This window comes from Girardinichthys multiradiatus, chromosome 13, assembly GCF_021462225.1.
Source record: "Girardinichthys multiradiatus isolate DD_20200921_A chromosome 13, DD_fGirMul_XY1, whole genome shotgun sequence".
NCBI lineage: Eukaryota > Metazoa > Chordata > Actinopteri > Cyprinodontiformes > Goodeidae > Girardinichthys > Girardinichthys multiradiatus.
Genome location: NC_061806.1, coordinates 39,724,897 through 39,785,844, shown reverse-complemented (window position 1 = coordinate 39,785,844; position 60,948 = coordinate 39,724,897). Strand labels below are relative to the sequence as shown.

Genomic DNA, 60,948 nt, shown 5'->3' with positions numbered 1-60,948 from the left:
GCTGTGCAGGAGGAAGAATGAGTCTGATCCGATTGAGGTGGCAGCATTTCTCCTTGATCAACTGGAGGGGCTTGGAAAGCTCCATGGAAACAAGCTGCACCAGTTGAACTGCTTTCAGCACTGCGCTGCACCGTGAGACATTTACAGATATATCTGGACCCATTTAGGGTTGAGCAAAGACAAAATTGACCAAAAATGACCCCAAATCAATGTTGCATCTTGACTCCTGTGACAAACTGAAGACCTTTGAACATAAATTGAGGAATTGATGGTGTTTCTGCATGTGAAATGTTTTATGTTGTAGAAGAAAACATATTGTTCTAACAATATCCAACTTGAAAATTAACAATTAACAACTTGAAAAGTTTTTTGTCAAAACATGGGAAAGTGTATTATTAGAATCATAACGTTTTCACATCATAACATGATATAGCTGTATTTTTCTTTTGCCTGGGTGGCAGCTCTATACTTCCCTAGGTGCAGGATGTGTCTCCCAAATGATTTTTTTTCTACATGTCATAGCTTTATTATCATTAGTATTCTATGTCATAATAAATAAAATAATGTTTCATAGCGATGGTGTCAGTACAATAGTAGTAGCAGCAGTATTAGTAGAAGTAATGCATTTCCACTACTGGTGTATTGTGTCCACTAATATTAATCTATGTTTTTTAATTTCTACCAATTTCCTAATGTCAGTCAGTCATTTTCTACCGCTTCTTCCATAGTGGGTCATGGGGAAACTGGTGCCTATCTCCAGCAGTTTATGGGCGAGAGACGGAGTACACCCTAGACAGGTCGCCAATTTCCTAATGTATTTATGTCATATTGAATTATTATTATTATTTGTATTATTATTATTATGGATGGCAGTGAAGCATGCTATGATGTAGGGTTCAGAGTCAGTAGCAATTACAAAAATAGAGGATCCATATCCAAAAGCTTTTACTGTTAACCAAGACTGAGAGTGATTATGATAGTACAATAGAAGTAGCAGTTGTATTAGTAGTAGTAGTAGTACTAGTAGTGGTACATCTCCCCCACTATGTCATGTCCATATTAATATTGGTAATATATTATCATTCCTACCAATTCTCTTTTGCATTATTATTAGTATTATTATTATGATGATGATTATTAACAATAAAACAATAAGAAAGAGTAATTGCTTAATCATTACACAAATGTTTGAAAATAAAAAGCATATTTACTAAACTGAACGGTGACAAGATTCTGTTAGGTTCGATTTAAATTCTGATGTTTCAGCTTTTATTTTGGTGGGTCACGACAGTCACGTGGCCATAAACGTCGATCATATGACTTTCTGGATAAACAGTGCATCAAATGTACCCGGCGAGTAAGTGAGAGAGTTAGTGTGCTTGGTTCTGGTTGCTTGTTTGGACACTTTGTTGGATCATATCTGGTCGGAGTGAGGAAGAAGAGAGTGTAAGGAGCGGAAACATGGAAACCGGAAGTAGGACTGCAGCGGTGTCCTTACTGCTCTCTGCGGTGCTGCTCGCCTGTGTTTGTGCCGTCGACAGTGCTCAGGTACACTGAAAGTGTAATTAAGCGATCATTACTGTGGTATAACGTCGTTCTATGTCGGTCAAAGCAGGTAAACACCGCGCAGTTAAAGCTGTTGGGTGAAGTGGTTTAGTTCAACTGCAGAAACGTTGAGTTATCTCATTTGGAGATGTGTCAAATTGCACCTGTCTGCTTTAAACTCAGCCTGAAAGGAACCAGAATGCCTGGTTTGAACTTGGGATTTTCCGGGTTTTTGCTGAACACTTTGCTTCAAAACAACAGAGGCTGTAATTGTTGGTCTGTTTTTACCTAAAACGTTTCAGGAAAGCGTCTTTCTTGCAAGTTGCTCTACATTAAAAATTGTGGACATTAACAACTAAATTTACAACTCACATTTAAGATATCTACAATCTAATCATAAAGTCACGGTATAAAGAAAGTACACCCGGCCAGAAGGGTTTGTCAGATTCCTCTGACAAATCCCCCAGTTGCTTAGAACCCCAGTGTGGTCAGCAGCTGCATGGATACGGGCAGAGCACAGCTTCATGCCACCTCACCTCCTGGTGCTTCCAACACAGTTCCAACAAGCTTGGCCTTTAAAACCAAATCTCCTCTCAGTCTCTAATAAACCCTTTTTAACACTGCAACATTTATGGTAACGTCTAATCATCCTTCGCTGTTATAAGGGACTTTTTTTTTACCACTTCTGTGGCTGATTTGATATTTGCTCATGTAGTTGCATTTATGTGAATATATTATTTGTTTATAATATTTCTTGGTGTTTACAGTAATTGTTTTCATATTAATAACAGTTTTTTTTTTTTTTTTTAAATGGTGCATGTTATGTTTTTGTGGTTATGCACCCTTTTGTACAATATTCCCAGTAAATTCAATGTAGATTCTAGGGTTTTATGTGCTTTGTATGTATGAAGGGTTTAAAGGGTGTACGTACTTTATCATTTTTCATAGAACATTTTAAGTTTGGCTTCATCTTTGCTTTTAAGAAGTAATTGCATGGTGGAGTCTGATGCTGCAGATAAATAATTTATCATTTGTAAGTTAAAACCCTGGAATTGATTGATGGTGTACTTTCTTTCTAATATGAATGTTTGAGAAGTGATTTATTAGATCAATACATGCTGTCAGCCAGCATTAATCCTGACAAACAGTTGAATAAAATGTATAAAACATTTAAATATTTTAACACCCTTAAAGGAACTTGGAAAAGCATTTTCCAGAACAACTTGAAGTTATTAAGAAGAAAAATTCCCAGCAGAGTTTGGATGGTGCTGACATATATTTATTCATTCCTTATGTTAAACTCCAAGCTCATTAGAACGGTATGTACCATATATAGTCTATTTTGATTCATGTATCGTCATGTTTTCTTTACCCATTTTCTGTTTTTTCCTCATGAAATGCAAAGAAATGAAGGTTGCTCAAAGTTTTGTTTTGTACTGCTGCTTTTACATGCTCGTCAGACTGCACCCACATTGCAGATAATACAGATATTTTTCCTGCCTCGACTAGTTTTGCCCACAAACATTCAAGCTTTTTATCTTTCCCTTTGTCAGCCTTTCTTATCCTCGACCTCAACTCTTTGTCATCTACTCTCTGTTGCCTAGGTTGACCCTCTTGTGTTTGAGGAGCAGCTGCTGTGGGTTAGTGGAGCACAGGGTAACGTGAACACCTACAGGATCCCGCTCATCACTTTTACTCCCAAAGGAAGCCTGCTGGCCATCACAGAGGGCAGGAAGTCGTCGTCCAGTGACGTGGGAGCAAAGTTCCTCGCAGTGAGACGGTCCACTGACAAAGGCAGGACCACTACACAGAAAAACAATTTAACCTAAAAAGTTTTCATAAAATCTCCAAAAATAAGCAGAATTAGACATAAAAGCCTTTCATTGGAAGGATGCATTTCCATTTAAAAATCTTAAATAATCAATATGGTCTGGGCTCACATTAAAGCATTTGATTTACAGAAGGTTCTAGGTTCCACGCAGCTCATCTGCTTTACTTCTGTCGTGCCTTACAGGGAGCACCTGGTCTCCAACGGCCTTCATACAGGATGATGGTAGCTTTCCAGATGGTTTGAACTTGGGCTCCGTAGTCGTGGATGAAGAGGCAGGTTCAGTGATTCTGATCTACACAATCTGCTTCCACCTTTACCAATGCAAGCCGGCTAGCACCATGATGGTGGAGAGCTGGGACGACGGTCTGAGCTGGACCGCACCCAGAAACCTCTCGGTCCAGCTTGGAGTGAAGGCTTTTGCTCCTGGGCCGGGATTCGGCATCCAGGTGAGAAAGGATATATACTTCACCCCTGTATGGTTCAATGAGATTGCAGAGTCATGGCAGGGTTCAGTAAGATGCACCGGGCTCTCCAATACATCATTGTAGCACAAGGTAGTTCGGCAGCTTGCCGTACATGCACTTTGACCTCTGTAGAGAGGTCTGGTGGCAGCATTTAAGGATCCTGGTTATGCAGGTTAGGCAGCTATGAATAATCCACACTCTGGACATCATTAAATATGCTACACCAAGGCAGCTTGTTCATAGATATCAGCATGCATTGACCTCCCAACTGAAATAGGCTTCCAAGCAGGTCAGAAACACACACCCCCAAATTGCGGCAGGTTGCTGGGAGACTGAGGCAATTTTAAGCTTTTCAGTCTGCAGTTTGAATGCAACGTGTACTTTTCAGACTGTCAAAGCAAAATATTGGCATCGTATTTATCAATGAAAAGGAGAAGCATATTTTAGACGTGCCAGTGTTGGCCCATATGGTTTTGTTTATAATTTTGGGACATTTCAGAGCCTCAATCTGATTGACTCAAAATAATGTGTAATAAACACAGATTATGTGTTTTTGTATGCCTGATTCCTTTTGACTAAACAAGATAAAACAGTGTGTTAGGGTTATTTAAAACATTTGTGGAGTTTCAGGAAACCGCAGGTCAGTTTGAATCTATAGGAGTGAAGAACCACATGTGAAGTTTTTTTTTACTGTAAAATTTGTTAAAATTTAAGCCAAAGGACCTCTTTTAGAGGTGAATTTTATTGGCATCTTAAGAAACTGACATGCTCATCATTTGCATCACATGCACATAATCAGCATTTTAAAAACGATTTCATTTTAAAGTCATTTAGCTCCTGATTGAGCTGTTAATGTTTATTTTCTTTGTAATTACTCTCTGAACATTTGTCACAACTGTGTTTCCTTAGTTTGTGCTTTGGTCTACAATAAAAGAGGAAGCAAAGTTAGTTCTAGTTTCAAGTCAGTGGAAAAATATTTAGTGGTTTAACACCTTAAAAGACACCAGTTTTTCAAATTAAAGTATATACGTCAATGTACTGCTAATTTAGGCCACGTTGCTCCAAGTAGCAACTGTTCCTAAAGCTGAATCATACATTTCATTTTGTTGATCAAAAAGAACTTGTCTTACTGATTATATATTAATGTGATTTAATTGCATTGGTCTGATCTGGTCCCAGTCATTTTGCGATTTGTTGTGAGTTTATTTGTATGAAAACTCTTCCCATAACCCAACAGAGTTGTAATATTATTGGCATTATTTCCAAATTCTGTTTCACTGTTTGATGTGTAGTTTTCAGTCAGGACAGCCTCTGCATGTTCATAGTTTCTAGAATACACAAGTTATTATCCACCCGCAATTGTACTACATATGTCTTCAAGCCTTCCTAGTTTAAAAAGAAATGTCCAGACTTTTCCATCCATGCCCCCATTTTGTTTTGTGTAAATTACTGGAAGGCATGAAAACCTAGCAGTTGAAGTGACATTTTTTGTCATGCGTGGTTATTTGGACAATCAGCATATTTGAACGTGTGAAATGACTCAATCATGTGAGCTGACAGAGCCTGAAGCTAAACAAACCAACCTGTCATCTCCATGTTTTAGATTGTCAAGCCTAGCGTTGTGGGCTCTTCTTCATGGTACACTCCTCTGGTCATGTGATCACATACTTTTAATGCACAATTAACCCCAAGCTAAGCCTGCCACAGTCTGTTGAAAGTGTAAACAACTTGATAAAGTGCAATTTTCATTCTTTATGATCCAGTTCAACATTCTGATCTCGGAAGCGTAGCTTTCAGTCTCACATGAAAAATGTTTCCCTTCTGCAAAAGCTCAGTTGTCGCTGACCTTTAATGAAAGAACCTAAACTTTCAGCCTAAAACTTGCTAATAAAAGTTGTTTTATTTCTTCCACGTGACAGCACTTCGTTATTACAATACAGCTTTTTCACCCGTTAGTCTTGGCTTTCATAGCTGATAAGGGAGTTTGCAAGCAGTTTGTAAGATAAGGATGTTAAATTTAAAACCAACCAACACAATCTTAAACTTTTTAAAATAACATTGTTTACCCTGAAATCATTCACGCAACACATTTTAGTTTTTAGGTTATCTGTTAGTGCACAAATAGAAGTTAAATTATCTCACTTATTACAACTGTGCAGTCAATACTGGGGATTACATCTTCTTTGTAAGAATGTTTTTCTCAGTGATGCAAGTTTCAGGCAACGAATGCGGGCCGAGCCGGTTCCTTTTTGTCTGCTTTTCAGAGGGTCTCAGTGCAGATACTTGACAGGGCAATGTTTCATGCGTGATTCAGTCTGAGTCAGACCAGATAAAGTAGCTGTGTGTTTTGATCATGTCTTTTTCCAGGTCAGATCAGAAAAAAAAAAATAGTTGGACTACATTTTTAGTGGGGCTAAAAAAACCATGTAAAGAAATATTTATTTCTGTAGAAAATAAATATTTATTTATTTTTTACAGAATTACCAATGCCACAATTAATTGCACCCCTGCTCACTATACTTTTGCGAATACGACAGAACTTAATCTTCTAGAACATTTCACAAGGTTGGAGCACACAGAGAGAGGGTTTTACAACCATTCCTCTTTCATGCCGTCTTCTTTTCAACTCACCTAACCGGTTTTCTGACCTTTTTCAATTCTATTCAATTCAGTTTTATTTATATCGCGCTAATTCACAACACGTCGTCTCAAGGCTCTTCATAAAGGGTTTGGAATGGTGCGGTGTTGTTGGGGAGGTTAGAATAAGCTACTGAGTGTTAGAGTTTGGCCATTTTAGAATGAGCTATGTCTAGGGGTACTAAGTAAAATAATTAACTGATAAAGTTTGTCCATCTAGAGCCCACTGGTGGTCATTGTTATACTAAAAACCACAAGGATTTGGGGGTACCTCTCTCTGTCAGACTGATTATAACCATTGGAAAAGAGAAGGGGTCACACAGGTAGCAGGTTTCTTCTGACCTTTTTTTTTTATTTCAAAGATTTTATAACGCTCTTTAACAAGGCCTCTTTGGAAGAGACACAGGCCCACAGCATCACAGATCCTTCTCTATTCATAACATTGTGAAAACAGGTTCCTTTCCAAATATTCATCCTTTGTTTCACCACACAACCACCTGTAAGTGTTTGTTGCCAGTAGTATATGTCAGTATTTTAGACCGGTAATGTAATGTGAAGACCAAAGACAATTTTCCTGGGATACCTCTCATGCAAACAGTGCATATCTATATAGCATATATCAGCTTTTATGGAGCCCTGATTTTTGATTTTTCTACACTTTCAGTGTAAGATTAAGCTACAGCAATCAAAAATGAATTCATTTTATTAGGTTTTTAGATATCTTTCTCAGGGGTGGATATGATTGTGGAAGGTGCTGCAGCTGTGTGCTTGGATCACGTTATTCCAGGTCCAAACAGGAATGACTAAGGGCTGCAGTTTGCAGCCACTGCATCGCTACGACCAGGAAACAAAGGAGTTCATTAGCTTCAACTTTAGGAAGGTTGTTCTTGCTTTTGTCTGTTTGAGCAGTCTCCTTTTTTACCTTGCAAGCCAGACATCTCAACATTACAGTTTATAAAAAAATAGAAATTCTGCCCCCCTAAAAATGAACTAAAGATACATTTTTGGATCAAACGTGGGAGAAAATTCAAGAAAAAATGCACATGTTTTTTTTGTTTTTTTATTTCTCAATAGCAAATCAAGTAATAACAGAAGTGTCTTGATGGCAAACAGATCAACACTATAAATCTTGTCTTATCACAAAGTTTTGTTGGAGCATCTTTAGCTCTACCAATGGTACACATCAACTGTTCAATAGTTAGAAAAAGCGTGCAGGATGCAATGCTATAACTGTAGTGTTTCGGTTTTTTTGATGGACCCGAATGCAAAGAGCGGCTGAGGTGAATAAAACAGAGTTCCTTAATAGAGAAAAATAGAATAAACTTACAGGATTTGCTAAGAAGAGCAGGACATCAAACACCGGCAGATAATGGTAGATAGACCAGGAATTAGTCTGACAGAGAGAGGTATCCCAATCCTTGTGGTTTTCAGTATAACAATGACCATCAGTGGGACCCTTTGTGGGGTTCCTTGAGACGACATTGTTGTAAATAAGCGCAGTTTAACTAAATAATCTGAACTGAAACTATCTGTGTAGTTATGCTGCTATAGGCTTAGGCTGCTGGAGGACATAACGACCACTTTCACCCTCTTCGCTACATTCTCACACTACTCTCCAATTTTGCATTATTTGCTGTTATTTCATCTTTTAACTTTGTTCTCTCTTTTCTCTTCCTAGAAGCTACACCTGGCCTGACTCTGTGTCTACCTGTGACACCTTTCTGGAGAGGGGAATCGTCCAAGCTTCTGCTGGCAACAACTTAATGCTCACCCTCTACCGATGATCCACATAGCCCTGTCTTTTAGTGTTTAACCCTTTCTCTCTCCTAGACATGGCTACTGACTGAGCTTCTACTGTGACTAACTCTATGTGCTCTCTTTCAGACTCTAACCTTGAAAACTTGCTCAGAGTTTATCTGTTCTTTCTTTCTAGATGAAACGACTAAAGGAGCTACATCCATTAACATTTACTTTTCCTTCCCATAGAAAGTACTCCTGGATCAGTGCTTCTTTGTTCTCTTTGTGTCTCTGCTCTGTTCTCTCAAACCCCCAGTCGGTCGTGGCAGATGGCCGCTCACACTGAGCCTGGTTCTGCTGGAGGTTTCTTCCTGTTAAAAGGGAGTTTTTCCTCTCCACTGTCGCTACATGCATGCTCAGTCTGAGGGATTGCTGCAAAGTCAACGCCAGTGACTGTCCACTGTCTCTACATGCTCATCCAGGAGGAGTGAATGCTGCAAGTCACTGACTGGATGCAATCTGCTGGATTTCCTTAGATAGAAAAACTTTTTATCCAATTTGAATAAATAACTGAATCTGACTGCACTGTTCAATGGTTAGGATTAATAGGAATGTATGTACCTGACTGTTGTGAAGTGCCTTGAGACAACATGTGTTGTGAATTGGTGCTATATAAATAAAACTGAATTGAATTGAATTGAATAAAATTGAATAAGGCAGGTAAACAGAGGAATCCAGCCGTGTGCAAAAAAAAAAAAAAAAAACAGTAAAGAATTGACTAATGAACAAAAAGAGCTGATCACATGAAATGTGGAGCAGCTGTGGCACGGAGAATGCAGAAAAGTAACAAAAAAACAACTACAAATGTATAAACACTAAAACACAATACAACAAACTAATAAGGAAAACACCTAATAATAGCCATAAGGGAATAAACTAGAAAGCAAGACCTAAAGAACGAACAGTAGGGAAATGGTCAAACTACACAAAAATGAAAACTCAAAGATGTCATTATCATGACAATAACTTGGTTTCAGTTCTCACTTACATTATTTTAAGCCAAAACTTAATAAAAAATGATAGTAGAGATAAAACGATCCCCCCTTCTATTAGAGTCCCGTGAGTTGTGGCTTTTTAATTTAATTTCAGATGGTTCCTCATTCAGCCATCTCACACCTGACTGTGGAAGCTTTTTCCATTAGCAAGCAAAGCCACTAAAAGTCGTCTAACATCAAAATGATTTACATCTCAGTACCATTTATCTTGTTTTTAGAAAACCAAGAATAATCCATGTAGAAATCAGAAAAGATATAAAAATGTAAATGTTTAGTACAAAACAATTAGCAAAGATTTACAGTTTGGTATTTTCATGTATGGAAGTGATGTATGTTTTAATTTGGATAACCAAAAAATGTCCCACTGAGAGGTTGTGGAGGAACGACCAAGAAATAAAATCACAGGAGTAATCAGTCAGGGGGGCTGGTGACATAACAAGGAATAATAAAAACCAAAAACATACTGGGAGAGGGGACTCTGTGGAGCAACTAGGAATGTGGAGCAACAGAAACTGAGGAAGACAGCATTCATCCTGTTTAACCGAAACATGACAAACTTTAATGATGACAACAAAAAGGGCAGTTAAATTTTGCACCCATCTGTGTCCTTTTGCACTATAGAAGCGCCTTAATCCTGCAAAGGGGCGGTTGGTGGTTTGTGGCCATGGGACGATCGAGGGGGACGGAGTCTTTTGCATCCTGAGTGACGATCATGGAGAGAACTGGTACAATGGAGCAGCCCTGAAGAGCATCCCTTACAACCAACCGAAAAGAGCTCAGGACTTCAACCCTGACGAGTGCCAGGTACGTTTCTGTGCTGCTGTTTTAAAAATCTGTCAGCCAGCAACTCACTGGAACCTTCTTTTTAACAACATTTAAGTTCTTGCCTTTTAATTTGTGAAGATGTAACTTTCCGACGAACTTGACCGGTGGAAATATGCTTAAGTTGACAGGAAGGCTTGCACACTGCAGGACTCCATTGTTTGGTTTACTTATTGCACTTTTTGAAGCACCAAGGTGCTGTTTTAGGCAAACTTGAGTAACAAGGCATCAAGCTGTCTTCATTAGTGTGGTATGCAGTAGCGCTGTGCTGTGACAAAGTATTTACACACTTACAGATTTTTTTTTGTTTCTGCTTTTTTGTTACACGTTGTTGTGGAATTTCCTTATCAAAGTGGGTAGAAGTTGACTCATAACAAGAGAAAATCCGGACTTTGTCTTTATAAGTTTTATTCAAAGGCATTCAGCGTTTGAAGACCCTGACACTGAGGTTAGTCAGTGAAACAGAGCCCCGATCAACATTTACACACAGTATTTATACCAGAACATGACAGGGTTATCTCAACTGCAAAGAGTCTGTGTTTTACGACCCCTGACCCTTCTCGGGTTCAAAGGTGACAAGGTTACCTAGGAACAACCATCTACTCTCCCAAAGGCATCACCCTAAAAAATGGCCTTAACCATTAAACTTCTGATAATGACTTTTACAGCTTTCTCCAATAACACAGAGGTTCAGGGGAGTGAGGTAACCCAAAGGTCATATATTGTGGAATGCCTACTGAAAGAATTTCCATCACAACGTAAATGTTTCAAATGTTTAAATCTGACAAAGAAAACCTGAGTAAATACAAAAAGTGATGATTTCATTTATTAAAGAAGAAAAGCTAATCAAACCAACCAGGCCTTAACTCATCCTGTGTGAAGTGGTGAATTAACTGTGATTAACCACATTTCTTCATTTAATTTCACATACAACACCCTGCACTGATTCCTGTCTAGCTTTTAAGATCAGCAAATCACTGAAATAGAACCTGTCTGACAACATAAAGCAGGTTTAAAGATCTTAAAAAGCATCTTGCCTCAATCTAAACATAATCAAAAACAGAGGATTTTTTTACAGAATTACCAATGCCACAATTAATTGCTGCCCCTCCTTGAACCGTCACCTTAACGTGGTGGAGGGGTTTGAGTGCTCAAATGATCCTAGAGGCTATGTTGTCTGGGGCCTAAATGCCCCTGGTAGGGTCTCCCATGGCAAACAGGTTCTAGGTGATGGGTCAGACAAAGAATGGTTCAAGAACCCCTCATGAAAAACACAATATCGAGGCACGTGACGTCGCCCGGTACGGCGGAGCCGGGGTCCCACCCTGGAGCCAGGCCTGGGGTCGGGACTCGTCGGAGAGCGCCTGGTGGCCGGGTTGCTCCTCGCGGGACCCGGCCGGGCCAAGCCCGAACGAGAGACGCGAGGCCATCCCCCAGTGGGCCCACCACCTGCAGGGGGAACCGTGAGGGACCGGTGCAAAGAGGATTGGGTGGCGGACGAAGGTGGAGACCTCAACGGCCCGATCCCCGGATGCTTAGGCTGGCTCTAGGGACGTGGAATGTCACCTCGCTGGGGGGGAAGGAGCCTGAGCTTGTGCGGGAGGTCGAGAGATATCGACTAGAAATAGTCGGGCTCGCCTCCTCGCACAGCGTGGGCTCTGGAACCCATCTCCTTGAGAGGGGTTGGACTCTCTTCTACTCTGGAGTGGCCCACGGGGAGAGGCGGTGGGCTGGTGTGGGTTTGCTTGTTGCCCCCCAGCTCAGCCGTCTCGTGTTGGGGTTTACCCCAGTGGATGAGAGGGTTGTATCCCTGCGCCTTCGGGTTGGGGAGAGGTCTCTGACTATCATTTCAGCCTACGGGCCGAGTGGTAGTGCAGAGTACCCTGCCTTCTTGGCGTCCCTGTCGGGGGTGCTGGATAGTGCCCCTCCCGGGGACTCCATTATTCTGCTAGGGGACTTCAACGCCCACGTGGGGAACGACAGTGACACCTGGAGAGGCGTGATCGGGAGGAATGGCCTCCCCGATCTGAATCCGAGTGGTGTTTTGTTATTGGACTTCTGTGCTAGTCACGGATTGTCCATAACGAACACCATGTTCAAACATAAGGGTGTCCATCAGTGCACTTGGCACCAGGACACCCTAGGCAGGAGGTCGATGATCGACTTTGTTGTCGTATCATCAGACCTTCGGCCGCATGTTTTGGATACTCGGGTGAAGAGAGGGGCTGAGCTGTCCACTGATCATCACCTGGTGGTGAGTTGGATCCGCTGGAGGAGGAGAAAGCCGGACAGACTCGGCAGGCCCAAGCGCATAATGAGGGTCTGCTGGGAACGCCTGGCGGAGCCCTCGGCCAGGGATGTATTCAACTCCCACCTCCGGGAGAGCTTCGACCAGATCCCGGGGGATGTTGGAGACATAGAGTCCGAGTGGACCATGTTCTCTGCATCTATTGTCGATGCGGCTGCCCATAGCTGCGGCCGTATGGTCTGCGGTGCCTGTCGTGGCGGCAATCCCAGAACCCGGTGGTGGACACCGGCAGTAAGGGATGCAGTTAAGCTGAAGAAGGAGTCCTATCGGCTGTGGTTGGCTTGTGGGACTCCTGAGGCGGCTGACGGGTACCGTGAGGCCAAGCGTGCTGCGGCCCGGGCTGTGGCAGAGGCAAAAACTCGGGCCTGGGAAGAGTTCGGTGAGGCCATGGAGAAGGACTACCGGTTGGCCTCGAAGCGATTCTGGCAAACCGTCCGGCGCCTCAGGAGGGGGAAGCAGTGTTTTGCCAACACTGTTTATAGTGGGGGCGGGAGACTGCTGACCTTGACTGAGGACATTATCGGGCGGTGGAAGGAGTACTTCGAGGATCTCCTCAATCCTGCCATCATGCATTCCGTGGTGGAAACAGAGGCTGGGGACTCGGGGTTGGACTCTTTCATCACCCAGGCTGAAGTCACCGAGGTGGTTAAAAAGCTCCGCGGTGGCAAGGCTTCGGGGGTGGATGAGATCCGCCCTAAGTACCTCAAGTGTCTGGATGTTGTAGGGCTGTCATGGTTGACACGCCTCTTCAACATTGCGTGGCGGTCGGGGACAGTGCCTCTGGACTGGCAGACTGGGGTGGTGGTCCCCCTTTATAAGAAGGGGGACCGGAGGGTGTGTTCCAACTACAGGGGGATCACACTCCTCAGCCTCCCTGGTAAGGCCTACGCCAGGGTATTGGAGAGGAGAGTCCGACCGATAGTCGAACCTCGGCTTCAGGAGGAACAGTGTGGTTTTCGTCCCAGCCGTGGAACACTGGACCAGCTCTATACCCTCTACAGGGTGCTCTAGGGTTCATGGGAGTTTGCCCAACCGGTTCACATGTGTTTTGTGGACCTGGAGAAGGCATTCGACTGTGTCCCTCGTGATGCCCTGTGGGGGGTGCTCCAGGAGTATGGAATCGGGGGCCCTTTATTAGGGGCCATCCGGTCCCTGTACGAGCGGAGCAGGAGTTTGGTCCGCATTGCCGGCACTAAGTCGGACCTGTTCCCAGTACATGTTGGACTCCGGCAGGGCTGCCCTTTGTCGCCGGTCCTGTTCATAACTTTTATGGACAGGATTTCTAGACGCAGCCAAGGGCCGGAGGGGGTCTGGTTTGGGGACCAGTGGATTTCATCTCTTCTTTTTGCAGATGACGTGGTCCTGCTGGTCCCCTCTAGCCAAGACCTACAGCATGCGCTGTGGCGGTTCGCAGCCGAGTGTGAAGCGGCTGGGATGAGGATCAGCTCCTCCAAGTCCGAGGCCATGGTACTCGACCGGAAAATGGTGGCTTGTCCTCTTCAGGTTGGAGGGGAGTTCCTGCCTCAAGTGGAGGAGTTTAAGTATCTCGGGGTCTTGTTCACGAGTGAGGGAAGAATGGAGCGGGAGATCGACAGACGGATCGGTGCGGCTGCCGCAGTAATGGGGGCGCTGTGCCGGTCCATTGTGGTGAAGAGAGAGCTGAGCCGAAAAGCAAAGCTCTCAATTTACTGGTCGGTCTACGTTCCTACCCTCACCTACGGCCATGAACTTTGGGTCATGACCGAAAGAACGAGATCACGGATACAAGTGGCTGAAATGAGCTTCCTCCGTAGGGTGGCCGGGCACTCCCTTAGAGATAGGGTGAGGAGCTCGGCCATCCGGGAGGAGCTCGGAGTAGAGCCGCTGCTCCTCCACATTGAGAGGAGCCAGTTGAGGTGGCTCGGGCATCTATACCGGATGCCTCCTGGACGCCTTCCTCGGGAGGTGTTCCAGGCACGTCCCACCGGGAAGAGGCCCAGGGGACGGCCCAGGACACGCTGGAGGGACTATGTCTCTCGGCTGGCCTGGGAACGCCTTGGGCTCCCCCTGGAGGAGCTGGAGGAGGTGTCTGGAGAGAGGGACGTCTGGGCGTCTCTGCTGAGTCTGCTGCCCCCGCGACCCGGTCCTGGATAAGCGGAAGACGACGAACGAACGAACAATTAATTGCACCCCTGCTCACTATACTTTTGCGAATACGACAGAACTTAATCTTCTAGAACATTTCACAAGGTTGGAGCACACAGAGAGAGGGTTTTACAACCATTCCTCTTTAATGCCGTCTTCTTTTCAACTCACCTAACCGGTTTTCTGACCTTTTTCAATTCTATTCAATTCAGTTTTATTTATATCGCGCCAATTCACAACACGTCGTCTCAAGGCTCTTCATAAAGGGTTTGGAATGGTGCGGTGTTGTTGGGGAGGTTAGAATAAACTACTGAGTGTTAGAGTTTGGCCATTTTAGAATGAGCTATGTCTAGGGGTACTAAGTAAAATAATTAACTGATAAAGTTTGTCCATCTAGAGCCCACTGGTGGCCATTGTTATACTAAAAACCACAAGGATTTGGGGGTACCTCTCTCTGTCAGACTGATTATAACCATTGGAAAAGAGAAGGGGTCACACAGGTAGCAGGTTTCTTCTGACCTTTTTTTTTTATTTCAAAGATTTTATAACGCTCTTTAACAAGGCCTCTTTGGAAGAGACACAGGCCCACAGCATCACAGATCCTTCTCTATTCGTGACATTGTGAAAACAGGTTCCTTTCCAAATATTTATCCTTTGTTTCACCACACAACCACCTGTAAGTGTTTGTTGCAATTCAATACAATTCGAAAATACTTTATTAATCCCTAAGGGAAATTAAATGTTGTTGTAGCTCATATTATGAAGGTTTCCTCAAAGAGCCGTTGTAGATGCTGATGCTGTGGGCAGGAAGGATCTCCTGTAGCGCTCCGTCTTACAGCAGATCTGAAGAAGCCTCTGACTGAAGACACTCTGTTGTTGTAGGACAGTCTCATGAAGAGAATGCTCAGGGTTCTCCATAATGTTCTTCATTTTATGAAGAATCCTTCATTGCACAATGATCTCCAGGGGTTCCAGAGGAGTCCCCAGAACAGAACCAGCCTTTTTTATCAGCTTGTTGAGCTTTTTAAGTCCCTGGTTCTGATGCTGCTTCCCCAGCAGATGATGGCAGAAGAGATCACACTTTCCACAACAGACTTATAGAAGATCTGCAGCATCTTGCTGCAAACACCAAAGGACCTAAGCTTCCTCAAGAAGTACAGTCTGCTCTGTCCCTTCTTGTAGATGGCTTCACAGTTGCATCTCCACTCTAGTCTGTTGTCCAGGTGAACACCGAGGTATTTATACTCCTCCACCACCTCCACTTCTTCTCCCATGATAGAAATAGTTTTTGACTTATTCCTGTTTCTCTTAAAATCTACAATCATCTCCTTTGTTTTAGTCACGTTTAAAATGAGATGATTGTTTCCACACCATGCCACAAAGCGGTCCACCACCTTCCTGTACTCAGCTTCTTGTCCATCTCTGATCCACCCCACAACTGCAGAATCATCCGAGTATTTCTGCAGATGACAGGAGTCTGTCTTGTACTGGAAGTCTGAGGTGTACAGAGTGAAAAGGAATGGTGAAGAGTACAGTCCCCTGTGGTGCTCCTGTGCTGTTGACTACCTGGTTAGACTCACAACCCTTCAGTCTCACAAACTGTGGTCTGTTTGTCAGGTAGTCTTTGATCCAGGAGATTGTTGAGGTCTCCACCTGAGTCTTCTGGAGTTTCTGACAAAGCAAATCAGGTTGGATTGTATTAAATGCACTGGAGAAATCAAAGAACATGATCCTCACAGTGCTGCTGGCTTTGTCCAGATGACAGTGGGTTTGTTGAAGCAGGTGTATGATGGCATCTTCAACTCCAACTCCACAGCGATAAGCAAACTGAAGGGGGTCCTGATAGTTTACTGTTTGCTTACTCAGGTGGGCCAACAGGAGTCTCTCTAGGACCTTCATGATGTGAGATGTCAGGGCAACAGGTCTATAGTCATTGAGGACTGATGGGTGAGTTTTCTTTGGTACCGGAACAAGACAGGAGGTCTTCCATAACACCGAAACCTTCTTCTGGGCCAGGCTAAGGTTGAAGAGGTGCTGCAGAATCCCACAGAACTGCTCTGCACAGACCTTCAGGACTCTAGGGCTGACATGATCTGGACCTGCAGCCTTATTCCGGTTCAGTCTCTCCAGTTGCATCTTCACTTGACTTCTTGAGACACACAGGTGGAAGGGGGAAGCAAAGGAAGCATCAGCATCTTCTGATATGGTTGAAAGCAAACATGTAGAAGCAGAAGGGTCTAGGGCTGAGGTGGAAGATAAAAAATTTGAGGTGTTACTGGACAGCTGTGGGGCCTGTGGGTCAAAGGAGGGTGGAATGTCTGTTTGGCTGTGAGCAGGAGAGGAGGATGTGAAGATTGTTTCTGAACTGAACCTATTGAAGAATGTGTTCAGTTCATTGGCTCTGTCCAGACCTCCATCGGTCCGATCATCCTTCTGCTTGAAGCCTGTGATCTTCTTCATCCCTGTCCACACATAATGTTTTGCTGGAGCTGCTCTCCAGCTTCTTCTTGTACATCTCCTTGCTGTCTCTTACCTTGACTTTAAGTTGCTTCTGTAAACTCCTCAATAATTCTCTGTCTCCCTCTGAAGGCTAGTTTATACAGGGGTTAGACAATGAAAGGGAAACACCTGGTTTTAGACCACAATAATTTATTAGTATGGTGTAGGGCCTCATTTTGCGGCCAATACAGCATCAATTAATCCTGGGAATGAAATATACAAGTCCTGCACAGTGGTCAGAGGGATTTTAAGCCATTCTTCTTGCAGGATAGTGGCCAGGTCACTACGTGATACTGGTGGAGGAAAACGTTTCCTGACTCGCTCCTCCAAAACACCCCAAAGTGGCTCAATAATATTTAGATCTGGTGACTGTGCAGGCCATGGGAGATGTTCAACTTCACTTTCATGTTCATCAAACCAATCTTTCACCAGTCTTGCTGTGTGTATTGGTGCATTGTCATCCTGATACACGGCACCACCTTCAGGATACAATGTTTGAACCATTGGATGCACATGATCCTCAAGAATGGTTCACTTTGGGCATGCAACAGTCTGGGTGGTACGCTTCTTTGGAGCTTCTCCACACCGTAACTCTCCCAGATGTGGTGAAAACAGTAAAGGTGGACTCATCAGAGAACAATACATGTTTCACATTGTCCACAGCCCAAGATTTGCGCTCCTTGCACCATTGAAACCGACATTTGGCATTGGCATGAGTGCCCAAAGGTTTGGCTATAGCAGCCCGGCCGTGTATATTGACCCTGTGGAGCTCCTGACGGACAGTTCTGGTGGAAACAGGAGAGTTGAGGTGCACATTTAATTCTGCCGTGATTTGGGCAGCCGTGGTTTTATGTTTCTTGGATACAATCCGGGTTAGCACCAGAACATCCCTTTCAGACAGCTTCCTCTTGCGTCCACAGTTAATCCTGTTGGATGTGGTTCGTCCTTCTTGGTGGTATGCTGACATTACCCTGGATACCGTGGCTCTTGATACAACACAAAGACTTGCTGTCTGGGTCACAGATGCGCCAGCAAGACGTGCACCAACAATTTGTCCTCTTTTGAACTCTGGTATGTCACCCATAATGTTGTGTGCATTTCAATATTTTGAGCAAAACTGTGCTCCAAACAGAAAGATAATCAAGAACAGATGAGAAACAAAGTTATTGATATTAATCAGTCAATCAGAAAAGGTTTTAAAGGCATTTTAAAACTTCAAGAATACTGAACGAATAAACAGAACTGAAATAAAATCAAAATGAAATTTAAATTAAAAAAGATGTTTTTTCAGTCAGTAACGGTGGTGCTCACCCGTCCTGAAGTTTTGTGTTTTTTTTTTATTTAATATTCATGATACATTTAAAGTAAAAACACAGAGAAACTGTTTATCTGGGTTCTACTGCCCTCTGTTGGCTGCATCATTCTGCGTGATAACCCGGAGCAAAATTACAAGTTTAACTGTATTATTTATATATCTTTATTTATTTCAGACTGAAAATAAAATATGGTCTGACAAAACTGATGATCTAGTTAATAATAAATACATTAGGACAAATATGAAGAACCTTCAAAAACAGGATGAATACATTTTGCAGTCTGATGAGAGGGTGAAGGCTGAAACATCAGCTTATAAATGTCTGCCTTTCTCACAAATTATCTGGACCTTTTATAGGAAAGAAATATTAGACACAAACCACCTTCAACAATCATTCAAATTTAAAAAATGCGAAAAATGAGCTTTAAAACGAAACCAAATAATTACACATTTGACATATGTTCAGTTTCTCTTTTTGTTTCTTTTATTCCTACATTTGCACTTTAATTCATTGTTGGCTAACATTAGGTTGGCTAACATTAGTCCTTACTGGAGTCTTTTTGAACATAAATACTCCCACTGTTTTCCAACAATATTTTGATATTTACAGGTAATAAATAATGCTTTAGTTGATGGATAAGTGCACTGGGTAAAGCAGCTCCTTAAATGTTAATGTTTTAAATTTGACCAAAATAGATCTGTTGTCTCTAGTTAATTAAACCTGAGCCCAATAATTTTGCCTTATGGTGTTTGAAAATGCAAATTTAAGACAAAAATATGAAACAATTTAAGTTATTTTAATAAAATAATACTACAACTATTACTACTTCCGTTAAAATATTACCTATTGCTTCAGTAGTGTTTTCTATTACTTATTTATAACTAGTTTTATTTAAATGCACTGACATAGACAGTGGAGAACTGACTCTAAAGAACTGCTATTATATTTAAAGTTAAAAACAGCTAAAACACTGAGCAGTTTAATAGACACTGGCTCTTATTTGTGAAAAACTGGTGCGGAAATCCGTGTTTTGCAGACATACATTACACGCTTCTGTTTAGTCATAGTTTCTGTTGCCTTAACCACAGATCTTCAGACACAAAATAAAGATGGTTAGGTAGAAAAGTGACCTTTTTCTCACATTTTAAAATGACAGCATCATAACAGAGGATAAATGGCACATTTCATTATTTATTTCATATTATTTATTCTTTCCCCTGGCATAATATAAAATACCTGCCTCTCACCCCCACAAAAAAGGGCACTTTTTTAAAAAAGCAACAAAGATGAATGTATTTAACCTTTTATAGCCTCCATTATTTTATTGAACCACTGTTGATAAATAAGCTTGAGTTATGTATGCAGATGGAAAGCCTATGCCGTTTTAATTGCTTAATATTTTGGAAAATGTGTTACTTAGCTTTTTCTTCATAAGGAAAGACTTGCAATCTGCTCCAGTAGGGAGTCAGTTCAGGACAGTGGTGTGCTAAATTTAGATTTTATTAAAATTGCAAAAACAATAAACTAAACACACAGTATTTTAATAAAACAAGCAAAGTATTGCTTGTATTGAATATTCTGATTTCTGCAGAAAAGGAATCTGTAAATCATTGTAAATCTGAAACATAAAGAGGATCTCACAGGTTTGGCCAGTTAAAGAAAAAAACAGCATAAATTGTCCTTAATTTTTCTGTTTTTGTCTAGATTTTTTTCTTTCTGTGTATTTTCAGCATTAAGAACAGGATATGGTTCTCTCTTGTTTTATTTAGCGACGTTTAATAAAGGGTTGCGCCAAGTCTGCTTTTCAGATGTTTAAAATGTTTGTGCTCCGAAAAGAGAGTCACAGAGGAGACTCCTCCATCTGACTCCTCTTCTGTCTTCCTGCAGCCAGTTGAGATGAACGACGGCAGCATCATGATCAACGTCCGGAACCAGAACAACTACCACTGCCACTGTCGCATTGTGGTTCGCAGTTTGGACGGAGGCTTGACTCTCCCCGTAGAGGAGCTGTACTTCGACTACAATCTGATCGATCCTGTAGTTGCAGCTGGAGCTCTGCAGAAAGATGGAGTGCTCTACTTCACCAACCCTTCCAACGACCAAAAGAGTAAAAAAATAAAACTTTGTCAAATATTTGCTTTTGCAACCAGTTTAAAGTTAAGGATTAATACTTCTACTGGTTAAAAATAGAAGAGAATGAGTAACTTGACTTATTTCACTCTCCTTAGGGGTTAATCTGACGCTACGATGGTCGCTAACAAACGGAAAATCCTGGGAGAACAAAGCCGTCCAGATCTGGCCGGGACCGAGCGGGTACTCCTGCATGACGACTCTGAACACTGGCTCCGTAGAAGACCAGAAGTACATCTACGTCATCTATGAGAAGGGCCACAAGGACATTATTGAGACCATCTCGTTTGTGAAGATCCACCTATACGGCGGCCATTAGGGGAGTCAGTCGATGACATCTGCGTGAACCTTAAAGGGAAAAGGACACAAGAAGATTTTGTAGTGCAACTGCTTTCTCAGGAAGAAAATAAGAGACTTTTTAAACACACCTAAAAAAAAAGATGCTGGGAAAAAGAGGGCCTGCACTGCGAATTTCCAGCTGCTTTATGTTTTTCCTTCTTTTACAATTTTCTTTACAATTTTCACAGCTGATTAATTCAGATTTTCATCTTGCTGTGCCAAATAATTGATAAGCCTTTATTTTAAGGCACAAAGCCTGGACAAGCAGGAGGTGCTGGGGAAATACAGGTCCTTCTCAAAATATTAGCATATTGTGATAAAGTTCATTATTTTCTATAATGTAATGATGAAAATTTAACATTCATATATTTTAGATTCATTGCACACTAACTGAAATATTTCAGGTCTTTTATTGTCTTAATACGGATGATTTTGGCATACAGCTCATGAAAACCCAAAATTCCTATCTCACAAAATTAGCATATTTCATCCGACCAATAAAAGAAAAGTGTTTTTAATACAAAAAACGTCAACCTTCAAATAATCATGTACAGTTATGCACTCAATACTTGGTCGGGAATCCTTTGGCAGAAATGACTGCTTCAATGCGGCGTGGCATGGAGGCAATCAGCCTGTGGCACTGCTGAGGTCTTATGGAGGCCCAGGATGCTTCGATAGCGGCCTTTAGCTCATCCAGAGTGTTGGGTCTTGAGTCTCTCAACGTTCTCTTCACAATATCCCACAGATTCTCTATGGGGTTCAGGTCAGGAGAGTTGACAGGCCAATTGAGCACAGTGATACCATGGTCAGTAAACCATTTACCGGTGGTTTTGGCACTGTGAGCAGGTGCCAGGTCGTGCTGAAAAATGAAATCTTCATCTCCATAAAGCTTTTCAGCAGATGGAAGCATGAAGTGCTCCAAAATCTCCTGATAACTAGCTGCATTGACCCTGCCCTTGATAAAACACAGTGGACCAACACCAGCAGCTGACACAGCACCCCAGACCATCACTGACTGTGGGTACTTGACACTGGACTTCTGGCATTTTGGCATTTCCTTCTCCCCAGTCTTCCTCCAGACTCTGGCACCTTGATTTCCGAATGACATGCAGAATTTGCTTTCATCCGAAAAAAGTACTTTGGACCACTGAGCAACAGTCCAGTGCTGCTTCTCTGTAGCCCAGGTCTGGGGAATGCGGCACCTGTAGCCCATTTCCTGCACACGCCTGTGCACGGTGGCTCTGGATGTTTCTACTCCAGACTCAGTCCACTGCTTCCGCAGGTCCCCCAAGGTCTGGAATCGGCCCTTCTCCACAATCTTCCTCAGGGTCCGGTCACCTCTTCTCGTTGTGCAGCGTTTTCTGCCACACTTTTTCCTTCCCACAGACTTCCCACTGAGGTGCCTTGATACAGCACTCTGGGAACAGCCTATTCGTTCAGAAATGTCTTTCTGTGTCTTACCCTCTTGCTTGAGGGTGTCAATAGTGGCCTTCTGGACAGCAGTCAGGTCGGCAGTCTTACCCATGATTGGGGTTTTGAGTGATGAACCAGGCTGGGAGTTTTAAAGGCCTCAGGAATCTTTTGCAGGTGTTTAGAGTTAACTCGTTGATTCAGATGATTAGGTTCATAGCTCGTTTAAAGACCCTTTTAATGATATGCTAATTTTGTGAGATAGGAATTTTGGGTTTTCATGAGCTGTATGCCAAAATCATCCGTATTAAGACAATAAAAGACCTGAAATATTTCAGTTAGTGTGCAATGAATCTAAAATATATGAATGTTAAATTTTCATCATGACATTATGGAAAATAATTAACTTCATCACAATATGCTAATTTTTTGAGAAGGACCTGTACAAATGAAAGAATGATTATTTTATTATAATGTTTGCTCTTAAAATTTGTCTTTAAAGATGTTTGGTAGAGTAATACCTAAAAAAAAGGAGGAAAAACGTATTTTCCTTCTACTAAATGGTGTAATAATTTTGTATTTGGGTCGCATTCAAAGCCAGCTCCTCAGAGAGGGAAGGTCAAGTCCAGCTAGCATCAAGACCGTAGCTCAGGAATGTTGGCTGTGCTTGTTCTGAAACTTGCATCAGGAGAGGTTTTTAAGCAGAAGCTCGGAATAAGGTTGTTTTCTAGAGTAAGCAACAATTCTGCCAACAAAAAACTCAAATCAACAGATATTTAGATATTTAGGTCAGTTTAAATAATGAACCAGATCTAAAACTGCTCCTAAGGTACTGTGTCTAATTTTTGTTTGGGCCGGGGGATAAAAAAGAGGTTCTTTGCCAACAGCATGACCTTGAATTTATGGGAATTTATGTCAAATATGGAAGCAGGTTGAGAAAAATTCTGATTCTTTCGTAGTTTATTTGATTTTTGAGAGATCAGACATTCAGGGTAAACACAGCATCATTTCAGGAGGGAAGCAATGAGTTAAGGAGATGCATTCCTGAAAATTTGAACCTCAGTCCAACCCATACTCAGACAGATTAATACTTAGAGTTAACAACATTTATATAGCATCCTTGGATTCTCCACTATGTAAATACAGGTTTTCAGAAAGTTTTTCCCTACTATTGTTTGACTGTTATAAGTTTGAATCTCACAGGTTAGAAAAAAGCACCGACAGCTCCACCTTCAGAAAATAACTGTGAAATTAGATCCCACTCCAGTTTTTATCTTTCCATAGTTTCTGGCCAGGGCAGTGAAAGCCAAACTGTTCTTATGTTTTTTTGGTATGCGTTTTATTGGCATCTTTGGAATTTCTTAAAATGTAACAGACAAGGATCTCTGGCATAGCTGACCTATGAGGTGATTACTGTCTGAATGACACTTTTAATTTCACATGATTTTTAAAATCATGATTTTTTCCCCTCTATGAATTCATGGTGGTTATGATTTTTTGTTTTTATGTATTTATGTAAAATTTTGCGATGATGCACTTAAAAATAGAACATCTCTTGTTGAGATGGAGTGATTTAAAAAAAAAACAGGTGCAATGGTTTTATTTGATTTGATTTGTTTGTGTGTGATTAAATGCGGCATGAGGAAGATAACTGTGCAATATGGACAAAATAACATCATATAGTTTAAGACAAGGCTCCAGTCAGGTGGTCAAATGGCCCAAAACATCTATTTTCTGTGTAAAAACAAGTTAATACCCAACATTTGCTTATTACTTTATCATCACAAGACACAAGAACACAGACAGTACTGTCTGTGTTCATATGTGTTGTTAGGTTGTTTTGTCAGAGGAGACTGGTGTTTTCAGATATACTTGTTCCTCTGCAAGCATCTGATATGACTTCATGAATTTAAGTTCCCAATAAACTATAATTTTAAGAGATTACTGTCGAAATGAATAAAATCATTTGCTGATTGTTTCTTTTATTTATTTATTTAGCCAAGTTATTTAATGAGTTGACCTGAGCAGTTTCCTGGTCCCTACAATGGAGCTTTAGTGATCAATTTTTCTGCAAATGAACAAATAATACTAGCTGATGTGGGGTTGCCAGTAACAAAATCTTAAAGAAAAAATTATCTGTCTAAGGAGATAATTTTCTCCCCGACATCTAGATTTTGCCAAGTAAATAGCAATTAAGGAAATGAATCTTTGCCAGATTTAAGGACAGGGATAAGATAGATTATGCATTGTCAATCATTACTTGATTTTATTTTGATCTTTATTGGCAAAATATATTTCAACATAGTAGTATAATGGAGCTGTATTTTGTATTTCCAAAAGTCTGGCTCATCCTTGGATACATTTCCAGATGCCTGAATATGTCACGTTCATCTGTTCAAACAATTATATGCAAATATAAACAGCATGGGAATGTCCAGCCATCATGTATAGGATTGGATCTCCAAGGATCTGGCATGTCTAAAATGGCAACAATGATGGCATCGCGAGTGGACTGTGTTATCAAGCAGTTGCTTAAGCACCCAAAACTCACTGCAACAACAGTGGTATGCCGATGTGCTTTAGAGCAAACCCCAAGCTGTCCAATCTGTGGCTTCAGTGTAAAATACTTTGAGTGGTCAGTATGACTTGAAGCGTCTTACATAAATTCAGTCCATTTGAGTAATAAATGAAATGAATGATGAATTAATGATTTATTACAGCAAGAATATGCAGTTATACACCAGAGGCAAAAAGTGGTGGTTTTATCATGAGAACGACAGAGCAATCAGGAAGGTTTAAAAGCTTCCAACAGACAGTAAAATAATGACTGGATGGAGTTGTAAAGGTTTCCATTGTTGGTTTGCATAAAGCTGGATTACAAGTGTTTCCTGGGACCAAAACAGAAATATTTTTCACAATGAAATGTTATGTGAAGGCCCAGAATAATGGGAAACCCTGCTGACTTGATGTATGTCCAGCAGTAACTGATACCCTACGGGGTAAGCCAAAAAAGGTTATTGCTATAGGAGATTGTTGTTCACAGAGGGCTTTATGCAAACTGATAGAAAGTCCAGTGGAAGGAAAAATGTAACAGAAAAAAGGTGCACAAGCAACAGGGATCACTGCAGCCTTGAGAAGATTGTAAATCAAAGCTATTTCAAGAGTTTTGGAGGTGATTCATATGATTTGGACTGCAGCTGGAGTCTATCCTTTAAGAGCCACCAGACACTGAGGTATCCAGAACCTGTGCTACAGCTGTGGAAGTCCCTGGGTTAAGTGACCCAATGTCAACAGAAACATCTCACCAGGGCTAAAGAGAAAAAATACTGGACTACTGCTTGGTGGTCAAAATTCCTGTTCAGATTAAAGAACATTTTCATGTAGTTTGAATATTTTAAGATCCTAGAGACGAGAGACACACAGAATCCAAATTAGAATCCAATCCAGTCCGAAGTTTCCACAGCCAGTTATGGTTTAGGGAGCCATGCCATCTTCTGGTGTTTGTCCACTGTGTTTCATCAGCTCAAAAGTCAGTGCAGCCATCTACCAGAAACCTTTAGAGCTTTTCATGTTTTCCTCTACTGACAAGCTTTACTGAGATGCTGCTTTTATTTCCTAGCAGGGCTTTACACCTGTCCACACTGCTAATCATACCGATACCTGCTTTAATCATCATGGTAAACTGATCTGACCTAAACATTACAGAGAATCTGTAAATCGGGTTTCATGGAAATCTTAAATTTTCCTTGTTAAACTCTATCAAGTAAGTGCTGGCAGTGATCCCTGGTGATCTTAAATCCCAGTTTTTGACTGTCAGATGCTTTGGTAACTGCCTGCTAACACTATTTGCTCTACATGTAATATCCCCACCTATGTCTTCTTGTGCAAAATGTGCATTTTTATTATACCGATTTATTCTTTTGTCGTACTCAAATTGTTGTTTTTTTAAATTTTTTTAATCAATAATACACATTGATGAAATGAACTGATCACACTTTAAAGTCCTCTAAAACCAACACTTGATGATAGTAAACGAGACTGGATGAATAGCAGTTTAGTATAGTTACAAAATATAAAACCTCTTTTTGAATGAATAGTTTTTTCCAAATAATATTAGTAATAATTGTCGCATTTGTCGTTTCTGTTGAGGTCCCAAACGGCTCCCATCTCACGAAATTCACCCAGTAGCCGTTGACGGCTCTTTAGGTGACGGATTGAGTCCAGAATCAACTATTTTCTTTTCCCGTTTTCATTTATTTTTTTTAGGGGGAAAAAGGAACAAGAAAGTAAGTCGTACACCTCCTATTACCTTGTACAGTATCGATCTAATGAAAGTTGAAGGCAGTTGTTGCAAAGACGCTTTCTTTCTGTGTGTCTCTGCGTGTCTTGGCAGGAGGTTAGAACGCTACAGCGTAGCAGCGAAGCTAAGCTTATTCTGCGATACAACCTCGAGACAAGTCGGGACAAGACCAGGTCAGTGGATGGACGTTGCAAAACGCCATTAGTGCTTCGGTGACATTAAGTTGGACCAGAGTATGTCCTTGTTACCCCTGAAGGTTAGATAAAAGGTTGTTCTGTACAGAAGCAGTGATATTTTTGTGTCTTAATTGTTGTTGTTAGCCAACGGTCATGTAGCATAGCTTGGAGTTTGATTTTAAGTTGACGTGTTGACTACTCCGGTGGGGAATGTGTTGCTTGTTTTATGTTATATTCATATATATATGTGAACGGTTTGCGTGGATGTATCTTGTATAGTGGGTGTTTAGGATAAAAAAAGCTACGCAGTAGATGTTGCCGGATAAACGTTAGCTTGATTTGATGCTACTCATAGCTTTGGCTAGCACACCCGAGTGTCGCTTTAACACACACTGCCACCAGTTGAACTCACATTTTATCACTTTCTATTAAAAATAAATAGTTTTATACCCCCCACGGTGTTTGCATTTTAATGATTTCAGTTGCACGAGTTATGTTTACAGTGATAGTTTTCAGTGGTTGTGCGTTAACGGCTCTAGGCCTCTCTCCTCCGCCATTTTGTTTTGTCCGCTAATAAAATCGTTTGTTCTGCTTCATCTCTCCTGCCATCTGTGAATGAGCATGGGGAACGCGTCCAGGTGTAATGTGAGCGTCTGCGTGACTCGAGCGGATCATATTTGAGGAGTAGTGAACGACTCCGAGCTCTAGGGGTTGAAAGTGTATTATGAAACAACGCAGCTCCCCTCCTCCCCAAGGAGAACAGAGAGGGCCTGTGTGTAAAAGCAGCTAACCTTAATTAGCTCCAAGATGCAGTTTTTTCACCACCATCTGTGGCGGTGCATAGCTGCAGGTGGACGTGTTGTAGCTATCAACTGATTTATTTTTCTTCTCAAAGATCATTGCCATGCATGGTTGACTGGAGCTAAGCAAGGCCTCTTTGTGGTGTACATTTGGTCCCCTGTTAATCCGCGTACAACACGTAGTTCACCAGCCATCCTACGACCTAATTTTCTAATCTCATCTGACTATTTGAGGCATGCTGCAGTGCTGCTGCTCTATGATCACCATGTAAAACCATACATTTTGATTTTTTTAATCAAATTTTTTTCTTTTGACAGTGTCTAGAAGACACTTAGTAATGCACCAAATAAATAAATAAACTAGAATTCAAATTTCTCTTAATCAGTTCTGATATCTGATATTGAAAAATCAGATTTTTGCTTGAACATTAAATGCATCAAATTAAAAATTCATATTTCTTTTGGTCTGTAAGCACATCAGCAATCATGTTCTATGATGCATGTTGGTTTAAGCGTGGTAAAATCAGATAAAGGTTAAGGACGTATTACTGTGATGAAGAAATTACCATGATCTTGTAATCACTTCATTTCCTGTTGGATATAAAACTGCTACGTTTATCAGACAGCAAATGTCTTTCTTTTATAGTTGTTTGTTGCATTCAATGGTTGAATTAAAACAAAACTAATACAAATGACTTTGTATTTGTTATAGACCTTAAAAAAATATTTTTTAGTTAGTAGGTCAGACCTCAAAGAAAAGTAGAAATCTGTATCGGCCTGTTATTGAAAGCCTGGTTGGTGCAGCTCCTGAGGCTTTGGCTGGTAATGGTCTCCTATAGAGGTGGGCGATGTGAACAGAGCTACACAAAATGTTGATTTGCTGTCGTCATTGCGAGTTCTGTGTGAGCAGTGTCACAATTGTAAAGAATTGCTTGGATGCAGTATTTGCTGGGCTATAATACTTTGTGTGCTATGCTTCCTGCCAATAATGTTTTACCAGTTTGATAGACTGCCTTTAATGTCCACACCTAACTTAACCTAGATCTTGGTAACCAAGATGCCCAAGCTTAGAAAGAGTGGTGGGGATTGTGATGATGGAAGAGAGAGGTTGAGAAATGTGGCACAACTGTATTCTGTCTAATCAATGCCATATTCAACAATATTATCACAGTGTCTTGTTTCTTTTATATTATGCATCCATATTTATAAAACATTTATACATTGGTCAGCTGAAATGGAGAGATTATGATATTGTCCGGATTCTGTCCATTGCTTTTCTACAGTCTTCCTCTGACTCGTCAGTTTTATTTTCCGTCTTTTTATTTATCTTCACAAACAAACTTATGTAAATGAAAATAACCGATGTATCGAGTGCTCTTGTCCTGGGTGGTGGTGTCTATTAAAATTCAATTACAGTTTTTTTTTAAGTTTGATTCAGGAGTCTGAGAGCAAGTGTACTTCAGCTTCTAATTATTAAATGGCTGTTATGTTTTTAATTTAAAGGTTATGGTTTACTTGGAGATATTGTGGTTAGATTATTAGCTCACTGAAAAAAATCATGTTGTGCTATTTATACTATATTACCAATCCCTATGTCGAAAATATTATGTTTAAAATTTGGAAAGATGACAAATTTCATGCATTTTGAGAGATTGATTTTAGTAGGATGTCCATTTTTTTTTTTTTGTTTACTTTTTTGAGCTCAGTTCAGTTTATTTATATAGAACCTGTTTACTACAACAAAAATCCTCTTTGGACAATTCTAGAGAAAGTCCATTTCACTGAAGGCCAATCTGTAAAAATGCATCAATCTCAGGAAAATTTAAAGACTAATCTTAAAATAGTAGTGGTCAACCATTTTGACTTTAACATTTAAAGATTAATAGTGAGGGTGATTAACAAATTTAAATCTGCTAAATGTAATAATTTGGTTTATTATCACATTTTTGTGCTCTGAATACAAAAAAGTTGTTCTGTTAGGAAAAGTATTCTTTGCTTTTTGAGTGAACTGTTTCACATATTAGTAGGAGATTGAAAGTATCATGTCAAATTACTTCAGAATTATTTACAGATACTATTTCTAAAGATGAATACTAATAAACAGATCAGTATGAAGTCATTTCTTGCGCTTTCAGAAATTTTACCATGCTCAAGAAAAATATTTCTCCCACATAACTAATCACGTTGGCCTCTCCACTGGCTTTACTTGCTGAGGCCTTTTACCTGGGCTCTAGTTTTGTTGCACAGTGCAGGTTTGTCTCTTACGTCAATTGTGAACTTTGTGATGGGAGGTTTATAACAGCTGGAGAAATCTGCAGCACTCCACGCCTGAATAAGTCTGTAAATATATTAGAAAACTCATATATTTATTTATGCTAACCCAAAGTGATTGAGGGTGGCAGGGCGACGCCTTGATAATTCATGAGATAATTCATGGTATCTCACACTGTGCCTTAAGGTTGCAAACATTGGAATAGAAACAGCTAATACAGTTATTATGTTTATGTGGATTTATTTAAATATAGTTTTGTTTTCAAGACTTTTTTTAAACTGCATATGTTGAGTAAACCTCTTGCAGTTTAGCACTAACCACCACTCAGTTAATAGTTGATAGTATTGCTTTTTATATGCTAAACACTCTTTATTTTCCTTCGTCCCAGCATTAGTATTTATATGTTGATTAATCTCAGAAATCTTTGCACCTCTATGTAATGGTTTTCCCAACATTATTCATTCCTCTGGCAGATTTACAACAATCTTTTAATTTTACAGACATGTTTATTCTGACTGACAGTAATCTTTACATTTTGGAGTGGCCCAGCCAGAGTCTCAACTTCAATCTGATCGAAAAATCTGTGGAGGGCGCTTAAGATTAGGGCGATGGCAAGGAGGCCTCCCAACCTCAAAGATTAAAAGTCAAAATTACCAGTGGAGACATGTTCAAGTTTTTCAGCAATCGTAAGCATTAGGTCACTGTAATGCCAACATAGTTTGTTTCCATTAATTTTTGAGAAGGCAATAAATAATTCCCAACATGTCATTTTGCATAAAACTGTGAATAAAAAGAGATAAATATTTTTTTTTCAAGCTGATACCCTGTTTGCATATAGTTTTCTTTTTGGAGGTCACTTCCTAACTGACAAAACTGCTCGGATTAAAGAAATTAACTTTAAATCTAAATCTGGCAGGGTTTATGAATAATCTTAAACCTGATTGTATATTGCAATTTTTTTATCTTCCTTTATTCATGTCACGTGTGTTTTTGGAAATGATGTTTCAGAGATTAGAGGTAATACATTTTGTACAGCTCAACATGACTTCTGTTTTGGTGTTTTTTGGAAGCCATATTTCAGATTGGTCGAGCTTTCATGTTGCTGCATTTGATACATGTTTTGTTACTTATGTCATTTGCACATTACTTGTCATAATACAGTTAGAGAACTCTTGCTGTTGACTTTCCTTGGCTCTAAAGTTATGGTTTGCACCATTTTTCAGTCATGGTCAATTTGGAAGGGCTAGAATGATTTTACACCTTTTTTTTAAAGCAAGTGACGCAGACACAATCCAAGCATAATGGTAAGAAGTCTTGTCTGTTCTCAGTATTTATGTTTAAAGGAGTTGGATGAGGTAAGAGCATCGGTTGAACTGCAGGCGAGCTCAATCATCTTGAAGTGGACAGATGTCTGTGCAGTGTGTTTTATTGATGATGCTCATCGAAATGAGTTTTAATCTGAAGGCCTGCTGGCTGCTGTGGACCTGCCTCAAGGCAAGGCAAGGAAGAAAATCATTTAAAACGTGTTGCCATAGAAACCTGGATTCTGCTTTTTGGTTTCTTTAGACCGTTATTAATGATGAAGACTGTACTGCATTTGCTTACGTTATGTGTTTTCTACCATACAGTTGAAACTGACCTACAGAAAATTAGTGCAGTGTGAATTTTTGTGCTTTGCTCAAAGGTTTGGGCAGTTGTTTTAGTTTATTCCTGTCATACAAATATATATGCAAAATACATACGTAAATATATGCATTTTTGCTACAGATCTGATGAGTTTTTCCTGTTTAGTAGGCTTGAAACTAAAATCCATTCACAATGATACAGTAATCTCTGCCTTAGTAACATCTTGTTTTTAATACCAATATGTTCTCAATGAAATGCCCCTAAATGTTAGTAATTATGAAAGTTCAGATTGTTAGCAGCGTACATTTCATAGGATGCAGCAGGGAAAACACCGTGGCAAATTTAGTGATGAGTTGGATTTATATTTCAAAATTTACAGCATTAAATTTTTTAGAAGATTGTAATATTACAGCAGAACAGTTAAAAAACATTAATAGAGAAAGGTGAACTTAATGAAAAGTATGGTTTATACTGTGGGTGGGCATTTATCGCATCGTTTGTTATGACATTTCTTTTCATGATCAGAATCTGGATTTACCATGGCAACAATAAATCCCAATTAATCATGTTTGAAACCCCTGAAACTGACGGTATTGTCGAAATTATTATGTTTACTATTTTCTTCACTGTTCGTTCCATGAGAGCATCAGTAAATATCAATAAATTCAAAAATATGAAAAAATGCAGTGACTGTGTGCAGTTTAGTAATAGATAAATAAAAATCTCACTTTATGTAACGGGTGTCCTGAAGAAGCCTGTTTAAAAATGTTTTTCACAGCTGTGTTTTTGTGGGGCTATGATCTAAAACAGATATCTTAAAATACTGCAAAGAAGCTGTAAATAGTTTTTTTATATCATCACTTTAGTTATTGTCTCAATAAACAACACAAAAAGTCCATATCGGAGATCAATATTTAATACTTGCTGAAAAGTTTTTTTGTTTTCAAAAGGGACTTTTAATCTGACAAAGGAGCCACATTGGATGGCATATTCTAATCTGTTTAATAGGACTGGAAAATAATAAGTTTGTTTGTGTACAAAAAGCCAATGTGTAATTTTTTTAAGTTGATATATTTCTATATATACTAATAGTTATTAGTTTCGTTATTTTTAATTAAATATACCTGTACAATATTTTTGAACAGGCTTATTTAGGGATGTCTTTTAAAATAATCTAAATATTCTTAACTGAAAAGATGCAAATGATCTTCAAGGCAGAGCTGTACATGTATGACTGATGTGATCCGTGCATTAAGTAAATATTTCTTTTATCAAATTTGATAACTTTGAGTAAAAATACTTCAGTTTCACAGTATTTACAGAAATGTTTAAAACCAAAATCTGTAATATGATTTAATTGCTTATAAAATAAAAAAGCAGCAATTATTTCCACTGCTGCTAAAATAATCAAACACATTTATTATTAAAGGTAATATCTGAAACATTGATTTGCTGGTTGGATTTTTTTACATTAAATTAAGCAGAAATCTAAAATAAACTTGAATTTATTTCTTAAGTGATTATTGCACATAATATTTGACATTTTTTCTGTTCTGCTGAATAAAACAAGTATAACAAGCTGGGTGATTACTGAAGATGTAAGCTCAAGAATGTGATCCTTTCTGATAAAACCATAGATATAGAAACGGAGATCGGACACCCTATGACAGCGCTGCAAGTCGTGACCTGCCCCTCCAGGCGCCATTTTTGATGTGTTGATAGTTTTCCACACATTTACTTTACACAGTAACTTTTGAAGTTATTTTAATGATGTTTGCATTGTTTTTTAGATGCTTTATGAAAATGCAAAAACAAAATGTGCCTCTTAGTTTTTATTCTGCTGAGCTGTAAAGGTAGACATATTAACAGATGTAAATGTAATACAAACTTTGTTCCTTTCAAAAAGGGGTTTATGATTATTATAAATATGATTATTTTAATTATAACATTTAAACAATAATGTATCTTTTAATACATTTTTGTCTGTTTTGTGTGACACGTTTATCAAGTTAATGGCCCTCAAACAAATGATCCTATTTCATTCTATGACTTTTGAAATGTTTCTATGATTTTCAACTCTCGTACACTTTCACTTTTCTGAGCATCCCTGGTGTCATATCACTGAGTGTCTCTTCGTCCTTCTCCCACAGTCTCAGGGCTCACCATACTCAATGAGCGGACAGCGCAATGTCAGAGCGCTCTGGGCAAACTGCAAAGGGGAAGGAAGGCAAAACCAAGTATGCGTCTCTCAACTTGTTTGATACATACAAAGGAAAGAGCCTTGAAACACAAAAGCCTGTTGGTGAGTATTTGCCCTGTGTCATGTTGTTTTACAAATCAAAGTATTTGTAATGTCCAAAACCATTTTAAAGGATGAATTTTATTTATTTATTTGAAACTACTACTTTCACCTTAGGAAACAGAGCTGCTCATTCACGCTTTAACTCTGTGTTCATTTCTGCTGCGTACATTTATTCTCTCTTATCCATCTTTGAACTACCTTTGAGTCTCTGTTTTGCAGGAATAGATGATGGAAGTTGATATTTGCAACTCCCCATAGAAAATGTGAGAAAAACAAACAACTTTAAATAGAACAAGTATAGTTTGATACAAAGAAATGGCAGGGCATGGAGGATGAATTGTGTCTACTAAGTCATAGATCTGCTGATTTTGAGACTGTTCTGTGTTAGAGGCTTACTGACGGAGGCTGGTTGACTTATGTGCTTATCTCCCGGTTTATATTTTATTCACAGGTTCCCCATTAGATCCAAGCAGACTTCCTCATCCCCAAAACTGCATAATGCCCTTCGAGGAACACAAACAACATTTTTGTTTTGCTGTGGTTCCTGAATTTAGAAACCTACGTCTATAAGAATTGTTGCACTAAAACCTACCAAGCTCGTAACCTTAGTTCTTCTTTATCTGAATTGCATATTCAACAGAGCTAGGAGCAAATATGATCCCTGTCATTTGCCCAGTCCTTACACCCAGTGGATACTCTAGGTGTCATGTTTCATTGGTCCATCTGTGCTAATGGCTCTTTCCCCACGGCAGTTCCTCCCCGCCATGGCCTGCAGTCTCTTGGTAAAGTTGCCTCCGCGCGGCGTATGCCACCACCTGCCAACCTGCCCAGTCTGAAGGCAGAGAACAAAGGCAACGATCCCAACGTCTCGCTCGTTCCCAAAGACGGCACAGGATGGGCAAGCAAACAGGAACCAGCAGACCCAAAGAGGTGCACGATTGTTGGCTTGTAAATGTTGTTCTGAGCATTGACTAGTGCTTGTTAGACTCAGATGTGACTTGTTTGCATCTTCTGTTTTCAGTACCGATGCATTATCAGCACCGCAGCCGGAATCGCCGCAGCCTGTGCCTTCACAGATACCTGCACTGACCCGCCCGAGAACCCCAACAGCTTCAGAGGTAGAACACACGTAGTGCTTTAAAATCAAAATAAGGCTCTGTCTAAAAAAACATCCAAGTCTCATATGGTGTTTGTGCTTTCCTCAGGCTCTGGCCCCACCTTCAACACAGGCCGTAGGGGCAAGGTCTTGGGCACAGGGCAGCGTTACACATGGAACACAAGGGGATGGTAGGTCTAACCTTTTTCCTAACCTTCCTTTTTCCCATACATTTTCTTTGTTGCTATTAAGTTTTCTTATTCATCCTTTTTGCAGGTGGAAAGGGATCAAACCTACCATCGCCATTCTCTCGCGAGGAATTTCCTACCCTGCAGACGGCTGGCGACCAGGACAAAGCTGGCAGAGAACAGGCCACTGCAGATCAGTGGTATGGGCCCGGACCAAGCCTCCGCCCCCAGAGTAAGTGATTCCCTTAATGTCAAATTTCATCCTGTCATGATGCTAAATTCTCTTACGATTAATGAAAGCTTGGTTTTTTTCTTTTGCTGTCCTCAGACGTCACAAGTTGGCGGGATGGTGGGGGCCGAGCCTTGGCACCCACCCTGCCTGGGGAGGGGGCAGCAGAGGAGGGCACAGGTGGAGTTCTGGTGATGGATGGGGCAGCTGGGGTCCCCCCTCCAAACTCCCAGATCCAAGGGCCACCTAGAAACCCCCCTGCAGGCAGCCCTGCCTTGCCCCTGCCCCAGCCCCCTGTGGGGCCTGGGTTTCCTCCATATCGAGGGATAATGCCACCCTTTGTAAGTTTCATTTTAATTTCTTTTTGACTTCCTTATTTTTATATAAAGAAATATGTTTGACCAAAGTCTGTTTTTTTTTCTTAGATGTATCCCCCCTATCTCCCGTTCCCAGGCCCCTATGGCCCCCAGGGGCCGTACAGGTACCCGCCACCTGGGGAAGGGCCAGCTCCGAGGTGTATATCTTGCTAAACTCAAATGAGATCCAAGTTTTTTTTTCCTCACTTGTTCATTTTAGTGTAATCAGAGAAAACCAAGTAAAACTTGACAGCATCTTCTGTAACATGACAATGTCAAGGCTAATGGTACAGTTTTTCCAAAGTTGCTGCTATTTTTGGCCACAATTCCTTTTTTACATCAAATTTTTAACAAAGAACCTTTCTTTCAGGTTCTCACGTGGACAGAGTGGTCCTGACAACAGGCCACAGGGCAGCCCACGTGACTCAGGGGAAGTGGTAAAACGTCCCTCCATCCTAAAGCAGGATGACCTGAAGGAGCTGGATGAGCTGGATCATGATGGAGATGATGGCTGGGCAGGTACCGAAAAATACCTCTTTACAAATTCACATCTCAGTAGTTATAGAGCAGGGGCCCCCAATTAAAATAGTAGGGGGCCCACTACCTCCGTCATCCAAACACTTCCGAACATTTTAAATCAAGAGACAAAAATATTTTTTCGTTGTTTAACATTTATTTAACACTAGAATTTTCTTCTGATCAAATATTCATATACCCATTAAATCATCTGCTGAACAGAAAGGTGCAATCCACTTTAAGCAACAATATTAAATGCTTTGAATGGCTCAGTCTAGCTGGGTCAGTACATCTTGGTAGAACAGTTCTGTTCTCCTTGTTGTGCTGGTGGCAGCCAGGGCTATTTGCTTAACCCTTTCCTTAAGTTGTTGTCCTTCTTTTCCATCTTAAAGTGTTTCTACCACAGCTTCCATGCACTCTGTGATCATTTCCCAGTCAAGGCATTTTGTGTTTTCCCTAAATCCACTGTACTCAGTGAACACTCGTATGCTCACTGTTGTGCTGTAAGAGACTGTATGTTTCTGTCCATTCATCTTCAAATGTATGGTTTTCGTAGTCCAATTTACGAATGTTTGATGAAGCCATCCTCTTTTACTCACTCATCTGTGCACCACCAAGTCACTGTACAATCAGCAAGCGTGAGCTCCCGAGCTAGTAATTTAGCAACCCGCGTTCAAAGATCCACATAGCTTCTTCTTTGTCGTTTTCTGGTGGTTGGCATACAGCGATGTGTTGCATTACTGCCACCAGCTGGCTTGGAGTGTGGACCAGATTGTCGCTGATCCACATAGCTGCCTGCCTTTTCGAAAGTCAGACGCAGCAGCCGGCAGGAATAAAATGTTTATATCTACATAGTAAATGAGAAAATGCTTTGCGTTTAGGGTAGCAGCAGCAGCCCTGACTGAAGCAGCTCATTGCATGACTTGCATCACTTGCAGCCCGGGGCCAGACGCTCCACAGGGCTATACCATATTAACACGAGATGCGGCGTTAGTGAAGTTAGACATTGTTGGACAACATGCTGTAATAATAAATGTTTAAAATCAGGTTGGGTCCAGGTTGGATGGCGTGTGGGTTCTGTTGTGATTTTTATTTATTTTTTTATTGATAAATAGATGGCTTAATATAGGTTAGTTAGATTTCAGCAAACGCATTAAAATGGTGCAGATGTTGTCATATTCTGTCTTGAATTGGAGTGCTGTTAATTAATATTCTTTTTCATAAATGTTTATGAACTCTGGAACATTTGCCTCCGCAAAACAGTGAAATTTCATTTGAGGATTCAAAGTGCATCAAGGTTGCTGTGATTGACCCGTTTTCTAATGGTATGATATAGGAATGAACTGTACAGATGTGTCTAATAACTGATCTGCCCCTAAACATGAAATTTGAAAGGATCCATATACCTGACAGTGGCCATACGCTGTCTTGCAAAAGTGTTTGCACCCTTAGAGCTTCTTTACATTTTGTAGAGTTGCATCCAAAAACTTTAATGTATTCACTGAGATTTCATGTGTCAGACCGACACTAAGGACTGGATCATTGTGAACAGGAAAAAAAACTAGCATTTCTCTTTTTCTGCAGAATGTGTTGTGAATTTGTTTAAAGTTGCAGTTGGTAACTTTTGTAAAACTTTTTTTTAAAGTATTTGTTAAAACTGTCACTATGTCCTGACAGTAGAATATGGGACAGGCAATCTGTGAAAAAATGAAGCTCCTCTGGGTCCTCCCAGTGGTCCTACTGCCATTTGCAGAAATACACCACTCCCAGTCAGAAACAACCAATTAGAGGCAGGAGAAATGTCTTGGGAGCGTTAATCACGCTTGAGTACTCTGAAACCTACCAATTCCTTTTAGCAACCACCTAATTTGCAAATATAGTCCACCTGTGTGTAATTTAATCTCTTATCAATCCAGCTGTTCTTTGAACGCCTCATAGGTTTGTTATTCTATGTTTAGACTACAGGCAAATGCGACCCATATCCTACTTTTTCTTGGCAGTCAGAACGGCCCAATTCCGGTGTTCTGACTTTGACTGGGCATCCACATAGAGCTCACTACAGAAGTAGCAGCCACTGCTTCACAAAAGGCCATGGTTAATAGTTGTGCTCTCTCTTGTTCTTACCATTCTTTGTCTTGTTATGATGTGGTCATAATATTATCTGATCCCAATGCTCAACAACTTAACACAGAGATGCTGGCATCCATTATTGCTTCTGTAAACAGTGCTCTGCTGTTGGATGTTTACATCCTCCTCCTGCGCATGTGGATCACTTTGGGGTCATGAACCGTTCAGACTGAAGTCTGATGGCGATCACATTTAACTAGTAGTTCGAATCAGCACAAAAATTAAATCGGATTTCAGCAAAAATCGGAATCGGAATGCTAAATCAGAATTTAGCAATAAGACCTGCAGTGTGACTGTAGCCGTAGAGAACATTAGTCAAGAAAGAACCTCATGAAGACCAAGAAACATATTAGAAGGATCAGAAATGTAGCTTTGGGGAAGTTTAAAGCAACAGCTTACTAAGCTCTGGACATCTAACAGAGCACTGTTCAATATAGGATCTGAAAATGAAAAGATTATAGCACAACTGCAAAGCTACCAAGACATGGCTGTCCACCTATAAATGACAGGTCATGGACGGAGAGCAGTTAGTCTGAGAAGCAGCCAGGAAGCCCATGGTAGCTCTTGAGGAACTGCAGAGATCGATTGGTCAGATCGGAGAATACTGCACCCTGGCATCCAGACCTAAATCCAACTGAGAAAAAATAGCAAGAACTGAAAGTTGATGTTTACAGATGCTCTCCATCTGGTCTGGCTAAATTTGACCTACTTTATTGAGAAGAACAGCTGATAGATACAGGGGTTAGACAATGAAACTGTAACACCTGTCATATTAGTGTGGGAGGTTTCATGGCTAAATTGGACCAGCCTGGTAGCCAGTCTTCATTGATTGCACATTGCACCAGTAAGAGCAGAGTGTGAAGGTTCAATTAGCAGGATAAGAGCACAGTTTTGCTCAAAATATTGAAATGCACACAACATTATGGGTGACATACCAGAGTTCAAAAGAGGACAAATTGTTGATGCACGTCTTGCTGGCGCATCTGTGACCAAGACAGCAAGTCTTTGTGATGTATCAAGAGCCACGGTATCCAGGGTAATGTCAGCATACCACCAAGAAGGACGAACTACATCCAACAGGATTAACTGTGGATGCAAGAGGAAGCTGTCTGAAAGGGATGTTCAGGTGCTAACCCGGATTGTATCCAAAAAACATAAAACCACGGCTGCCCAAATCACGGCAGAATTAAATGTGCACCTCAACTCTCCTGTTTCCACTAGAACTGTCCGTCAGGAGCTCCACAGGGTCAATATACACGGCTGGGCTGCTATAGCCAAACCTTTGGTCACTCATGCCAATGCTAAACGTCGGTTTCAATGGTACAAGGAGCGCAAATCTTGGGCTGTGGACAATGTGAAACATGTATTGTTCTCTGATGAGTCCACCTTTACTGTTTTCCCCACATCCTGGAGAGTTACGGTGTGGAGAAGCCCCAAAGAAGCGTACCACCCAGACTGTTGCATGCCCAGAGTGAAGCATGGGGGTGGATCAGTGATGGTTTGGGCTGCCATATCATGGCATTCCCTTGGCCCAATACTTGTGCTAGATGGGTGCATCACTGCCAAGGACTACCGAACCATTCTTGAGGACCATGTGCATCCAATGGTTCAAACATTGTATCCTGAAGGCGGTGCCGTGTATCAGGATGACAATGCACCAATACACACAGCAAGACTGGTGAAAGATTGGTTTGATGAACATGAAAGTGAAGTTGAACATCTCCCATGGCCTGCACAGTCACCAGATCTAAATATTATTGAGCCACTTTGGGGTGTTTTGGAGGAGCGAGTCAGGAAACGTTTTCCTCCACCAGTATCACGTAGTGACCTGGCCACTATCCTGCAAGAAGAATGGCTTAAAATCCCTCTGACCACTGTGCAGGACTTGTATATGTCATTCCCAAGATGAATTGATGCTGTATTGGCTGCAAAAGGAGGCCCTACATCATACTAATAAATGATTGTGGTCTAAAACCAGGTGTTTCAGTTTCATTGTCCAACCCCTGTAGGTGGTCTCACAAAGTAGTGATTCAGCCAGGCTGAATGTAAAGGCATGCTACAGTTTGAAAAAAAAAACAAATCATCATTTTAATTTCACTTTGCAAACACAAAGTGTTTTTGTATAATTAATAAAAGTTTTGAGGTTGTAATGTGGCATCAGGACAATTTAAAATTGAAATACTCTTGGATATTTTATATGGAAAAGTTTAGATCTTCTTAGTTCTGATTTAGAGCAGTTTTGTGTCCGTTGCTGGTAGTTTCCAGTCCCATTAAATTCCCCCTCTAAAGCATCACTGTGGAAAATATCTTTATTTATGCACCTAAATAATTAAGGAGCTGATGGTGAATGAGTTTGACGCTTTCTAACATAGCATATACTGTGAAAAACACATTACCTGCTTATCAAAGCAGAGTGGTTTGTGTGATTAATGGTCACTCGGTGAAGGGAGGGAGGGAAGGAAATTTATGACAGAAGTGAATGCTGACTTTATTATCCACTAAGTGGATGTTGGGTGCAAACAAGACTCTGAAGCCTGTTCCTGTTTGAACAGGGGCTCATGAGGAGATTGATTACTCCGCCAAGTTAAAGTTCAGTGATGATGAAGCAGAGGAAGAGGGAGATGAAGACAAAAAGGACAGCAAGAATGACTCACGGTATGTGGACAAGTAGGTTTACTATGGGAGCTGATGTGTATAATTGCAATACAGATTTTAATATAAAATGAAAGCACACCATGTAGGTTATACTGTGGTTTAATTTTTATCTTCGACTTCTCTCTGTAGTGAGCAGCAGAGGTCCCAGGAAGCTCCCACTGCAAACTCTCACTCTCGAGCCTCAGACAGTGGCGTAGAAAGTCGTCACACACCTCCCCTGAATGCTGACGGCATCCCCCAGCCCCCCTCCAGCAAGCCAGGATGTGCCGAGGAGGGAAGCAGCAGCTGGGGAAACCAGGGAGCGCCATCCAACTATCAGGTAGGGAGTCATACTGCAACAGTGAGTTACTCTACAGTGTAGAACTAGATCTATTAAAATCCTCAATGTGCAACACTGTAGGGGTTTCTTGTCATAGTGTCGCAAAGGCTTACTTCTTGGCAACATTTATAATACTTATGTCTGGTGAAATCACGGAGTCCTTTAAGATGGAGTTAAGCTGATACAGACTTTAACGAGATCAGACGTTCAGGTGTGATCATGACTTCAGTCCTTATTGATCACGGCTCCAGTCTGATACTTGTGATGGGATCTGGACCTCCCTGGTGTTTGTCTGCTTGTCAGTGCAGATTATGGCTAACCGTGTCTGCCTGTATACAGGGGCGCAGGCCTGGATTGGGTGGTCCCCGGGAGCAGCCCTCCCCCCCACCTGGGCCGCTCCTCAGACAAGGTCCCTACTCCTTTAATCGACAGGTAGACATTTAGGGCCTCATAGATAAGTCATTCCTGTCATGATCTCATCCACCGCTTGCAGATTGTTGCGTTAAGTCATTTTTGCAAGTGCATCTCAGTACATTAGAAAATCATTACACACGTTGTGATATATTTCAAGTCTGTGTCACCGTTCATTTTAATCATTGTGGCTTACAGCACATGAAAACACAAAATTCAGCTTCCCGTAAAATTCAAATATTACATAAGACCAATAAAAATGATTTTTGATGTTGCTTTCTTAGAAAAGTATCTCTGTACTGGTTAGTAGATACACTTAGTACGTGGTTGGGGCTCCTTTTGCATGAATCACAGTAAAGGGTAGCATGGATGCAATGAGCCTGTGGCTCTGCTCAGGTGTTAGAAAAGCCTAGGTTACTTTAATAGCTGATCATTATTGTTGGCTCTGGTGTTTCTCTTAACCATACTCCACAGATTTTCTATGATGTTTAAGTCAGGCCAGTTTGCTGGCCTACCAAGCAGAGTGATAACGTACTCATTAACGCAGGTATAGGTACTTTTTTTTTACCAGCATCTCCATAAAGCTTGTTAGCGAAAGGAAGCATAAGGTGCCCTAAAATCTCTTGGTAAGATGACAGTGCAGATTTTGGACTTGATGAGACACAGTGGACCAACACACCAGATGACATGGCTCCTCGATTTTGGCTTTTCATTCACTGTCAGCCATATTTATCAAAAGTAACAAAAATGCTTGAAATATATCACTGTGATGAATCTGAGTTTCACATTTTGAATTAAATCACTATTTTGCTTAATGATATTCAAATTTAATTGGATGCACCTGTTTTAGTTTTAAAACCACTCTTTTTCTTCAATTTGATCACTTTTTGAAATTCATTCATTTATTAAACATCCCAGCTGTGTCATCTGCAGGATTGAAATCTGCATCTTTGAACATTACACCTTTTGTAACTCTGTAGGACCGGCCACACAGCCAGGGTGCACCTGTTGGCCCGGTAAAACCTGCTCCTGCCCAGCCTCAGCCAGGATCAGGGGGTCCTGCCACTTCCGCTCAGCCCAGCCTGCTGGTCCACGGGGCCCAGGGGGACGATGAGGACGAGACTTGGCGTCAGCGCAGAAAACAGTCCTCCTCTGAGATCTCTGCAGCTGTTGAACGAGCCCGCCGCCGGCGTGAGGAGGAAGAACGTAGGATGGAGGAGGAGAGGCGGGCAGCATGCGCCGAGAAGCTGAAGAGGCTGGATGAGAAGCAGCAACAGCAGCAGGGCAGCAGCTCAGGAGCTGGTGGCAGAAGTAACACCCCTAACCTCGAAGGAAACTCTATAGCTGCTACAGACGGTAGCCCCAGTCCGCCTGTTTCAGCGTCCTCCCCGAATATCAGCCAGCCAGCCTCTCCTTGTGTGGATATTGAAGAACCTCCAGTGCTAGCACCCCAGCCAGGAACTATTATTGGAGCGGGTGACCGTCAGCGAGCTAGCAGCAACAGCAGCTGCGACTCCAGTGTGGGTAAGTCTGACAAGGAATTTCCTGTCCTGTATGGTTCATCTAGGGAAGCTTTAACCAGGTTGATTACTCAACCGTTTTCAACTTGTGTTCAGATGTCCAACAGTGTCCCCAGCAGGCTGTGTCACAGTCACAGCAGTCCATACTGGATGTACCTCCATCAGTGGAGAGTAAGGAAGAGGCCATAGGCAGTCCTCACGTCCGTGCAGGAAGTGGAGGAGAAAGAGGTGTGGAGCCAGTGAAGATTGAGAATTCTGGTGGAGGAGCGGGTCGCCAAGCCAGTGGTCCTCCTGGCCAGGGTTACTCCAAGTACCAGAAATCTCTACCGCCTCGCTTTCAAAGGCAGCAGCAGGTAAGGACCTGTCTGCCGTCCAATGTGAATAAATTGCTGAATGCTTTTTTATTTAGTAACCAAAACAAGTGCAACATTTTTCAAATGGATGTTATTACTTTGTCCCCTGAAGATTATTTTATTTCTTCTTGTCTAAATCCTCCTGCTCACTGTAAATTTCCATTTAAAACCTGTTTTTTTCCAGGAGCAGCTTCTGAAGCAGCAGCAGCAGTGGCAACAACAACAGCAACACAGCCAGGCATCCCAAAGTCAGCTGTCCCCTCAGCCCCAAGCACCACAAGGTCCTTCACCAGGTTCAACCCCCCAGCCAGGCCCTGGGCCAAAGCAGGGAGGACCCCTGTATCAGCCTGGCAGTATGGTTCGACCTCCACCTCTGCCAATGAGTTTTGATCCACGCTGGATGATGATGCCCTACATGGACCCTCGCCTAATGCAAGGTCGCCCTTCTCCCATGGAATACTATTCAGCTGGCATGCACCCATCTGGTGAGTAAATGCAAGAAGAAATTTAATAATGAAAGCAACATTTAACCAAAAAATGTGATAATTAAAGAATTTCACTTTTACAGGGCTTATTGGTCGTGAACGAACTGATTCAGGCGGCTCTGGTTCAGAATCTTTTGACCGACAGCAGCAACATCCAGGCCACCCTCACCGTGGGACTCCCCCCATGGATCCTAAGCTGGCCTGGGGGCCGGAGGTGTTCCCTGGCGGAGCGGAGAACCGTGGGCTGACCTCTCCGTTGAGACAGAAGCAGCCACTGGAGGAGGATGATGTGGTGAAAAGGCCCAGGTACATATTCATATCTCCTTTTGGTGAACATTTAGGTTTACCATACACTACTGGTCAAACGTTTTAGATAAACTTTCTCACTTAATAGATCTCTTTATTTTCATGACTATTTAAATAGTAGATTCTCACCAGAGACAACAAACCTGTCAACGAACACACCTGGAATTATGTAGTAAACAAAAAGTGTGAAATACCTCTAAACATTTTTATATTTTAGATTCTTCCAAGTGGCCTCCCTTTGCTCTGATGACTGCTTTGATCTCTTGGTATTTTCTCCATGAGCTTCATGAGGTGGTTCTCCTGAAATGGTTTTCCAGTCTTGAATGAACTTCCCAGAGGTTCATTGAGAGACAGCCAAAGGTTAATATTTCAGTCATCACAGCTAACTGTGGCTACTTTAAGGAATATAAAATATAAAGCATATTTGAAGTTCTTTTACAATTTTTTGTTTGCTTCATAATTTCATATGTGTTCATTCACTGTTTTGATGCCTTCAGTGAGAATCTATGTATAATGGAAATAGTCATAAACATAAAGAAAACCATTAAATGATGAGGTCAACGAACAGGCTGGACCTTGAATCCATGATGGCTGGGTCACGCACTTTATCCCTGCGCCCAATTCTTACACATATTTATGCATCCCCTACCTGGTGTAGCAAAGGGAATTGGTTATGGCTTTCTTTCGACAACCACTTACCCTCACGCCACTACTCCATGTAGGCTAGATTGGTGAAGTTCACTACTAATAGTTATGCTATCAACAGATTGAAGTACACATGGGTGGGCTCTGTTTATTAATTAGGTGACTTCTGAACCAATTGGTTGCTTAGGTGTATCAGAGTAAATGGGGCAAAATATTTTTATCTGTCACATGAAATCCCTGTGAAATATCTTTGTTTGTAGCTGAACCATGGGTTTAACTGTGTACAAAACATTCTGTACATCCCGTGGTTTAAAGGTTATGGTTTGGTAAGTTTTCACTTTAAGAGAGAGAAGCTTAAATTGGGGATCTTGCTATTGCTCGCAAATTACATGGTGAATAACAGTTAAAAATGGTGAATAAAAGTAAAAAATGATTTTATGTTGTAGTGAACTGCTGCCAAAATTAGTGGGAGTACTTTTGCAAAGCACTGTACCTCCAGTTTTCATGAGGGTTTCTGTCCTGCTTCAGTTGGTGATTTTATTCTGTTTGAGGCAGTTCTATAATTTGTTCCAACTTTAACCTTTTTCTTAAATTATCTGCATCTTTAATTTCAATTACTCGTAAAATTCTAACATGTGTTTCTCACCTTAGAAGCGACACTCCTCCACATCGTCTGCGAGAGGGTGGATTGGGACCAATTCAGCAGCCCAGCTCATCATCTGGGACCTCCAGTCAAACTCCTCCTCCTCCTGTTGGTGTGCAAGTTGGCAACCCGGGAGGCACACATCACCCTCATCAATACATTGGAGGGCGAGGCAACTACGGCAACTTCCCCGACCAGGGTGCAAGGATGCCTCCCCACCCGCAACAGAGGCCAGGCGAAAGGGGTAACCAGCCCCACAACTTCCCCCATCCGGATGATGGGCCTTCTCGAGGATCTCAGCAGGTGCAGATATGGGGAGCCCCGCATTCCCATTATGATCGTAACGGGCGTGCAGACCTCCCCACCGTGGAGGGCAACTCTCATCTTTCCCACCATCACAGCCACCACCATCAGCAGCCTCTTAACCACCAAAAACCAGAAAACAGTCGTGACAGGGTTGGTGAAGCTCCCGCAAAGAAGTCGGACTCTTCTCCACCTCTCCACCAACCATCCCTGTCATCCTCATGCTCCTCTTCTTCCTCCTCCTCGGCCAGGGAGGATGGGAAGGTGGCCCAGCATCATCCCCCACCTCTGAGGGAGGGTGAAGCTGGTGTTAATCCTGGTGAAAGAGGCAGCAGTGGCAATGCCAGCAACACTCACATGAAACCAGACAAGTCAGGCCCCCCATTTCTGCCCCATTCTAGCCAAACTCCTCTTCAGCATGGTGGTCATAATCAGACTCAGCAGCATTCTCACCCTAAATCAAACCAAAGAGGAGGACGTGAACATAAAACAGAGACACAGTGGGGTCCACGTCCTGGAAGCAACAGTATGGGTGGGGGATCCACCCACGGCAGGAGGGGTAACAATGCAGCAGGAGGAAGCAACTCTCGTGGAGGAGAGGACTCATCCAGTACTCAATCAGACCACAAACCCTCAAACCAGACAGGAGGCAGCAACCCCAATAAGAGGGCTGGTCCAATCAAGAAGCCCCTGCTGAAGGAAATGAAGAGAGAAGGAGGAGGTTTTGATGGAGGAGAAAAACAAGGAAAAGACAAAGAGCAAGATGGTGGCCAACCCAACTCCATGAAGCAGGATTCCTCCTCCATGTCCCAGAACACCTCAGTCGCAACAAAAGAGGAGCAGAACCATACAGCTAAAGCCAGGAGTGGTGGAAAAGAACGGTCCTCTGGAGGTGGAGGGTCCGGCAGAGGGTCCAAAGATTTAAACTCATCATCTTCTGGGTTTTCCTCCAAGAGGGACAGAGAACGCTCCTTTGAAAGAGGCGGTGGGCCCCACCCCCCTGGAGTGCCCACTAACGGGGGCAGACCTAGTCGGGGACGAGGCGGAGAGTTCTACCGCGGTGGCCGTGGTTACAGGGGTACCTACACTGCCAGTGCTGGACCAGCTAGTGCAGGTCGAGGTAGAATGGGTGGTAGGAGTGGAAGAGACTACCGCTCATCAGCTGGTGGAAGCCACCACCAAGAACCCAAGGGTGATGGGTCTGGTGTTCGGCATGGTCAGCATCGGTCTCAGCATAACCCAGCGAGAGCAAGAAACCGCAGCGAAACCCGAAGTGAGGGCTCAGAGTATGAAGAAATCCCCAAGAGGAGGAGAGAGCGAGGCTCAGAAACTGGCAGTGAGAGTGGGGGCAGTGACCTCGGTCACTCAGACAAAGATGATCACCAAAAACCCAACTCTAAGAACTGTTCAGAGAATGTCAGTGCCACAGGAAACATCTCTTCAGTGCTACCTAGAGTTTCTCAGGGCCGTGTCTTCACTCCCAGGGGAGTGCCCTCTAGGAGGGGCAGGGGTGGAGGAGGTGGAGGTGGAAACATGTACAGGGGCACTGGCAACATTGGAGGGCCAGCTGGGGGACACCGAGTCGGACCTGGCTCAAGCTCTTACATTGGGTCTTCCAAGTCCACAGCTTCAGGCCGAAAACAGCAAGGTCCACCTCAGGCCTCTGGACCCAAAGATCTGGGTCGAGGAGGGGGTGCAGGAGAAAAGAAGGACAAGGTAGCAGATGGAGGTCAGAATCTGGGGGCCAACCCCCCTCAACCATCTTTGCCTGCCACAACTCCTCCTGCTGTGGGGTCCACTGAGAATGGAGGAGTGATCACCCAGCAAGTTTCAACCAATCCTGTCACAAACTCGGGAGGCCCAAATGCCCCCCCTCATCCTGCTAACCAGGGCCACCCTCCGGGTGGGTTTGAGAGACCCCCAAGACGCCGTCGCCATGGTCGTTCTCAACACCAGCAGGACAAGCCTCCCCGCTTCCGCAGACTGAAGGAGCGAGAGAATGCTGCACGCATCAACGGCGGAGTTGGGGTCATTGGTGGAGGGAGACCATCATCTCCTTCCCTGAATTCAGTTCAGGACAGTAACGGGGCTCCGGTGTCCGCTCCCATTACAGGAAACACCCAGAACGCAAACCATACCTCCACACTGTCGACCAACAACAACGGTGGTGGTGGGCAGCTTAATAATGCAAACAGCCACCACCATCACCACTACAACCAGAGCAACGCTGGTCCAACCCACCCCCAACACCACCACAACCATGGAGCCAAGTCTCCAGACTTCACCAATCAGAACTCAGACCAGGCCAATGAGGAGTGGGAAACTGCCTCTGAGAGCAGCGACTTCACAGAGTTCAGAGACAGGGAGGCAGGAGGAGCGAAGTCCTACGCCTCCCACCATCACCACCACCCGGGAAGAGGAGGAGGTGGTGGGGGTGGGGGTGGTGGAGTTCTGGTTGATCGAGACATGACCGGTAAAGAGCCATCGGCGAATAAACGAAGCTTCTCAAGCCAGCGCCCTGGGATGGAGCGACAGAACAGGAGGGTCAACACCGGAGGAGGCGGAGGGAGAGGTCCTCGCGGCCCCCCAGGCGGGGGCTCCGGTGCTCCTGCGAATGGAGGGGGCAATCGTGGGGAGAAACGTGGCAACTGGCCATCACCGAAAAATAGAAAGTGATGGAGTATTAAGATGTTTTATTAGATGAACCCACCACCCTTTTATCTTAATCCCTTCTGATTGCTATTTCATGGCTTATCTATTGACACCTCTAACACATTAGTGGATCGTGCTGTATATGGAGATGGTGTTCATATTCACCTCAGCTGACACCTCTGTTCCCTTCACATTATCCTTCGTACCGTCCGTTGTTGTAAAGTTATCTCTTTGTTTGGTCTTGCTCTTCTTTTGTTCATGGACCCCCTTCTGTTTTTCTTTTTTACCCAACCTTCAACAAACGCCGTGGTTGGATCTGTAAGCATGTGGCTGCATTAATAAGGTTCACACAGGCTCCACACATACTTGGCGATTCAAGCACAGACACGGCATCTTTAAGAACACGTGCATGATTAAAATGTTTGCTCAGATTGCCGGAACATTTTTGGGTTGGGTTGATTTTTATTTTTATAAGTACATTTCCACCACACTCTGGCCTTGAGTGGGACTCAGGTAGTACAGGTCTGTGTTAGTTCCCGCACAGAGGCAAAAAAATCAAATTTTTATTAACTTCACACCATAAAAGAGTTTTCTGCCGTTTTTCCGTTTGTATTTTTTTGTTGGATTTTCAGTTGAGTTTCAGCCCAACAGAAACACAATTCTGTAAAGTAAGTCCCTCTCATTCCCCCTAATTCCTCCATGAAATGTTTGTCTGGTTCCTCCTCGGTGCTCAGCTCCACCTGCATTGATTTGTCGTTAATATAAGTGTTTTTTTTGCTTGTTCAGATAGACGTGTGAATTTTATTTTTGCTCTGAATTGTTAACCTGCTCTGACATTTCATTAGTCATTTGTTGCTCCTTTTTCTGTGTAGGATTTCTTTTCCTGGCCTCATCGTAGCATAATCCTTACCTGCAGAACTTCTGCAGACTGCAAAAATCCCCAATCCATATAGTTTGATCAAATTTGTTTACCCTGTGAGGACTGTATTGATAGCATGGTGGCTTTATTTTAACAACCATTATTCCTCAGTGACCAGCATTTTTGTGGTGTTTTTCTCTCCTCTCCCTCAAATTTAAAAACTTGATTCTGGCGGGAGGGGAAAAAAATACTCGGATCTAAATGCTGGTCAAGATGTTTAATGCGAATGTTTATCCTTCAGTAGATAATTGTATATGTTCTAATAAGCACTCCTTGTAGTATAGAAACTTTGTTTGTTTAATTTTCCTTTTTCTTTTGTGGTAACGTGTTTCGGCGATGTTACAGGACGGGTTTCGCTGTCCGGGCCCACAGAACGAAGCCAGTGTTGTATTTTTGAAACCACCCCCTCGCCCCCCTCTGCTGTCATGGGTGGCTCCATGCAAAGATCCCTCACACCTAGAAGGACTCTGTGAGAAACGCACGTGCAGACGGGACGGACCGTTAACAGAATGCGGTGGCAATTCAGGACAATGCCAAACATGGGATGCGTGTCATCTTGTGCAGTTCACACGGTCCCTTGGATTTTTACTTGGTGGTGACCGGGAGTGACATACGATTACGCTCATAAAAAGTAGTTTTTATCACGCGTAAAGCAGCTTATAACGGCATCCAAAGTGAACTACAATAATTCCCTCGTTTGCATCCATTCTGTCACTGCTGTAAGTTGGGGCTCTGTTTGTGTACTGAAAATAGTTTGAAGATTGTGGGATGTTGTGACTAGGGCATTTGACGAATTGTGTGTGTGTGTGTGAGTGGGCGTGCTTGTGTGGATGTGTGTTTTCTGGTGTTAATAACTCGGGGAAGGGAGGGCTGGGACCGGAGGGGTTAACACGAACGGCAAGCACTTTCTGCTTTGTTTGCCCCCCACTTTTGATTTAACAGATAGAAATCTTCTTAAATACATCCACATGTATACATTCAGCCGTGTGTATATGTTCAGCATCCAAATGAAGACTCTGCATTGGGAAAACGTCACTTTTTGTGTAATTTAAAGCATCTGTTCTCCAGTAGGCGAGTGAAGTTGGACTTTTTATTTTTCACTCTGAATCCTTCTTAGCATGAAAACACCGCTGGGTGCTGCTTGCATTGCCTGTTACTGGTTTATACGTTGATAGCTGTACACTTAACACTGGCTCAAAGAGTCTCTCATCCCACCTTAACGCTGACGTGCGCATTATTGTATGTACCTATGTTAAAAGACAAAGGCGAGTAGTGTATTCCAGCGAAAGATTTCTTAAAGATTGTATTGTTTCCAGCATTACTGAGGTACACAAAGTGGTTCAAGCTGTTTTTAGCATTTATGGTTTTTAGTGGAAAAAAAAAACAAAAAAAGGAGCCGTAATATACACACATGTATGTATATTGGTATGTATCTAAGTTTTGTCTACCCCAACTTACATTCCCACAAACAAATGTTGCAATTTTTAGTTAAAGGGAGCAATGTACAAGCAGAGAAGTGTCTTATAATAAAGTTATACAGAGAAGGCAAAAGTTAAATAAACTACTTTTGATTTAATGGAAAATAATTGCAAGTCTCGTTATTGAAGTGAAATGAAGTTTTTTCTGCAATCACACACAAAGAGTTGCAATAATGAGTTCAGGAAACAATCAACAGACGAGCATCTATACATATGTCTATATATGTGTATCAGTAAATTAGAATATCATTAAAGTTAAGTGATTACATTTAAAAAGTGAAACTCATTTTCACTACAAAATCTAAGTTGACAGTAGTCCTGCAGACACTCTTAGATCCTTTTACAAACTAGGGTAAACCACAGAAAGTCATTGCTGTTTGGAGAGTGTTGTATCTAAGCAAGATAATTTGAAAGTTTAGTGGCAGATTAATATCTGCGTAGCCATGTACCTGGAAATATTAGAGCATTTCATGCTTCCCTTTGCTGGCAGGCATCATGAAGATGCTGTTTCACTTTCCAGTCAGACTCAGCAACTACCCAGCCTATCAAATGTACCTGTACCTGCTTTAAGCCACTGTTCCACACCGACCACGACTAATACGAAACGCCAAGAATGGCTGGATCTTAGGATTCGTGAGGATTCTTGGAATTTTGCTAATTTTCTGGTCCAATTTGTGACGCCCTGAGATTCAGTTACAACACAGGTACGTGGAGATTCAGCTTGATTCACATGAATTCAGTACAGTTTAAAATAATCTATTAATGCTGCACGAACGTTGGGAATCAGTTAACAATAGGCCAGAATACATCTAAGGAACCAGGTATGATTGAATTTGAATTCTTGACAATTTGTGGGATTTTGCATTATGATGTAATAAAAAGGCCCTGACCACTGCTTGGGCATCAGTTCCTAAATGGATGTTAAACGTAGAGCAACTGTAGTACTGACCATGGAGCAGGAGTCTCAGCGTAGCTCCTGAAAGCTGGAAGACTTTGAAGAGGAAGGAGAAGATGAAGATTATGGTCCCTACAACAGATTGATGCAGGAGCTGAGGGTGAGAATGCTTTTCGCCATATGCTTTGCAAATCTTTTGAGTTCACAATACAAACGAATCAAATCACGATACCTAAGAATGAACTAGGTGATTCGTATAAATCATGTTTTATGTGGCTTGATGCAGTAATTGGTGCAAAATGAGCCCAAACAGGTGTGGAGTACACTTGGTGTACATGGACAGTTTTCAGGAGTCTAAACATTTCTGTGTTAAAAGTAATTATATATATTTGAATCTAATTTTAATATTCTAATTAAATCACAAACATTTAAATTTTTTTCAATTTGTTGCCGTTATCTGCTTAATTTATGTTTATTCTGATGAAGTATAATGTTCTTTGACTTCAGTGTGTTTAATCATTTTTGCTTGATTTTTTTCTTTAGTAATTCTAATTTTCTTAAATGTTACTTTAATATGATGAAGTGGGATTTTTAGCTAATTTACAGACTGATAGAGTTTAGGTTTAAAGATACATTAGGCTCCTCTTACCTATTAAAATAAGTCTTTGTAACAACAAAATCAAGGTGAGGCTGTTTGTGACATCAGGAGTACGACCACCCAGCTCATACAGCTTCCATAGGGTTGGGCTCAGCCAATGGTCTAAAGCAGCTGCTGCTCTGTATGAAAAATAGTTCATTGTAAAGGTTCTGGTATCTGTTTAAGATCCCTTTAGAGTTCTGCTCATGTCCCACTTGGAGGAGACCATGGGAAGGAACTCTGGAGCGACTTCATATGCCTCCTGGTCTGAGAATGCTAAGGGATCTCTGCAAAATGAGCTGGAAGTTGTGTCTGAACAGAGAGGTCTGTTCCCACGGACATCTCCCTTGACCTGGGGATAAGTGGAAGACGATGGACAAAAAAACACTTCTACCTGCAACAGTGCACATAACATTTCCTTTACATCAGAGGGGGCCAACTCCAATCCTCAAGGGCTGGTGCTCTGTAAGTACAGTAAGAAAAAGACTTGATCCAGCCATTGAATTTTACATTTTTTGTTTGTGTTTTTTAATTGGAAAACATAATGTCCACGTTTTTTGGTATGTTGGTGGGGTTTTGCAGTTAGTGTGCAAATAACTGCTACTGTTTATTTTTTAATTACATCCATAGAATATAATTTTGAACCTTTTATGTTTAAGTGGAAATGCAGCTTTGGATGCAGTTTTCGTGTTTGTTTGTTTTTTTAATGGAGAAAATTGTTTTTGAAAGTAGTATTGAGGAGGATGTTTTATCCTCACTGGGGTTGTACTGCTGGAAGCTAACACTAGGCGGCAGCAGTCAGCCATCTACCTCCATAGGAAGAGGAAGACCCTGCAGGGTGAACCAGGAGGGGGTGTCCATTTTATTTACACTTGAGAGATAGCTTTGTTAACTGATAATCGGCTTCTCTTTAGTTATAAAAGTTAAAAAACAGGTACGTATTAAATCTAGTCAGATCTGTATATGTAATAAAAGGGCAAAAAGCAGAGTGTTTGCGGGTTTGAGAGGAAGCTGATGTTTTATCTTGAGGCCTGTTTTCTGACGCTGCGCCATTAGCCGTTTTTAGCTTAGTGAGCTAACGTTGGCTACATTAACCACCGCGTTTCCATACATCATCGTAACCAACACCGATGAATTGAGATGTTGTGATTTGTTAACGTAAATTATAAGAAAAAATGTATTATTGGAAAGTAGCCCTGCCTTTAAGATTCTGATACTTTATCCCACATAACCGATATATTTTGCGTCATGAGGAGTATGGTTTATTTTCACCTTTTAGAGAAACATAAGGATACTTTCACTGAGAAAATGGATGTGTGGTTTTGAAAAGGAGTGTAAATTCAGTGTTGAATTACGTAAAATAAGCGGAGAATGAGAAACGGAACCTCCACTACATTTAACCGCAGATTATTAGTTGCTGTTTGGATTTAATTGTTTTATAGATGTTGCAACCAGTCTCTCCTTAGAAATATTGGTGAATCGGTTAGCTGGTTCTGCTGTGGAAAGCCTTTCAGCACTCGTTTAATTGTTCTGTCCACTTTTTTTGTAGGTCTTTAGAGATGAGCAGTTCGGAAGAAGTCTCGTGGATTTCGTGGTTCTGTGGACTGAGGGGAAATGAATTTTTTTGTGAGGTAAGTAAAAGTTCAATTTAAACCTGGGTTTTGTTCCAGATTAGTTCAATGCTTTGATATTTTTTCTCTCTGTAGCATTTTAATCAGATATAAAACTATCACATTTTTCTTGGATTTTTATTTCTCTTAAAGCATCGCCCATTTCCTCTGTGGTTCTGGTCCCCTTTGGGCCAGATACCGTATAGTAAACCCTCAACCCACAGTTTTATACCATGGCTCTCAGACTCCAGGTCTCTGCTTCGACAACCTGAATTGATGACTTGCTGAGGAGTGTTGTACTAGAGGCCCCTGTAATACATAGAGGCCCTGTAATACATAGAGGCCCCTGTAATACATAGAGGCCCCTGTAATACATAGAGGCCCCTGTAATACATAGAGGCCCCTGTAATACATAGAGGCCCCTGTAATACATAGAGGCCCCTGTAATACATAGAGGCCCCTGTAATACATAGAGGGCCCTGTAATACATAGAGGCCCCTGTAATACAGAGTTCATACAATCATGCATTTGATTATTTTCTGTTGATTTCTCCATTCTCTGCCTTTTCACATTAAATCCAGCACTGAGGCATAAAACCTCGGTGAAAGTATCAGTCCCTCTCAGGAGCTCCGTTAATTCCAGGGTGGTACCATGATAGGATGTAACCTGTGTAATAAATCCCTTCATAAAATCTCTTTAGTCTAGTCAATATCCCACAGTCAACTTTTAGTGTTATTTGGTGATGTCCAAATGGAGCAATGAATGAATATTGAACCACTTCATCAGTTGCATACAGTTAACTACAATGTCTTAGTTGTCTTTGTACAGGTGAGGTTTAATGATTAAAAGCTCCATAGACGTTGAGGCTCAAACTCATGTATATTTGGTCTAAAAGTCACATTTTCTTTCCATGTGTTTTTAAAGGTTTATTAGAAATTCAAATTAAGACCTTTTTAAGAAGCATTGATATGGTTGGGCATCTCGGCTTTGCACCTGCGACCTCTCGGTTTATGAGCGGTGTCTCAAAGTAAGCCGCACAATCTGACACGCTGAATAAAATATACAGTATCTCACAAACTAAATACACCCCTCACATTTTTAATGTAATATCTTTTCATGGGACAACACTGAGGATATGACGTTTGATACAATGTTAGTCATTGTACAGCTTGTATAACAGAGACATTTTACTGCCCCCTAAACATAACTCGACACATAGCCATTAATACCTAAACCGCTGGCAGCAAAAGTGAGTACACCCCTAAGTGAAAATGCAGTGTCATATCTTCAGTGTTGTCCCATAAAAAAGATATCAAATATTTACAATAATGTGAGGGCTGGACTCATTTTTGTGAGATATGGAGACAAGATGTGTTTTCATGCTTTTGGTGTCGTGAGTCGACTATAAAGGTTCTGTGTGTTCGGGGGAGCAGACGTGTTGGGATTATACTGTATGCTTGTGGTGTGATTCATAAACTGATCGAAAAGATTTGAGCGAAACATTTTTTGACCGTTTGGACTTTGTTTCAAATGACAATTACAGAAACAACAACAACTGCACACATACCTATTACAAAATAATTTTAGGTGTCATGAAGTGCTTTTACCCCGCAACAAACCTGCTGAAGGCGTCCCGAAAACCTTCACGTTTTCAAAATAAGTATGAAGCTTGTATCTGAGCATCAGACGGCCACCTCTAGCGGTCGTATAACAAAGTGGGAGGGTGTAGGATGAGTGAACTCAACGTATCGTTGGCTCTCCGCGGGCGTAGTAAGGAAACCTGAGGTTGTGTAGAGAAAGATGTGTGTTAGCAACTTTGTTTAGACGGCTTCTTTTCACAGTCTGGAACAAAGAGACCAAAGCTGCAAGTGTGTGAAGTAGTCGAGAAACAAACACTGGATTGGGTTTCACTGCACTACAAATAACAGTTAGAACTGAAACAGTTCTTAAAAGCTAAAATACTCTGTTTTACTGAACTACAGGTGGATGAGGACTACATCCAGGACAAGTTCAACCTGACAGGCCTCAATGAGCAGGTTCCTCATTACCGCCAGGCCCTGGACATGATCTTGGACCTTGAACCAGGTTTGTGTTCTCAGTAAAGCATTTCTTACAGACTTCATGCTTCATTTAGTAGCTCTGACTAAGAGCGGGCAGCAGGACTAAAGGAACAGTTGATGTTTGACTTGCTGTTGTAGTTCTTTGAAGGTTAGTCTTATCTGCAGTCATTTGTCCCTCATCTTTACTTTTAACAGTCATTTGTGTTTCATTTCTAACCTTTTAGGATTTTTCTCCTACTTATCTCCAGTGAACTTATTTATTTAGCTTTTTCATTGATGTTGCCTGCTGAGAAGCTGCACTCTCCTTTGTTCTCCTTGTAAATTATGGGTCTGGTACTGTGCACCGGTGCGTGTGTGCAGACGAGTACACTGAAACATTTCTCTGCATTCAGATGAAGAGCTGGAGGATAATCCCAACCAGAGTGACCTGATCGAGCAGGCGGCTGAGATGCTTTACGGCCTCATCCACGCACGCTACATCCTCACTAACCGGGGCATTGCACAGATGGTAGGTGCCAAATCGATGGCCTTTATCCTTTAAGTTGACCTAACGCCAACATAGCGTCATGTTTTATTCATTGGGCATGATGGATGACAGCAAATCATGACTGGATATGTTTGCCAGTAAATCTGCAGCAACAGTTGGTACAATTGTCTAGGAATTAGTGATATATCACTATTAAAAAAAGGTCTAAATTAGATTAAACTGACTAAAAATCAAAAACAGCAGCATTTGTTGCTTTGTGCTTTGCCAGATTATGGGCGTAAGGAACCAACCAGAAAGACAACCATTTATAATTCAGCTTAAAATGCAATCTTAGCTGGACAGAAAGGACTTAATTTAGCTGTACATTTTTTTCTTCATTGAGTTCAGCCATTTCTTGTTCAGTCCTATTTATATAGTCGAGGCTGAGAACGGCTTTAGTATCGTAAGAGTCAAATTAATGGTCGTTTAATCCAGCGGTTCTGAAACCTTTCATACCAAGAGGAACAAAATCTACCAGTCGAAAAAAAGTTTTATGCATTTTTGGGATCTTTCCAAAATGCAAATTAGTGTGGTCAAAATAACCTGGTCCTATTAATAGTGCTCACTGTGAAGCACTTTTATCTGTGAAAAAAAGTTGTGACTCTTATTTAATTTATGTGGAATGTACTTTTGGTTGTAATTTAATTTTTGTGTGTAATCTTATTATTTTATTATTATAATATTTATTAAAGGTTTATGGCACGCCCTGCCTGCTGTCAGCCAACCCGGTTTTATTGATGAAGCACTTTAAAGACGGCAGGAGAAGTACCAACAAGTAAACAGGAGATGGACATGAAGAAAATCCAAATTAAATTAATAACTTAAACCAAGTGAAAAGCGAAAGAGAAGCGCTGGGTCTTAAAAGCAGGTTTAAAAATGGCTAGAGAGGAGGCAACGGAAAAATACCAATCTCTAGATGTCAGCAGAGAGAACCAGTTTGCTTCAGCAGTACAATGAACTGAAGATACCCGAGAAATCATCGAGCAGGTTTAGCATGTTTGCTGATTACCAAGAGTCAACCCTCAGAAGCCACATGACACAAACCTCCGTCCTAAATGCAAAGCAGAAGCTGGGGCGTCGACCAGGATATGAACTGGATTTCATCAATGTGTCTTCATCTTCTTTAGCTTTCTTTGTAAGAAACACGTTGCCTTTGGAGAAGCACAACCTGAACATTTTAACAAAAAAATCGAAGAGACTCATGACCTTCCTAATGATCCGTTCATGCTTAGGGGTTGAATTTAATTTAACTTTTTAACCACCAAACCGGAACCGGGGGAGGAATATTACTTTTTTATTCTACGATCCTTTCTCTACGATCTATTAGGTAAACATAGACGTGTGGTGTCTTTTAAAACGTCAGACTCTTGGCTAAACCCCTTCAAACTCCACAGAAAACAGTCATCGTGACTTTTGGTCCATCCTTCGTGTTCCATCCTCATTATTCTTGGAACAAAAGCAGCTACTGTGATATTTACACTTCTGATGGAATCTCCTAAGAGTTAGCTTTACTTTGATACCAAGATTATTTAGCTGGAGTTTGTCATTGCTGAACTCAATTACATTTGGGCATATTATTTTGAGCACAAACGTCTCGAAACATTCTTGTGGGATAAGAGGTTAAACACTGGGATGTTGGGCAGTGTGCTCAATTTAGGAAATAATAAAAAACACCCTGTGCTGATTGTATGTGTCTACATCCGTTTTTATCTCGATCGTTCAGTCAGTGTAAACCAGAAGTATGATTTCATTGTTTGTTATAGAAAATCTAAAACTTTGACTCTTGTTTTTTCCTTCTATCAGCTGGAGAAGTACCAGCAGGGAGACTTTGGATACTGCCCACGGGTATATTGTGAGAATCAGCCCATGCTTCCTATCGGTGAGTTAAAATGATGCTTTGTGGCTCCGGACCAAAGAGAAACAATTGTGCCAGAAGCTTTTCTTCTTCTGTTTAACTGACTTTGCTTTGGTTAAACCGGATTCTCAGCAGATTTGCTTCTGTTGTTGAAGTTATTATTATATTTGACTTGCAGGGGATCATAGTGGTGCTGTGAATGTAACACCTACCAGTTTTCCACGACCTTACATGTCCAGAAGATTTAGTTCAGATGAAGCCTCTGTCTGAGCTTGAAGCCGGTTTACTTCTCTTCTTCCTCCTTCAGGCCTGTCAGACATCCCAGGAGAGGCCATGGTGAAGCTCTACTGCCCTAAATGTATGGATGTCTACACACCCAAGTCCTCCAGACACCACCACACAGATGGGGCTTATTTTGGCACTGGGTTCCCCCACATGCTCTTCATGGTTCACCCCGAGTACAGGCCCAAGAGGCCCGCCAACCAGTTTGTCCCACGGTTAGTAAGACTTACACTCAGCAGGTTTGTTTTTCTGGACTGATTAAATAAACCTACGACTGTTATTTAATGATTATGTGTCAGAAACTCAGACAGAAACCACGGTTTGTTATTGTGCGTGTTGATGGTATTTTAGAACAAAATGGCTGAAACTGACTGTTAAGGTACAGAGGGGTATGAAACATGCTTAAAGAGCGCAGAACGTATTTCTACAAGTCAGTACTTAATAAGTCCAGTTTAGGTGACTACTCCAAGCTTTGTGTGTGTTCATCTGTGAGTATCTTCATCTTTCTCTCTAAAATCTGGCTTCTTTCAGTGTTCGCTTGTTTTTCTTTTTCTGGTGGATTTCTGAAATAAGACATTAAAATAAAGTGACGTTCTATGTTCTCCTCTACTGCAGAGGGTTAATACTTGTTAAATTAGGACTTTAATGGAAAGCTTTATACTCAGCCTGTGCTGATTTGTGTATCGAGAAACACCGTTTTAAATTTTTTCCTTATAAATGTTGGATCTCAGGGATTTATAGGAGGGTTCCTAAACAGTTTGGAAAACTCCGGAAGGTTTGGGATATGATTCCCAGGTTACATGAAGTGTGACAAAATGTTAGCATTTTTAGACATTTCTGCCTATCCCATTATTTAAAAGTTGTGTCCATTCCTCTGTCCGTCAGTTCACTCGTCTATCTGTCCATAGCTCGGCCTGCCTGTCCATCCATCCAGCAATCGGGTTGGCTTTCCTCCCATTCGTCCCTTTGCTCGTCTGTCCGCTTTGTCAGCAATCACTTTGTCCATCCATCAGTCTGTCCTTTCCTTTTGTCCACTTAAGCATCCATTGCTGCCATCCATCCACTTTCTGCTTCTTGTCCTCCCACTGCTTTCTGTTCATCCCTCCATTCATCACCCATCAGTCTGTCCATGCAGCTGTCCACTATGTCTGCTAATCTGTCCACTATGTCTGCTAATCTGTCCACTATGTCTGCTAATCTGTCCACTATGTCTGCTAATCTGTCCACTATGTCTGCTAATCTGTCCACTATGTCTGCTAATCTGTCCACTATGTCTGCTAATCTGTCCACTATGTCTGCTAATCTGTCCACTATGTCTGCTAATCTGTCCACTATGTCTGCTAATCTGTCCACTATGTCTGCCAATCTGTCCACTATGTCTTCTAATCTATCCACTATGTCTGCTAATCTGTCCACTATGTTTGCTAATCTGTCCACTATGTCTTCTAATCTATCCACTATGTTTGCTAATCTGTCCACTATGTCTTCTAATCTATCCACTATGTCTGCTAATCTGTCCACTATGTTTGCTAATCTGTCCACTATGTCTTCTAATCTATCCACTATGTCTGCTAATCTGTCCACTATGTTTGCTAATCTGTCCACTATGTCTTCTAATCTATCCACTATGTCTGCTAATCTGTCCACTATGTCTGCTAATCTGTCACTATGTCTGCTAATCTGTCACTGTCTGCTAATCTGTCCACTATGTCTGCCAATCTGTCCACTATGTCTGCTAATCTGTCCACTATGTCTGCTAATCTGTCCACTATGTCTTCTAATCTGTCCACTATGTCTTCTAATCTGTCCACTATGTCTTCTAATCTGTCCACTATGTCTTCTAATCTGTCCACTATGTCTGCTAATCTGTCCACTATGTCTGTTAATCTGTCCACTATGTCTTCTAATCTGTCCACTATATCTTCTAATCTGTCCACTATGTCTGTTAATCTGTCCACTATGTCTTCTAATCTGTCCACTATGTCTTCTAATCTGTCCACTATGTCTTCTAATCTGTCCACTATGTCTTCTAATCTGTCCACTATGTCTGTTAATCTGTCCACTATGTCTTCTAATCTGTCCACTATGTCTGCTAATCTGTCCACTATGTCTTCTAATCTGTCCACTATATCTTCTAATCTGTCCACTATATCTTCTAATCTGTCCACTATGTCTGCTAATCTGTCCAC

General features: G+C 41.6%; 3 protein-coding genes across 8 annotated transcripts in view; all 3 read left to right on the top strand.

The window, feature by feature from the left end:
• Positions 1-1,315: 1,315 nt before the first annotated feature.
• Positions 1,316-20,803, top strand: neu1 (neuraminidase 1). The gene is made up of 6 exons (XM_047384768.1): positions 1,316-1,548; positions 3,150-3,339; positions 3,560-3,822; positions 9,891-10,073; positions 20,226-20,445; positions 20,567-20,803. The coding sequence occupies exons 1-6, from the start codon at positions 1,462-1,464 to the stop codon at positions 20,785-20,787; spliced, it is 1,164 nt and encodes a 387-aa protein (XP_047240724.1). The 5' UTR covers positions 1,316-1,461; the 3' UTR covers positions 20,788-20,803.
• Positions 20,804-26,354: 5,551 nt separating this feature from the next.
• prrc2a (proline-rich coiled-coil 2A) lies at positions 26,355-50,999 on the top strand. 6 transcript variants are annotated; one of them, XM_047384764.1, is made up of 18 exons: positions 26,355-26,503; positions 26,611-26,690; positions 33,542-33,693; positions 34,446-34,623; positions 34,715-34,811; positions 34,899-34,980; positions 35,066-35,209; positions 35,306-35,547; positions 35,632-35,720; positions 35,933-36,081; positions 40,758-40,860; positions 40,990-41,179; positions 41,519-41,611; positions 42,571-43,114; positions 43,207-43,463; positions 43,648-43,948; positions 44,032-44,254; positions 45,551-50,999. In XM_047384764.1, exons 3-18 carry the CDS (start codon positions 33,579-33,581, stop codon positions 48,519-48,521), a joined length of 5,778 nt encoding a protein of 1,925 aa, XP_047240720.1. In that variant the 5' UTR covers positions 26,355-26,503; positions 26,611-26,690; positions 33,542-33,578; the 3' UTR covers positions 48,522-50,999. The 6 variants fall into 6 exon arrangements, with proteins under 6 accessions (XP_047240720.1, XP_047240717.1, XP_047240718.1 ...); XM_047384761.1 differs by having other exon boundaries at positions 40,758-40,872; XM_047384762.1 differs by having other exon boundaries at positions 26,611-26,773; positions 40,758-40,872.
• Positions 51,000-53,206: 2,207 nt separating this feature from the next.
• The window catches only part of csnk2b (casein kinase 2, beta polypeptide), an 11,745-nt gene continuing 4,003 nt past the window's right edge, over positions 53,207-60,948 (top strand). The window contains exons 1-6 of the mRNA XM_047384501.1: positions 53,207-53,360; positions 53,976-54,057; positions 56,019-56,121; positions 56,489-56,604; positions 58,426-58,501; positions 58,785-58,974. Coding sequence (XP_047240457.1) covers positions 53,986-54,057; positions 56,019-56,121; positions 56,489-56,604; positions 58,426-58,501; positions 58,785-58,974 — 557 coding nt within the window. The 5' untranslated portion in view covers positions 53,207-53,360; positions 53,976-53,985. The remainder of the gene's footprint in view (positions 53,361-53,975; positions 54,058-56,018; positions 56,122-56,488; positions 56,605-58,425; positions 58,502-58,784; positions 58,975-60,948) is intronic.

Excerpts from the sequence above, each read along its gene's own strand:
- prrc2a (XM_047384761.1), top strand. The coding sequence starts at position 33,579 with ATGTCAGAGCGCTCTGGGCAAACTGCAAAGGGGAAGGAAGGCAAAACC. Across the intron at positions 33,694-34,445 it reads TGAAACACAAAAGCCTGTTG|TTCCTCCCCGCCATGGCCTG; the intron begins GTGAGTATTTGC and ends TCCCCACGGCAG. Across the intron at positions 43,464-43,647 it reads GCTTTCAAAGGCAGCAGCAG|GAGCAGCTTCTGAAGCAGCA; the intron begins GTAAGGACCTGT and ends GTTTTTTTCCAG.
- neu1 (XM_047384768.1), top strand. The coding sequence starts at position 1,462 with ATGGAAACCGGAAGTAGGACTGCAGCGGTGTCCTTACTGCTCTCTGCG. Across the intron at positions 3,340-3,559 it reads GAGACGGTCCACTGACAAAG|GGAGCACCTGGTCTCCAACG; the intron begins GCAGGACCACTA and ends CGTGCCTTACAG. Across the intron at positions 3,823-9,890 it reads GGCCGGGATTCGGCATCCAG|AAGCGCCTTAATCCTGCAAA; the intron begins GTGAGAAAGGAT and ends TTTGCACTATAG.